The 72,089-nt window shown below is 38.1% G+C and overlaps 1 protein-coding gene and 2 long non-coding RNA genes across 3 annotated transcripts; 2 read left to right on the top strand and 1 right to left on the bottom strand.

Annotated features, from left to right (window-relative positions):
* Positions 1-25,794: 25,794 nt before the first annotated feature.
* Positions 25,795-45,136, bottom strand: RND3 (Rho family GTPase 3). Its single transcript, XM_008998909.5, has 5 exons — positions 44,759-45,136; positions 44,175-44,262; positions 32,446-32,555; positions 29,205-29,339; positions 25,795-27,844 (listed from the first exon to the last, which is right to left on the bottom strand). Exons 1-5 carry the CDS (start codon positions 44,906-44,908, stop codon positions 27,593-27,595), a joined length of 735 nt encoding a protein of 244 aa, XP_008997157.1. The 5' UTR covers positions 44,909-45,136; the 3' UTR covers positions 25,795-27,592.
* On the top strand, positions 42,974-46,992 carry LOC128932382 (uncharacterized). Its single transcript, XR_008482165.2, has 2 exons — positions 42,974-43,286; positions 44,671-46,992. It is a non-coding gene; the product is annotated as an uncharacterized LOC128932382 (long non-coding RNA).
* Positions 46,993-51,781: 4,789 nt separating this feature from the next.
* LOC144576803 (uncharacterized) lies at positions 51,782-59,522 on the top strand. The gene is made up of 2 exons (XR_013519345.1): positions 51,782-51,866; positions 57,841-59,522. It is a non-coding gene; the product is annotated as an uncharacterized LOC144576803 (long non-coding RNA).
* Positions 59,523-72,089: the final 12,567 nt, after the last annotated feature.

Raw genomic sequence — 72,089 nt, 5'->3', positions numbered from 1 at the left:
AGCTCACCGCAACCTCCGCCTCCTGGGTTCAGGCAATTCTCCTGCCTTAGCCACCTGAGTAGCTGGGATTACAGGCACACGCCACCATGCCCAGCTAATTTTTTGTATTTTTAGTAGAGACGGAGTTTCACCATGTTGACCAGGATGGTCTCGATCTCTTGACCTCGTGATCCACCCGCCTCGGCCTTCCAAAGTGCTGGTATTACAGGCGGGAGCCACGGCGCCCGACCAGTTTAGGTATTAATTCCATTCTATATTTTTTAGTATCCTGTTTAGTCGCTTTTTCACTTTAGTTAGATGCCTTTTTGCCTGCACTTGTTTTGTTTTAATAAGTCACTTCTTGCTTTGTAGAAGGCATGTTTTCTTGCCACTTGTTAGGTTGCCAGTGTTTACTGAAGGTTTCTTTTCTAAGTCTACAAGCGATCATTTTCAGAGTCCAGAGTGTCCACCATTACACTATGGAACCTTGCACTCAAGTGACTTTTCAAAGGCAAGCTTTTATTCTTAAACTTCTTGTTGCTATTTACTTGTTTTTCCTTAGGAGGTTTTTTCCCCTCCCCAGCCTCCAGTTTTCTCTCCATATTTATCCTAGCCCCAGGTGAAATCTGTGCAGTTAGACCGTCAACAGCCCGTACCTCTCTCCCCTCTGTCTTCTCAGTTCTTCCCTGGGTGGCAAGGTCTTTGTCTGCATGCGGAGAGATGTTGACAGTGAGGATGACCTACCATGTGAAAGTGACCAGGGATAGATAGCAAGTGTCCAGTTCTTCACTCTGACAGGTTGTAGCTCTTGTAGTCATGAAAACATGTTAGCGAAATTGTGAAGTATTTCCCCACTTTTTTCAGGTGACTCCTTTGTAGGAAATAAAACTGTGATGAACCAAGAATATGCTATAATGATTAGCAGAGATTTCCTTGGTTTAAATATCAACACCACCATTTGCTAGCTGTATGCAAATCAACTTAACTTCTCTGTGCCTCTGTTTCCTCAACTGAAAATGTTATGAGTTGTAGTAAATATTTTGTTGGTTTCGTGTGCAGATTCAATGATTAGCCAAGTAAACTCCTTAGAATACTGCCGGGTATATGGTAAGTACTATGTAACTGTTTGCTGTTATTGCTGTGAGCTGTATGTAGCCTGGGAAGATTTTTCTCTCAATCTATCTCCTTTATAATTATTGTCAATTATCTATAATCTTAGTAGTGAGCCATTTTTCAGTTATGGTTTTGATGCTATAAGATTTCAGTTTCTTCTTTGTCTCCCAAGTACTTTAGGGAAAGATATTGAGGAGTTTGGAAATGAACTTCAGACCTTCTTGGAATAAGCTGGACCACTGATAAACTGTGGACCTGAGTTGTAATTTCTAAACACTCAACAGAATTGTTTTCATTAAGTTCTGTAGTACTAAGTGATGCAAAAAACCCGCAATTACTTTTGCACACACCTAATAACTCACTGCCCTTTAAAATGAAAGCTGAACTCTACAGGTTATAAAACCTAACATCACAATTTAAAACTTTAGAGGTATTTCATAGTAAAGAAAAAATTTTTTTAAAGAGGTACCAGGTAGGGAGTTCTAAAAGAAACAAACACTGAAACAGACCTGATTTTTTGACAAAAAATATGTGAGTTTTGTACACCAAAAAGTTCTCTAATTCTCTGTGGACACCAACTGGTCTCCTACAATTTAACTCAACTCTGACAATAGCTACCAGAATTGTACAGACACCCACAAGTTGAGAGCTCTGTCCCAGCCCGGTGCAATGGCTCATGCCTGTAATCCCAGCACTTTGGGAGGCTGAGGTGGGTGGATCACAAGGTCAGGAGTTCAAGACTAGCCCAGCCAATATGGTGAAACCCTGTCTCTACTAAATATATAAAAATTAGCTGGGTATGGTGGTGCATGCCTGTAATCCTAGCTACTCAGAAGGCTGAGGAAGAAGAATCACTTGAACCCAGGTGGCAGAGGTTTCAGTGAGCCAAGATTGCACCACTGTACTCCAGCCTGGGTGACAGAGTGAGACTCCATTAAAAAAAAAAAAAAAAAAAAAAAGAGCTCTGTTCCATGAAATTGCTCCCCCTCCAACTTCAGACTCTAGTCACAAGTTCCAGGGTGTGACCTGTGCTTCTAACCAACTAGCTACAAATAAGAAGTATTCATACCACCTCCACAGGTTTGATAATTTGCTGGAATGTTTCCCAGAATTCAGGCAAGTATTTTACTTGTTATTACCAATGTATTATAAAGGATGCAACTAAGGAACAGCCAGGTGGGAGTGCTGCATAGGGCAAGGTGTGAGGATGGTGGCTCCAGCAGCTTCCATGCCCTCTCCAGGTGCACCACCATCCCAGCACCGTGATGTGTTTACCAGTCCAGAAGTTTTCCAAAACCTGTTGTTTAGGGTTTTATGGAGACTTCATTTCGTAAACGTAATTGATGAAACGTCAAAGGTGATTGAGTCGTATCTCTAGGCCCTCCTCTTTCTGGAAGTCAGGGAGTGGGGCTGCAAGTTTTATTGCTCTAATCCCACGGTTGATTCCTCTGGCAACCAGCCTTCATGCTCCCAGAACCACCTCAGCTTAATCTCTGGTGTGGTTGAAATGGGTTTATTATGAGTAACAGATATGCTGCTCTCACTCCTAACACTCAGGAGATTCCAAGGATTTTAGAAGCTCTGTGCCAGAAACTGGGGGTAGAGACAATATATATATATATATATATATATATTTTTTTTTTTTTCATATTACATCACAGGAGTATATGCTGTATTATTGGATAAAGGAACAACATCAAAATGTGCTTTGGTGAAACACATTTCTAGACAACCTGGAACCAAGCTTCAAATCCTGCCAGGCTGGGTTCTTCTCTTTAATATGACTCAAATGAACTCCTGGTTTTTCAGAGGAAATTATAAAGGCAAAGATTATACTTGTTTTGGGAACACTTGAACAAGTAAGAATTCTGTTTTGCCTTTTATGCGCTTTAGTTTGCACAAACTTATGTAAAATGATCAAAAGAAAAATAATATAAATGAAAAATGATCTCTGACCACAACTATCAATAAATATATTTTTTAATTCATGCTTTTATTTTAGAGTTTCTAACATTGTTCTTGTTGATTTAAAGTCACAACAAGAAGACATTAATAAATGTGTAATAAAAACATGGAAAGCAATTTGCAGCAGTATTAAAATATGAAGCAATTCAATAAACAAGCAGACAAATCCTGCTTGATTTGTATCCACCAAAGTGGACACATTAATTTTTATATTTCATCCTTTGAATTCAACTTTTAAATTTCACATCCTTTCTATATGTACAAAGTTGTGATGTGAATTGTGATTAAAATGACCTCGAATTATAAAAATTACTATCAAAGAAGCAGTTGAACTTTTCAATTAATTTTTACTGCACTAAACTAATGACTTGCACTAACATTACAGTTGTATCTTAAACAGTGTCAACAATTTGAATGAGCCAGGTAATTGATTAAACATGAATTCATATAGGTTGAAAAACTAACAGGGAAATAAATTATTTCCACAGTATTAGCATTTTATTGAAGCTATGTGATAATTATCTCAACTCTAACTAGGGCATTTTAGTGTGCTACCAGAACAAATTGATGCAAGATGTTTGGGAAGCAGCAGTGTCTATGTGCTAAATCTGACAGATCTACCTAACACAGAGCAAAATAAGTTTGGTTATTGTCTAAGTTATGTAGTCTAACATGGAGAGAGAAACAGAAATATTTTAATTAACCAGAAAATTGACAAATCTCTGCTTGATTGTGGCCATGTAGAGAAAAAATCAACAGCATCTCCGAGCAGAGTTTTTTTTTAGAGGTATACTTTTGGAGTCTCTGATAAGAATCAGTCTTAGTGGTGAACACTGAATGTGGGTGTCTATGTGTATGTTTTCTTTTAAGTGTAAAATATAAATATTGTACTGAAAATGAAGGAGAGAGGACCACACATGAATAAAAGAAACTTCAGAGACTAAAATAAAACTAATTGTGTATTTAGAATTCTTTCTGGCAATATGTTCTTTGAAGAGGATAATGGCAAAGTCAGAAACTTTCATGTCTAAGAAGCTACAGGGATAATCATGTCTTCAGCAAAAAGGCATGCAAAAAACTCTCCTACAAGTTTCACTTCCAAATCAGTGGAAGAGCAGGTTTTTTTGTTCCAGAGGTTGCCCATACAGGAAACATTTGTGTTTCTGAAGATGAAAGCTTGTCAGAGGTTCTGGGAGCTAGCCAAAAACTACTAACTTCTCTGACAGGATGTAATGGATGATTTAAAAGGTATGTAAAGAATAGAGATATAATCTGAGGGTTAGTCAATTGATCTTTAAAGAAATATTTTAAAGAAAGAAAAGAAGTCTTTAAAGAAAGATTTAAAATATATATTAAAATTTATAGAACATTCTAATACCTAAGAATAAAAGAATTTTTCAGTAGTATTTGCTATTTACCTAATCAGAGAGCAATAAGAATCATTCGAAAATGTTATTATCTTTAAAGTGATAGTTTAAAATAAAAGGTGAGAAATTTTAAACTCAAATCTGGAATTGTCTGGAGCATTTTGTATAGACAATAGAGTCCCATGTAGTCAATTATACTGCTTGCACATATATTTTAGAGATTGTGTTGCATAACTCTTGTTAGAAACAGAAATTCCAATTTTCTATTTCACAATTTTACAAAATCCATTTTTGTAAATTTTGTAAAAACAAATTCTTTACCATGTCATAATTTTACAAAATTTCATTTCTGTGAATTTTGTAAAAAAAAAAATTTAGTTTCAGTATTTTATAATTGTACAAAATCTTCTTTCTAAAATTTAGTCTTAACAATTTAAAACACAAAGCAATTTATGTTTATGACTCCTTTTCTTTCTCCTTATATGTTATGTCTTTAAATATCCCGACCCTCTGAGCTGCCATTTCTGTAATAAAGCACCCATTTCACAGGACTGCCTGTTCTAAAATGTATCCCTCTTCCTTTGCTTTACAAACAACCTGACCTTTTTGGTGTTGTGGTGGTGAAATATATACAACATACAATTTACCCTTTCAACCATTTTTAAACATACAATTCAGTGGTTCACAATGTTGTGCAATCATCACCACTATTCATTTCTAGAACTCTTAGGTCATTCCAAACAGAAACTCTCTACCCATTAAATAGTAACTCCCAATTTCCCACAGCCCCTGGTAACCCTAGTCTACTTTCTGTCTCTATGAATTTAACCATTCTAGGTCCTTCATACAATTAGAATCATATAGTATTTGTCCCTTATTTGTTTTTATTTCAGTTAGTATAAAGTTTGTAAGATTCATCATATTGTAGCATGTCCCAAATTTAATTTCTTTTAGGGCTGAATAATATTCCATTACATGTATATATTTTCTCTTTCTGTTCATCTGTTGATAGATATTTGGGTTCTTTTTGGCTATGGTGAGTAATGTTGCTATAAACATTGATGTAAAAGTATCTGTTTGAATCTCTGCTTTCAACTTTTTAAGGTATATAACTAGAAGTAGAATTGCTGGATCACATGATAATTCTTTGTGTAACTTTGTGAGGAAGCACTGAATTATCTTCCAGTGTCTACACCATTTTAAATCCCCACCACCGGCAAGATGGCACAACATTCTAATTTCTCACCAACACCTGTGATTTTCCTTTGTTCTTGTTTTTTCTTTTTTTGTTTCCTTCTTTCCTTATCTCTTTCTTTTCTCCTCATCCTTCTCCTTCTTTTTCCTGTCCTTTTCTTTTTCTTCCTTCTTCTCTTCCTCCTTTTCCTTCCCCTCCTCCTTCTTCTATTTTTAAATAATATATACCTAATGAGTATAAAGTGCAATTTCATTATGGTTTTGATTTATATTTCCTTAATAGCTAGCGATGTTGAACATATTTTTATGTGCTACTGGACATTTGTGTATCTTCTTTGGAGAAATGTCTGTTTAAATCAGCACATTTTTGAATGGGTTATCTGTTATTTTGTTGTTGACTTCTAAGTTGTTTTTTTTCTAATTTGGGGATTTTTTTTATCAGATATATGCTTTGTAAATATTTTCCCCCACTCTGTGAGTTGTCTTTTCACTCTCTTGATAGCATCCTTTGATGCTAAAAAGTTTTAAATTTTGATTAAAGTTCAATTAATTTATTATTTTCTTACTGGTGTTTATACTGTTGTATTCAAGAAATCACTGCCAATATCAATGTCATGAATATTTTCTTCTAGGTTTTTTCTAAGGATTTTATAGTTTCACCATTCCATAAAGTTGTTGATCTTTTTGAGTTAATCCTTACATGTAGCATAAAGTAAAGCTTCAATTTCTTTATTTTACAGGTGAATATTTAATTGTCCTAGTGCCACATGTTGAAAACACTGTCTTTTCCCCACTGAATGGTTTTGGCACTATTGTCAAAAATTGATTGACCACAAGGGCTTTTTGTCTGGGCTCTCTATTCTGTTTCATTTGTCTATATGTCTGAGTTTATGCCAGCACCAAACTGTTTTGGTTACTGTAACTTTGCAGTGAGTTTTGAGATCAGGAAGTATGAGTCCTCCAACTTTGTTCTTTGTTTTTCCCCCAAGATTGTTTTGACTACTTATGGTTCCTTGATATTCCAAATGACTTTTAGGATGGATTTTTGTATTTCTGCAAAAAAGAGCATGGGGGTTTCGATAGAGACCTAATTGAACTTTACATGAAATGTTCATCTTAACAATGTTTTCTTCCAATACATGAGCATGTGCATATTTTCATTTACTTATTGTTTAATTTATCTCAGCAATTTTTATAGTTTTCTGTGTACTAGCCTTTCACTTTCTTGAGTGAAAATTTCAATATTAAATGTATTTCTAAATATTTTATTATTTTGACTATATTGCAAATGGTATTGTTAATTTCACTTTTGGATTCTTTGTTGTTAGTCAATAGAAAGGCAACTTGTTTTGTGTGTTGTTTTTGTACCTTGCAACTTTACTGATTTTATCAGCTCTAACAGTTTATGTGTGTATGTGTGGTAATCTTTAGGATTTTGCGCATATAAGACTATGTTGTCTGTGAACAGAGATAATTTTACTTTTTTTTTTTAACAGTTTGAATGTCTTTTATTTATTTTTCTTGCCTAATTATTCTGGCAAGAACTTTCAATACTATGTTGAAAAGGAATGGCATCAGTGAGGGCTCTTGTGTTGTTTCTTTTCTTAGGGGAAAACCTTGTCTTTCACCATTGAGTATGATGTTAATTGTGACAACCCCACTTTTGACTACTATTTTAATTACTAGACTCTACTAAAAAACTGGGAATAAATATGACCTAAATCAAACAGGTGGTAATGGTTTTTTTATGTCACCTTTCCAATGAGAAAGAGAAAGTGGTCTTTGATATCCAGGAGCTGGCCTGGTCCTCACTGCCAGATTGCAGTGTTTGGTCAAACATACCAGTTTCATAGAACATCAACCTCAGATGAGGCCATTCAAGGATTATGAGAGATCAGGGCAAAAACAAGACTGCTCCATAATCATGCCTGAACACTAACAACATCAACATCTTCCAGATCACAAAATATCAAACACTGTCTGCTCAGCTAATGTAAATGACTATAGCTTATTTACTAGTGACAGCTTCTGTGTCCCTCCATTTTTTCTTTGTGTCTATTTAAAATTTATTAAAATAACAAATCACAGGTTACTCAGCTTTCTGGTAGCATTCAATCCAGAGTGAACTCCCTCTTCCTTCAACACTTCTCCAAATCACCTAATACAAGCTTAAATCCTACAATTGGTTATTCCCAACACCTTCTCTTTAAATTACCCTATGGTTCTTTCCTTGCAATGAGAAAAGAACTCAACTTTGTTTGATTATAGGTGTGTTTCTGATGTTCTTTTGTTGAAGCAGATTGACACTAGATAACAAAGTTTAGTCGTACAAAGCAAGGTCTAGTAGTATAAAATTTAAAGTAGTAACTAAAGATAAAGATTTTCAGATAATCAGTGGGTAATACTGAGACCCTGTTGGTGAGGCCAGCTTTTCCCTCCAGAAGAACTAAAACACTGGTTGAGCTTTTACATCCATTTTATTTCATTCAACCAATAATTCATTCCGTCAGACATTCTTTCATTAAACAAATATTACTGAGTATATAAAATGTGCCAAGCATTGTGTTAGGGTTGGAGAACCAAAAAACAAAACAAACAAAAAAAAAACACCCACTCACAACTTCTTGCTCTTATTGACCCTACAGGTGAAGCTGAACATTAATTAGCTAATTATCTACAAAGGCAAGGACTGAAGAGGACTTTTGCCTTATACACTGGGATATTTCCTCTGCCGCTGCGAAAGTAAAACTGCTCTAATCAGATGTGTATTTCTGTTTTTAGCCACTTAGCCAACCCACAGGAAACAAACAGATAGTTTACATAGTATTCTATCAAAGGATCTAAGAGAAAAATAATTATTGTAACTGGGATCCTGGAATAAACATTAATCATTAAATATAATTTAAGGTACAATTTTGGGAGCCTTTTCTGATTTGATTATCAAAGCTTAATACCAAGAGCTTAAGTAATTTTCTTTACTGGAGAAAAGCAAGATGGGTCTCTTATTCATATTAGTTCTAAAAAATATTGAGTAAGACAAAAATTAGTCTAAGTTACAACCATAACATATTTTTTCAGTGTTTTTATTTGGTGAATTCCTAGACACTCAGCTGAAGAGGTAATAATAATGTTATTTTCTTTTGGGGACAATAGGAGAAATTTCCCAGCCAAGATATGGCATTGCCAAGAGACCAGACACTGAGCTGAACATGTGTTATGGCATGTCTTTTAACCTTTTTTCATGAATGTATTCATTAATTCATTTATTCAACCAAAATTTATTGAGCACTACTAGGGTCCAGGTGGGTGCTTAATAAATTTTGGGCTGGGACACACATTAATCATATAATCACAAATAGGCCAGGTCCAGTGGCTCGTGCCTGTAATCCCAGCACTTTGTGAAACCCAGGAGGGCTGATCATTTGAAGCCAGGAGTTAGAGACCAGCCTGGCCAACATGTCAAAACCCTATCTCTTCTAAAAATACAAAAATTAGCAGGGACTGGTGACGTATGCCTGTAATCCCAGCTACTCGGGAGGCTGAGGCAGGAGAATTGCTTGAACCTGGGAGGCAGAGGTTATAGTGAGCCAAGATCGTGCCACTGTACTCTAGTCTGGGTAACAGAGACTCTGTCTCAAAAAAAAAAAAGTGCAAATATAAATTTAAAGTTACAGCTATGATAAGTACTAAGAAGGAAGGGAATAAGGTGCTCTGAGAGTGTCTAATGGGGAAAGTGACGTTGTCAGACAGGTTAAGAAGAGTTTTCCTGGGATGATACTAATCATGCTAAGATTAAAAAGAAGTTACTCTGTTCATAGCAAATGTATGTGATGTTATCATATCCACCTCTAGAAGAGAGAAACGCATCTCAGGTATTTCTAGCAATGGAGGAGTGGGTGAGCCAAGATTTAACCTGTCTGTGATTTTTACAATCCAGTGTGTATCCCTCACATTGTGTGACTGTGCACCCTTCAATTAGCATGTTCTTCTCTGCTAGAATTTTGTGTACACATCCCAATTAGACAGAAATGTCCTAAAGAGCAGGAACTGTATTTTATGTAACATAGTTCCAGATACATTAAGTGCAGTTCTCTAAAAGTCAACCAGATGATAATCAACATATTCAGAACAAGTTAGTTCATTTTAAAAGATCCTTTTCTAGAGGAAGGTGATTTGAATACTTTTTGTATTGTAAAACAAAATGTCCATGAAATTTTGAACGGACTCTGTTTCTTTTCTTTTCATTGAATTACAGAGGTATTTATTCAAATTAATTCTATTGAAACTAGTGCTGCATTTAAAGTTGTATTATTATTTTAAAATGGCCTCTGTGGCCCATAGTAATATGCAAGCTCCTCTCCTTGTTCAATTTACTAGAAAAATCAAAGGAAAATTGTGATTTATTTTAAAGCAATACAGATCTGTGTGATATGGACCTTGATTCCCTTTATTTTTCTGTCCTCATTTTCTTTTTTTCTTTATTTTATTATCTTGTTTACTGTATGTTTCTTACAAGTCACCTTTAATTCTTCTTGGAATGTGGCAAGACATAAATAAATACATAATATTTTAGAAGTCCTCACAGACTAATGCAGATTTAAGAAACTAAACTTCCATAAGACTATTCCCATTATTATTCTTCCATGGGTTTATTTTCACTTTAATCTCTTTATCTGGAAAAAAACTTAAGGAAAACCCTTCAAAAGGAAAAAAAATGGGAAAGAGGAGCTGAAAGGGATGTCTGGAGACAGAGATATAGCAGCAGTTAAGTCAGTATCTTCATGATGGTGATGATAGTGGAGGTGATAATGATGAAGGGGGTTTATGGGATCATTGTGTGGGTACATTCTGTAGGACCTTTGTACCAACAATAAATGGTTCTGTCATCTAGTTGATTCACTGCCAAGTGCCAAAATAGAATGGATAAATAAAGGTAATAAAAAATAAAGTATATGAGTAGTAAGGCAGGTGAATAAGCAAAGTAAAATGTGAAAAAAGAGACAAAGCTGAAATCTAGACAGGAAGGAGGAAGAGAAGAGGGGCCTTGCATGCTGATGTTTTAGGCAACTTTGTTGTCTATGTCCCATTTTCCTAAAACAATGATACATTCATTAATTTTCTACATAATTAATTTATTTCTAGAGCAGATGCCTGCAGAGCAAGCTTTGTGGCTAGGCTTTCTATATCTTAAAAGTCCACTGGTATCACAGTCATTCCATAAATGACAGTTTAATAAGAGGCCAGACCTTATTTTTTCTGAAATCTCCAGGCAGTTTTAAATCTTAAACTGAGCATCTCCAGTTCTCAAAACTGTTAATCCAGTCTCATAGTTGAGATACATAATTAGGTCTTCTAAAATCAAACAGCACCTAGAAAAAACCTGATCTAAGGTTAGTTTCTAAGTCAGATGCAAGATTTTGGCAGAACTCAGCCATTACAGGAAGATTCTAAACAAAAAGCTCTGATTCATTCAGAATCGGAGTTCAGTCCTCCTGGTTTAAGCAGAGAAAAGAGCTTGAGTTTCCCTCTTGACTAATTTCACTACCTAGTATTATACATAGATATATGGGGAAAAAAAGGAAAAATTAGGACTTTCTTCAGTGGTATTTTATATTAATGTGTGAACAAACAGTCCTCATACCATGAAAGATTTGTCTTGATTCTTTAAAAAGCCCATATAGAACCATTCCCTTAAAAATAAAAATGGTTTCCATCAAATCACACTGTTCATAAAAGCAGAAAGGACAAGGAGGTAGAAGAGAAAAGATGGGTAAATCAACTCAGGGAAATTTCTCTGCATTATTTATTCATCAACCAATAAACTAATATTTAGTGAACATGTCTGAAAGATGCTACTGAGGAATATAAAAAAGAATATGATCCAGTAACTTGAACTAAGGGCACAGTTCTCACTCTTCAGCACTCTCAATCAATGCTCTCTGCTTTAATTTTAGTGATGATGTTAATAATGACCTAAATCCCTTGTGAGCTGCCTCATAAATTACTTATATCCTTGGGAGAGGTGTGATTTTTGCCTTTCTTTGTTACACTTTACTTTGGTGACCATGAGAAGCAAGGGCTGGAAAACTTCCTCATTCCTTTCCATCTCTAAAATACTGTGTTATGCTACACTACAATGTAATATAAATCGATTCTTTTTCACATCGAGCATAAATACATGCATGCATTTCTTATTTTCTTCAAATGTGCTTCTTTGATAAAAGATATTTTGTATAAAGAACACCTATATTTTCAGTGTATAATGATTTTTTACTGTTTATTAAGCTAATATATATTGATTAAGCATTACTCAATACACTTGATTCTGTGGTCAGTGCTGGAATATAACATAGACTTCTGGAATATAACATGGACTTACAATTTAGCGGGTTTTGTTTTTTGTTTTTTGTTTTTGAAATGGAGTCTCACTCTGTCACCTAAACTGGAGTGAAATGGCATGAACATGGCTTACTGTAGCCTCAACCTCCTGTGCTCAAGTGATCCTTTCACCTCAGCCACTTATATAGTTGGGACTACAGGCATATGTTACTATGCCAAGCTAATTTTTTAAATTATTCGTTTATTTATTTATTTTGAAACAGACTCTTGCTCTGTAATCGAGGCTAGAGTGCAGTGGTGCAATCTTGGCTCACTGCAAACTTCACCTCCTGGATTCAAGCGATTTTCCTGCATCAGCCTCAAGTATCTGGGATGACAGGCACATGCCACCACACCCAGCTAATTTTTTGTATTTTTAGTAGAGATGAGGTTTCACCATGTTGGCCAGGCTGGTCTTGAACTCCTGACCTCAAGTGAAAGTAATAAGCCCACCACTACTCTCCCAAAGTTCTGAGATTACCCGAGTCAGCCACCTGTACACCTGTAACCAACCTTTTTTTTTTTTTTTTTTTTTGGAGAGACAAGTACTCATTTTGTTGCCTAGGCTGGTCTCAGACTCCTGGGCTCAAGTAATCCTCTCATCTCAGCCTCCCAGTGTTGAGATTACAGGTGTGAGCCACTGTGCCCAGCCGTAGTGGTCTTTTTTTGTTTCTTTGTATTGTTTTGTTTTTTGAAACAGTCTCTCTCTGTCACCCAGGCTGGATTACAGTGGCACAATCTTGGCTCTCTGCAACTTCCATCTCCCAGGTTTAAACAATTCTCATGCCTCAGCTTCCTGAGGAGCTGGAACTACAGGCACAGGCCATCATGCCTGGCTAGTTTTTGTATTTTTAGTAGAGATGGATTTCACCATGTTCATCAGGCTGGTCTTAAACTCCTGACCTCAAGTTATCTGCCCGTCTTGGCCTCCCAAAGTGCTAGAATTACAGGCATGAGCCACTGCACCTGACCATGCAGTGGCCTTTATTACAGCAATACCAGTGACAAATTTTTCGATGCCTCACAAGGAACTTGGATTTTGAGAGCCACGTTCTCAAGAATTTAGTTCTAACCTTTTTTGAAAACATTGTTAATTTCTTTAATTCTGTAAAAACAACAATTAGAAAAACCGTGATCTTCATTTAGAGCCAACATTACACGAACGTACTATGAGGAGAATGTTATAAAACAGAGAGACATAAAACTATGGTGGGTTAAACATAGTACGAGAAGCAGCTAGTTTGGGTTAAAAGAACATTGACTATGAGACAGTGAGAAAAAAGCAGGGTGGATAAAAAATTATAGATATGCTAGCCGGAAAAAAAAGTCACTACTGTGTAATTATCTGTTACTTAAGGATGTGGTCCCTGTGGTTTTGGGTAGACTTGTTTGAGGCATGTTTGTCTGTAGGGTTGGCTGAGGTTGTAGGCAGGGATGAAAGGACAAAGAAAGATAAATCGCTTTAGGAGCAAACACAGAAGAAACTATTGCGAAGTCTTCCAGCTCCTGAACAGTCACAACTTTCTGCTGGATATCTTGTGGGCAGCTGTAGAAGGGATATACATTTCTGAAGAAGCAAGCAAGCAAACAAAGAAAGTAAAAAAAGTCCTGATGGTATATTCCTATGAAAAAATGGTATAATTTTCCTAGTAAAGGATACGTCTTCACCCAAGAGCTGCAAGCTGCAAGGAACCTTGCTTTGGGAAGGCTTCATCAACCCACCTCCGGACAGGTGAAAGCCTGTTCTTGAATGCTATGTCCTTGCTGCCATTTAATCTTTTCCACTGGCAAGTTCTCCTTTGCAGAAAATTATATTTTAATTGCTTTTCTGTTAGCCTCAATTATTTATTTCCTAACCACTCTCTCATAGTGGAGAAAGGGAAATATTGCAATAAAACAGAATTGCATGAGCCACCTTTGCAAGACAAGTCTTGTTACTGCCCTTTCCCATTCTGAAATCACATGGATTAACTGAAAGCCGTCATGAGGATACTTCTCATTTTTTAAATATTCTCATTTGCCTTGAGCTTGCTCTATAATGAGATCTACTCTGGGTCTTTCTAATCCCTCTTTTGTTTGAGAGGCCTGATTCCAGTGTTACACGCTGCCCTGAAATGTCCCTCTGAAAATTCAGTGCAAGGTGAGGTCTGGCTTTCCTGAAAGACTTTTTTTCTTACCGTTATCTCACACCCCAAGATTGAATGTATTTTCTTAGACATCAGTGCTTATTTTTTCATGTATTCACTTGGGGTCATATTAAAAATACCTTAGTGTCTTTACTTATTTTCTCAAATGTAACTAATTACTCTATTTTTACAGTTTTTTAATACTCCCCCATCCAACCCAATCCTACATTCAACTAGCACTGGGTTTCCACCTCTTGGCTTTAGATGAGCAATGAGCTCATGGCTTATCTCCTCCACTCTGCTGGAGTGGGCTAGAACAGACTAGGGAAAAAGACGGGGTTATATTAGTTTTGCTGTTTGTTTAGTAAACACATATTTATTAAAAACCTAGTATGTGCCAGAAACCAGGCCAGATACTTGGTTATAGTGAGGAATAAGGCATGTATGTTTCTCTTATGCTGCAATGTGTCCTGTGGCATGAAAAGTCCAATAGATCCAGATCACAGGAAGATCTAACACGATTCGTAGAGTCAGTGGGAAAATATCTGAATTTATGATATCTAAGTTGAAATACGAAGAATCAGAATGAGTTTTCCAGGCAGCCATGGCCAACTACTAGAAGAGAGAAGAGTGCTTCTGGCAGAAGAAATAGCATGTGTGAAGGTCAAAAGTGAGAGAACCCAGAGGCTAGGCTCCACTTTATCTTTGCCTTATTAATTTTCATGCAAGCTAAGGAATGTAGAATAGTACACATTAATACCTTACTGTTTATTTGGGAGGGAAACTTTTACCATATGTATTCTATCAGTCTGTTCTCATGCTGCTGTAAAGAACTCCCCAAGACTGGGTAATTTATAAAGGAACGAGGTTTAATTGACTCAGTTCCTCAGGGATAGGGAGGCCTCAGAAAACTTATAATCACAGTGGAAGAGGAAGTAAACATCCTTCTTTGCATGGCAGAAGAAGTGCAAAGCAAAAGGGGGAAAAGGCCCTTCTAAAACCATCAGATATTGTGAGAATTCACTCACTATCACAAGAACAACAGAGAGTAACAACCTCATGATTAAACTACCTACTATCAGATCCCTCCCATGACACATGGGGAATATGGGTATTACAACTCAAGGTGAGATTTGGATGGGGGCAAAGAGCCAAACCATATTATATATGTAGTGTTATATAAATAATTGCTTTATCAATTGCCTGTAAGGTTTGAGATCAGATTGTGATTCATTTGTAGGTTCCATTTGGAGGGAGTAGTAGTCCATGGACCATGGAAGCTAGAGATTTAGGAGAATTTAAAGAAACGTTTTAAAGGCTAGAGCAAAGCCCACAAGGAGAGGGAGGGAAAGGAAGAATGTGGTAAGAGATGAGGCTTGGCTGGTTAACAAGGAGCAGCTAGGGCTGGGCCTCATAAACCATGCGAATAGGTTTGAACATGATTATAAGAGTAATGGAAAGCCACAATTTTAAGCCAATTTCTGTTGTTTAATCTGGAAAAGTAGCAGGGGTTGTACTTCTTTCATCCTTTCTTCTCTTATCAAGACCTTTTCTCTAAATTAAACTAGAAATAACAGCAATACAAATGAATTGAAATGATATTCTCTCCTATCTCAGTTTTCCAGAAAATAGTCCTGTGATGGCTAATACTGAGTGTCAACTTGGTTGGATTGAAGGATACAAAGTATTAATCCTGTGTGTGCCTTTGTGGGTGTTGCAAAAAGAGATTAACATTTGAGTCAGTGGGCTGGGGAAGGTAGATCCACTCTAAATCTGGTGGGCACAATCTAATTAGCTGCCAGCAAATATAAAGCAAGCAGAAAAACGTGAAAAAGAGGAACTAGCCTAGTCTCTCAGGCTACATCTTTCTCCTGTGCTAGATGCTTTTTGACTTCGAACATCAGACTCCAAGTTCCTCAGTTTTGGGACTCAGACTGGTTCTCCTTGCTCCTCAGCTTGCAGACAGCCTATTATGTGTGACCATGTAAGTTAATACTTAATAAACTCCATATATGTGCGTATATATATTTATGTTTGTGTGTATATATATATATATATCCTATTAGTTCTGTCCCTCTATGAAAACCCTAATAATAGAAGCCTCATTGATAATTCTAGATTGTTTTATTAATTAAAACAAAACCATATTTAAATTATCATCAAAAAGATTTTATCAGTATCTAATTGTGGACAGCGCTTAAGGGAATAAGACATACAAAAACTTTAACCATCTGGGGTCTACTGTTTAAAATTTTATCATTTATGTCCAGGTACAGTGGCTCATGCCTGTAGTCTCAGCACTTTGGGAGGCTGAGGTGGGCAGATCACAAGGTCAAGAGGCAGAGACCATCCTGGCAAATATGGTAAAAACCTGTCTCTACTAAAAATACAAAAAATTAGCTGGGCATAGTGGTGCATGCCTATAGTCCCATCTACTCAAGAGGCTGAGGCAGGAGGATCACTTGAACCCAGGAGGCGGAGGTTGCAGTGAGCGGAGATCACACCATTGCACTCCAGCCTGGCAACAGAGTGAGACTCCGTCTAAAACAAACAAACAAACAAAAAACCTAATCATTTACTATTCTGCCTGTGTCTTCCCCAAACTGACATTACTCCTCTGTCTTTCCTCAATCTGTTTTGTCTCATTAGGGAAATGGAAATCAATCCAATTTTTCTCTTGAGTGATGTGAAGAGATGGCAAGGAGGGTGTTGTAATATTCTAGCCAGAAAGCTATTTTCTTTCCACTTTGGAGGAAGGACCTCAGAGAATAACAGAAGTAGCCATGATATGAAAGGAACAACTGGCAGGTTTTGATTTCTCTTGGCTGACAGCTTCATTTTAGGACTTTGTTTGCCAACCATATCCAGACCTATGTAGCTGGAAGACTTTCAGTAAATCTGAATGTCTCTTTAAGAGTCAAGGCTATCTATTTTTTTTCCAGATACCCATTTATCTATAATTAAGTCAGCATTAAAGGGATTTCCTACCATTTTCTATCTAACGCTGCAGAGAGGATGACTAGCTACTGCCCAAAGTGGGTTTAACAGACCCTGGGGTAAGCATTAGGAAAGTCCTCCACCGAAAAACGGCTTGGTATGAAACGGGAGGAAAAACATGAATTCACATCGTCCCTCATTACTGAATTGAGAATTTCTATTTGAATTTCTGAGTTCTGTTCCTTCGGACAGCTCTGTTCCTTAGAATTCTGTTCCTTAGAATAGCAGGTGTTACTGCTATTATGCTCTTGAGGTTAATTGATCCTATCATATACATAAACACGCACACACACACACACACACACGTATATCCCCATTTCTTCCTCACCAACACACGCTCACACTACAGTGTTTGTGTCTTTATTGAGAAAAGATGTTACTCCTTTTATTATTGATTATGAAAAGTAATATCCTTCTGCTTCCGCACATGGCATTAGGAGAACACCTGAACCTTCTTTCGAATCTCAGGAATAATGTGAGTTTGCATTTGGAGGACAAAGAAACACATGTTTTTCATCAGCAGAATTGGACTATTAATTATTCTCCATAGAATAATAGAGGGGAACAAAATCAATCAAGTGCAATCTGATCTCATTTTATTTGTTCCTTAATCCTTCGAAGAATCTGTCTTTGACATTTAGGACATGAGCAGAGAATAGCCACAATAACAGAGTGAGGAGAGGACTGTCTGTTCATACTCTCCCAACATTTCTTATCAGTCTGAATTGTGATTTTTGTCTATTTGTATTTGTTTTTCTTATCCTAGGCAGGGATCCTTGGAACAAGGACAGGGTCTAATTCATTTCTCCGTATGCCCAGCACAGAACACAGCATCTGACACATAGAAAATACTCTGAGAGTATTTGTTGGCTAAGTAAATGACTGGGTCTGCAAATGCAAAAGTCATCACTCAAACAACTATTTCCATTGTATTATTTTCTACTCTTAGAAAAATTCCACTGCACCTGCCAGCAATGCCACATCTAGATTTGGAAGAAACCACATATTCTAATCCCATCAAATGGCAAACACACAGTGACTGGGCCTTCCCAAGCATTAGCTGCACTTTGGCCAGGGGCTGGGAGAACAGAGAGTGAGAATCTGAAGGCCTGTTTTTAGTCTCTGCCATTAGCTTAGCAACCCTGGGCAAGTCCCTGAATTTAACCAAACTTCCATGTTCTTCTCTGTAAAACTTCCATGTTCTTCTTTGTAAGGCATTTGACATGGAAATATTTGATCTGAGGACAATAGATTCATGGATGAAAATCAAGGGAAGTTGGTGAACTTCTTGCTGTTGTGTGTAAAATGTTATGGCTATCTGAGTCATATGTATTTTTGCATTTTTAAGGAAAAAGGGGTTTATAGCTGTCATTAAGTTTTTTAAAGGAAACTAACTTTTAAAAACAAGAGGATAAGAAGCTCCTGAATAGCTAATTTTGATATCTTTTTTCTATACAATTTCTACACTTCTAAGAAAACTTCTAAAACTGCTTTAGCCCACAATGTATCTTTTTTTGCTTTTTTTCTGATTGCCTATTCTGATCAGTCACCACGTCGTGATACTTTAAACATTTATGCAAGGCCAGGGCAAACTTCATTTACCTTAGCTGAATCTGGAGCTAGGTCTTTGACTTCTCCAAACAGGAATTATTGTAGTCATGCCCATAGTAAATATTGGATGAAAATTTTCATAGATTCATCTTATCCCATAACACTGGCTCTTTTTCCTCCAATAGTCAATGCCTTTCAGGACCAGGACTATAATTATCATCTATCTCAAAGGTGCTCAGAAGGCAGGTATTAGAGGGAATATTTACGATGAATGTTCTCATAAAAGGCCAACAGGGTGAGGTGATTGTTCAGGAGTTTGAGGACACTAAGTGTGTCATTTCTGATCTACCCAGGAATGGCAGGGAGGTCATCCATGAAAGGAGTGCCCAGGGTCTGTGAGGGTCTGTGATAGCAGCTCCATGAGTAAAAACCATTGCCTCATAATTTAAAGATGCCAGAAGCAAGTGGTGAAGGAAGAAAATAGTTTTGCTAGTATACCTGTATTTGTTTCCTTTTGTTCTTGTAACGGATTACCATTATTATAGTGAATTAAAACAATACAAATTAATTATCTTTCAGTTCTTGAGGTCAGACATCTAAACTAGGTTCATAGGACTGCAACTATTCTGGAGGCCCTGGGGGAGAATTTCTTTCCTTGACCTCTCCACCTTCCACAGGCCAACTATATCCTTTGGCTCATGGCCCCTGTCTTCTATTGTCAAAGCTAGTAGCATAAGGGGCATGGTGGCTCACACCTGTACTCCCAGCACTTTGAGAGGTGGAGGTAAGAGGAAAATTTGAGGCCAGGAGTTTGAGAGCAGCCTGGATAACATAGCAAGACTTCATCTTGTCAAAAAACAAAATTAAAAATCAGCCAGTTATGGTGACATATACCTGTGGCCTCAGCTATTCAGAAGGCTGAAGCAGGAGGGTCACTTGAGCTCAGGAGTTCAAGGCTGCAGTGAGCTGTGATCATACCACTGCACTCTAGCCTGAGTGACAGAGAGTGAGACCCTGTCTCAAAAAAAATGTCAGCAGCATAGCATCTTTAAATCTTTCTCTGTCCTTCTGCCTGACCCTCTGCCTTCTCTGTCATCACATTGTCACTGTCTGACTCTGACTCCTCCTACATAATTGTTATAAAGATCTGTGATTACAAGGGGCCTATCTGGATAATCCAGAATAATCTTTCGATCACAAGATGTTTAATTTGATCACATCTGCAAAGTCCTTTTTGCTATATAAGGCAATATTCACAGTTTCTGGATTTAAAAGATGGACATGCTTGGGAAGCCATTATGCAGCCCACCACAATACCTTAAGTTTGCTTCAGTCTATTTACTTATATGCCATCATTTTGTAGAAAGAGTCAAAATCATAGAAATTATTTTGGAAAAATATAGCCAAGTATATGAACAAGTGGTAAGAAAAGAGGGAAGAACCATGCGCCCAGAGCTGAGAGGAACCTGAAGTTTTAAGTAAGTTACCAGTTGCCTGTGGGAGACATAAAGAATGAAGGAGACTCCTCCCACTAGCAGTAGATTATCTTCCTCTTCTATACTTACGTGGAAGACTGAAAAAATTAGGAGCACTTAAAAATAATAATAATAGTAATATAATACCATTATATGTTATAATATTATCATAATATAATAGCTGTGCATTGTAGCTAAATAAAATGTTTTGTAACATTCTCATATGCTGATTTCTTAGTCAATTTGTGCTACTGCAACATAGCACCTGGGACTGAATAATTTATAAGGAATGGAAATTACTTATCACAGTTCTGGAGACTGAGAAGCCCAAGATCAAGACTCCAGTATCCAATAAGTATCTTCTCACTCTGTCCTCACATGGCAGAAGTCAGATGGGCAGGCAGGGGACCAGTGCTATGACCTTACCTGGCAGAAGAGCAGAGAGAGCAAACCCACCTCCACAAGCCCATTTTTATTTTGGCATTAGTCCAATTCATGAAAGCAGGGCCCTCACAACCTGAACACCTCTAAAAAGGTCCCACTTCCAAACACCACCCAACACCCCACTACCCCATCACTGGGGATCAAGTTTCCAAGACATGAATGTTGGGAGACATATTTAGACCACAGCAGCTCATATTTTTCTGGGGCAGAAATGTTTTCTGTGCGGAGGATGTAAAGTATAGAGTGGCAGGGAGGATGCAAGTATATACCAGAAGAGAGCCACATGAACACAAATCTTTTCTGTTTGCTTTTGCCTTCTGCTTAGGGCAATTCCAGGCCTAATAAGCTTCTTGGGGGCTGCTGAAATAATTCTGAAAACTCTGCTTAATCCAGAGTGTTAGTGGTCATTCAAGTCAGGCTTAGCAATCCTAAGGGCTTTTTTACTTCTAATAGTTCAAGCCATTCAGTAATTCATTAACTTACTACCAACTATATAGTCGGTTTTGAGTATGCATTGGTGAATTAATTATAGTTCTTTTCTTGTGGAGCTAAGAGTTGGAGTGTTTCAAGACATCCTAAAGATTCCACTGTCTGGTAAGGAGGGGACCTAGATGTCCATCACAAATTGGGGAAAATGACCAAAAACACCCAAATCTTTTGAGGCTTTTGGATAATGTCTAAAAGACCATAAAGTTATATTTATGTGATTGCTTCTGGCCCTCTTTTCACAGAATATGTTTGAAGAAAGATGAACAAATGATTAGAAATGATCACTTGGCTCTGTTGGACAGTGAATGGATGAAGAGCAAGGGCTGAACAGGGTAGACAGTAGGTAAGCAAAAGCAGTGAAACAAATTTCTTTCCCAGCTGTATACAATGGCACTTCAAGGAAACATCATGCAATCCTGAACACAGGTTGCATATAACACCTCTCTCAGCTCTGGTGACAGTTAAATCACCCCGATGACCATCAGTTGAATGAAAACCACTGCATGGTTTCAACTGAGTCAAGTTTTCCATGTTCTTCCCTGTTCTCTGGGACTGTGTCAGTCCTCTGTGAAGAAAAGTAACTTGTGCCTACTGTATTAGTTCATTTTCACACTGCTATACAGAACTTCCCTGAGATTGAGTAATTTATAAAGCAAAGAGGTTTCATTGACTTACAGTTCCCTCTGGCTGGGGAGGCCTCAGGAAACATACAACCGTAGCAGAAGCACCTTCTTCACAAGGCGGCTGGAGAAAGACGAGCAGGGGAAACCGCCACTTATAAAACCATCAGATCTTATGAGCACTCACTCACTATCACAAGAACATCATGGGGGAAACTGCCCCATGATTCAATCACCTCCCTCTCTCCACACATGGGATTATAAGCACTCCCTTGACATGTGGGAATTGCAAATTGAGATGAGATTTGACTGGGGACACAGAACCAAACCATATCAGCTACTCTTCAATACCTTAAACAGCAATTTGATGGTACACTTAGGAGAAACTAAATGTGAATGAAAAACCTTCCCTCCCCCCTACAACTGATTTTCTCAAAATAAGGAATCTGCAATCAGAAGACTGTGACTAATGTAGCAGATCATCTTTCATCAGCATTTATACTATCAATTTTATATCTTGCCCACAAAAAAATAAGACACAACTCAGTAGCTGCTCTGCAACCACAGTGTCAAATCTTTTTCTCTTCTGCAGCTGACTCCTTTTAATGCTGGCATCTATAGCATTCATTTCAGGCTGAAGCATTTTAGAACTATTGCTGTGGAACTTCTTAGTTCGAGCACAATTCAAGAATCTCCGGATTGTGACAGACCATGTATGTCAGCCATCTGGGTTCTTTCATTGCTCCCTCACAACGATCTCACCACCCAAAAAGTAGAGCAAACAGAGAGGTGAAGGCAGAGGGGGATCCAGAAGATGGAGGAGTCGTGGGATTCAGGAAAAGGTCAGAATCAAAGAAGGATGAGGAAAGTGAAGGGGATGTGGCTACACTGGGGCTCCATAGCTGTGTGGCCATGGAGTTTAGCTTTCATGTGCCTGGGGCACCATGCCACACACGTGAAGAATTTGTCTGTGCCAAGATGGTGTTGTGTTAGAGAGTTTGGGATTGCAGAGCAGACTGCCTTGCTTGAGCTGCAATCTTCATTCTTCCATATGATCTTGGAGAAGATATCTGTCTTCTCATCTACAAAATTGGGAACTTGATGATACTTAACTTACTGCGTATGCTTGTAGTGGGGAATATGTGACGTATGTGAATCATTTAAAACAGCTCCTGGCACATGATTTGTGCAATTTCAGTGTTAGCTCTTACTTTGACAGTGGGGTTGACCATATACTGACCCAATTTCCATTATTGTGGAATGTCTTTTTAAAAATTTAGTCATTTTGTAGAGATCCATTGTCAGTACTTCAGTGTCCATGGAGGAAAATCATCATAGATCCTTTAAAAAGAAACAAAATCCAAAATTAAAGTCCTGAAGAGTGAATTGGCTTTGCCATTTCTGCAAATTTTTATTCTGGTGTTCACCAGAATTTGTTCCCTGAGTTTCCAATGGGGAACAGACATAGAGCCTGAGAATTTATTGCTAGCAAACACTTTTTAAGAGGTCTTTTGGACTACCAAAAATACGTATTTTCAACATTAGATCAATGATGGGTTCTCTATATTTAACCAAAATGCTTACTTTGTCTTTTTGTCATCTTCTAAGATTTAATTTTATTTTTATAATTGAATTTTATATCATTTACTTCAAACTTCATTTTAATTTCTCTTTTTTAATATGGTCAGCAATTGAAGATATCACAGCAGAAAGATAATACAAATCTGTAGTAATGCCAGCATATTTTAAAACAAAAAGATGACTGTTCAAGAGCTGTTCCTGCTCAATTGTGGAGGAACATTTTCTCCTACTGGACTTCTAACCTGCCACAAAAATGTATGCTCATTATGCAAACACTGTAATGACGACTGGCCACCTTGTCATTGACGTTGCTTTGCTACAGTCACCATAAATGGACCACGGGCATTAAGATGCACTCGAAATTTCCTGCTGCACTGATAGCATTGCATATGTGCTGTAACATATGTTGCTGATGCATTCACGTGCCTGGCTATGTACCAGAACATTTAGTACCAACACTTTCTATGATTCAGTTAAGCATCCATCGTAATGACAACCAGATCTGTGCATTATGGTTTGGTGGTGACTGTGTCCCACTACTACATTATAAATTCCCCACATCAGAGATTTCATTTCATTCATGATTATGTGCCAAACTTAGAAAAACTGACTCTTTTAATGCTGGCATCTACAGCATCCATTTCAGGCTGAAGCATTTTAGAACTATTGCTGTGGAAACCCTTAGTTCGAGAGCAATTCAATAATCTCTAGATTGTGACAGGCTATGTGTGTCAACCATCATGAGTCCTTTCATTGTCCCCTCACAGTGATCTCACCACCCAAGAAGTAGAGCAAACAGAGAGATGAAGGCAGAGGGGGAAATAGGAGTCATAGGATTCAGGAAATGTAGTAAGCACTCAATAAATATTTGGTGAATAGAAAAATGATAAAAATAAACACTCTGAGGTTAAAACAGAATGATGGTGTCAAAATAATCCAGCAGAAAAAGGATGAGCAGCTTTAAGAGTTTCAGGAAAGTTAGAAGATGAGGTCATTTTAAAAGATTATTTCTAGTAAAAATAACTCCCTGGGTTGTTTCTAAGTTTGCACTTAAGACACACTCCCTGTAAGACTAGAATCTTCTAAGAAACTATTCCTGTAAAAGATTAACAGAAGTGAGAGAGACAGTGTAATTCTTACTCAGAGTTTGAAAAACACCTTTTAGTCTTTAAAAAGTCATTAACCTTGATCATTAATCAATAGAAAGGAATGTTCACAGAATGCTTAGAAGAAATGTTTGCTAAGGCAGGAAGTCAGAGAAAAGGAAGACATCCATGCCCAAGGCTGAAGACAAACGTTTTTCTTTTGCTTCAATAAATTAAAGCTGCTAGAAAAGAACAATTGACCAGAGGGGAACATTACTGTACAGCAAGTAAAATACTGCCAAGTTCAGCACAACCTTAGCTTTTTTTTTCCATGCCAGTGATTGTTGAGAAATAGTTTCTTGCAAGCCTGTCTTAGACATTATGCTCAGAATTTACTCAACACCAAGAATTTGGAAAGTACTTTTATTTCCTTTACTATTTGATGAGAACAAAAATGAGTTACAGACATTTTCAGTAAATCTCTGTGCTTTTAAATATTGTTTCTAAGGCCATTTCATAATGTCAGTGTGCTTTAATTTGTTCACTCATGCTGGATCTTCTGCTTCCCCCTTTGCTCTGGGCTTCTGAGAATTGGTTTCAAGCAAGTAACTATATCTTCAAGATTCCCAATGCCACTCAGAAAAAAAGAAGCCGTAAGGATGCACTTGTTATATGAAATGACTCTGCTGTGTAGAAAGAAGCACTAAGTTTTAAAATCCCACATGGAGTATCGTTGGACACTTATGGAAAACTTATTTGTATTTTAGCTGAAAGACTGAGAATCAACTGGATTTATGGGGAGATAGTCCTCTATTTTGAGCTATTCCATGCTTACTGTACATCTCTGAAGTCAGTGGGGAAACTTGTATTATGTTGTACTGTGTTATTTAAAGATGCTACTACCATATGCGAGACAATTTTTGTTTTGCGTTTTTTTAATCCTTCCACTAATTTTTGCAAAAGCTGGGTGCTGGGTCAGCTACACAATTAACCACTGCGAACAAGGATACACCTTTCAAGGTGGATGGACTGGGTTACGGACCAAGGCTCAGGACCCCACAGGGCAGAGAAGCAAACAAGGTTCATATTAGCATTAAACCTGTGATTTGAGACTGCATCATATTACTTCATTCTTAAAGACTTTTAGGATTTCCATATTTTATATAAGTTAATTGTAGGCAGTATCATGGCTCTTTTTTTGTATATGATCAAATCACTTAATCTAATTATGCCCCTTTTTTTCTTGTGATTTATAAAAGCATCATAAAAATATTTTATATATGCAGATTTATCTGCTACTCCTATGAAGAATCAAAAAATTCCAAAGCCTTCTAGTTCAGGAAATGTTAGGCTAGATTCTGTAATCACCCCTATTAAAGAACAGAGCTAAACAGCTAAAGCAGGAAGTAGATAATAAAAGACAGATCACATTTAGACAAAGACATGGTTACTTTTTTATTTGAGGAAAAAAAAGTATGTTTTAATAAATACTGCGGAAACATTGACCAAACAAACATACAAAGTGACTTCAACAGTTTAAAAAATGCAACAAAAGTTCTGCTTTATAACAGTTATAACTTATTTTCTTTTTACAATATTTAAATACAGAAAGCACTCGCCAGCTATTTTGTAATACTGCCCAAAGCATAATGCTGCATCAATCAAAGCATATTATGTTGGTAAAATGTCTGTATTTTATGGGAAATGACTGGAATGGTATTTTCTTGCAGAGACAAAACAAAGTGCTTGTAAGACATAGAACTGAGTGTTGTAATTACTTTAATTTCCTCTCCTGCCACAATTTAAGGGGAGCACAGCTTCAACACTTCAAAAACGAAGCATTATCATTGGAAAGAAAGCTCGTTTTCAACAAGCGCCAACAATAAACAGGTCAGATCTGGTTTCTTCTCTGAAAGAATCTCTAAAAGGGACTGGTCAAAAATATCTGTAAACTATTTTAAATGCTTATTATTTTATGTAACAACAGCGAATAAGTGCTGAACATGGACCTGGGCTGCATCTGTTCAGTGAGGTTTAGCAATCACGCTCTAGAAATGCCCTAGTGTTGTGCCAGGACTGAAACTCTGTTATATAATCTTCCACTAGGGATTCTCTAAGGCTCAGGTAAGTGGGTTCTTCTCTCATCGATGTTCATTTAATGAAAGTGATATAAACCAACAGATCATTAGATGCTGCCAGTTTTGGAGCTTCAACCCAAAATAATAGTCCTTTTGCTTTGTATTTTTGGTAACTTAGTTCCAGACAGCTTTACTCAAACTGTGCTTTCTGCTACTATTCTTTCCTTCACTCATTACCTCTTCCGCTGAAAACAGTAACTACAGTTTTTCTCTCCTTGGATCATTCTATGACATCAAACCAAGACACCTTTTGACTTTGCATTTTTATCAACGATGGCAAAAAAATCACACAACTTCTTTTCTAAACAGCGCACAAAAATATTACATTGAGCAATTTACCACTTTTTAATGACAATCACAATGAATAACAGAACCATCAGACTGAATAAAAATCGACACTTCTTTTTCCTATTTGATCTATGCAATCTTTGTAGTGTTGGTCTATCAATCTTGCAAGATTGCAAAAGCTTTCCTTAGAGCCATCCTACTCAGCTATCTTCAGGCAGGCAAGATTTCAAAGCCTCATGAAGTTTTCCTCTGGATATCCCCATGGGTCCTGATACAATTTCCATTTTAATGATGAGCTAGAAAGAAATTAGATCACATCCTCTAGAAAACTAAATGCTAAGGTCACAGTGCCAGTTCCCCGGTGAGGATGGTATATTAACATATACTTTTTGTAAAGGAGATTAAAACATTTAAAAATTAAATCAAAGTAGAGAACCATGAATAGATTGTAACAAAAACAAAAAACCAAAAAACAAAAATGCAAGCACCATTCAGAGTGTGATTTTTCTTCTTGGAGGTACTCGCATCCCCCCTCATCTTCCTCTAGCTCATTTGTATCTCTCACTTTTTGGCATATTTTTCAAGTCACGCTTCAAAACTCTTCCGTGTATTCACTCCTCACCACTTGGTCTACATGCCGAACCTAAGGACAGGATTCCAAAAAGATGTGCATCCTTTCAAATGCCTCCTAAGCCTCTGGTATACATGACTTTGGCTATGCACTTCATTTAGACTTCACCTTTTTGTTTGCTGTTGTTTTTTACACTAGATTCCTTTGTCCTCATTAAAGATAATGAAAGATTCACATCACAGTGCAGCTCTTCGCTTTGTCCTTTCGTAAGTCCGTAGCAACTGCCGAGAGTTCTGGTCTGCTGGGCATGTGTGAAATCCGCTTTGTGGCTCTCTGTGATTTGTTCCGCTTAACGTTTTTATTTGTCTTATTAACACATGCCAAGGTGGCAACGTGAAAAATGTCTCTGACGCTATTTTCTGACTGTAAAGCTGAGCATTCGATATAAGTAGCAGCTCCAATCTGTTTGGCCATATTTGCCCCCTGCGAAGCAAAAGAAGGGATTTTAACCAGCAGTAAGACTTTGGGGGAAAGTTAGCTAGTATCTTCCAGTACCACGAAATAATACTGCATTGCAAAATGTTTGCTAATATGTTAACTGAATTTTCCAAGTGTCATTGCAAAAAAAAAAAAAAGTTGTTAAAATTTGAACTGCCTTATTTATTACTTCATAAATATTTGCAGTCAAGAGTCAATCCTAAGATGCCCAACTGTCACGGCTCATTACAGGTGTTAGAGCTCTGCATAGATGCTAAAGGCTGATCTTAATAGACGAGGACCCTGGTTATTAAACACTTAATATGAGGTGATTCAGAGAAGTGGAGAGTGGAGCTAAGAAGGTGATTCATCTTCACCATCAACTGAAACCAAGAGTTAACTGGTTGCTCAGGCTTTCCAGGGTCACAGCAAGCACGGCATGACCCAGAGAATCTTAGTGTAATGAGTTAGCTGAAGGTCATGAACATAAGTTCTGCATTTTCCACATAGCTCTGGCCGAGGCAAGGCGGCCTCCAGAGCCTGTTCCAGCACCTCATGGGGCACTCCATTTCTCTTTTCTTGAAGGTAAATGTCATTCAAGACTAGTGACTAGGTTGGACCCAAACAGGGCAATGAATGAAATTTAAAATCAATTTTGAAATGTATGTGATTGTGTCCTACTTAGGGTCAAAACAAGTTGAGGAAAGGAATAATACTATTTTGACATCTGCCACTTTAGTACAAACCATACCACCAATATGCACAATAATAAGCATGTGCACATCAACCAAAACTACTTATTTAAAAAACCAAATTTTTGTTAATGAGAAATGGAAAACTAAGAAGACTGCAGTATTTAAAATGATGATTCTTAATAAAATTCTGGTATTTCAACATGAACTCTCTTTAGAATCTGGTTGTAGGTCTCAAGAGAATGAGCTTTCGAAACTGATTCTCATTTCTAAATACTTAGGGGAAATGCCTAAAGAAATGAAGACTCTGAAAGATGGTGTTATGGAGTCCACTTTACTGGCAAGAGCCTTTTTATTGTGCTGCTGACTGTAAAATCAGATTACCTCTCTTAAAGAGTATTACTGATTTTGACCACATTCTCTCTTAAACCTATTTAACTTTAAACCTACTGGGACTTGCAGAAATATACTAGGTTAGCATTTCAACTGTTTATGTACTCAAATATCATGTAATTACACTAATAAATGATAGTATTTTAAATTTCACAACTGACCACTGGCTGAGCCTTTAGAAAAGCAGCTACTTTTTATGTAATTTATTATGTGTGATGTAGTCCGTTTCTTTCACTCTTTCTAAAACCTACTTTTTTTTTGCACATGGGCAACATACATACCTGGTCGTAGGACACTGGCGTCTGCCTGTGATTGGAGAGCTCTACTAATGTACTGACATCTGTCCGCAGATCAGACTTGCAGCCCACCAAGAGCATTTTGGTATTTGGGCAAAATTCTTGGATTTCACCTTTCCACTATGAGAACAAAACAAAGCAAAAAGATTAAAAGGGAAGAAAGTAGTGGTATCCATATCATGAAAACCATTTCTCAACTGTGGAGAAAGACACTTTAAAAAGATATTTAAAGAGGAGTATCCCTTGAGATAAAGAAGCAAACTCTGCATTCATCTCCTGAATAGATGAAGTTTTACTACTTTTTAAGCATTAGCGAATGATTAAGTATATTATGATCAATTCTCCCTCTCTGTGACTCATCAGTTGCTACTGAAAGAGACTTAGTACATGTTGTCCAAAGGTAGCTTCAATAATTTCTTAATTATTGGTGTGTCTCAGAAAGATAAATATGGCTTAAGAATAATTATAATCCTGTATATAGTGACCACATCCTCTGATATATGGATCTGATCCTCCTTAACTAGAAGGCTGGGGATAAGGCAGAGGCCATGCTAGCCCAAGTATGCATTCCCTGATCCCATCAAGAAACACTGAAGCACACCACCATGAGCTGAGGCTCTGTTTAAGTACCTGAGATAGTTAATAAAACAGAACATCCTGCCTTGAAGGAGCATCTAGTCACGTGGTTGCATCAACACAGACTATGACATTTGCAAAGGAACATCTCTTGGGTGATCAGGAAGGCGTCTGGTCCTGTAGCTCATATGCCCTTCAGTTACGTTTTTAAATTACATAACCTGTTAAATATTTCAACCTAGTCCAATTTTTCTGGTTGTTTCATGATCTAACAAGAATTAATAGAACCTTCAGCAATGCCTGGCTGGGAATTCCCACTGTCCTCTTTAAGAACAAGCGAGTGGCTTTTTGTGGCTTCATTTCCTCAAGCTTGAGCTCTGCAACAGCATGGAGTCAAGGGTTCAGGGCAGTCAGAGTAGATACCTGGCTTCCAAAGGGCAGAGCCTAGAGAGGCTGAGATAGGGAAGTGGTCCCTAATTCTTCCCACCCACATTCACAAATACGTAAAGTGTTCTACTAACTACTGTGGCAGTGATAATGATGATTAAGATACAGCTGTGTCTTCTAGAAAAAATTCACAGAATAGTGGGGGTGATTAAGTCATGTATTAAGTGTAACACTAGATAAGAGGGACATCCTGCAAGAATACCTTAAAAGATCACCACAGGGGACATCTCCAAAACTAGAAGTGTACTTTGGGCAATGAACTCTAGTGTAAACTATACCAGTGGATTCAAAGAAGTAATATACTTTCCATAAGAGCCCATTTTGTCCACTCCTTCCTTCCTTCCTTCCTTCCTCCCTCCCTCCCTCCCTCTCTTTTTCCCTCCCTCCCTCCCTTCCTCTATTCCTTTCAGAATTATGGAATTATGTAGGAACACCTACCACATGCTAGGTGGCACTGGCATTAGAAGTGGAAGGTAAATTGGAAAGAAAAAATCCTTCCTACTTCAAGTCATTCTAACCTCCTCTTTGATAGTGAAGGACTTAAAGGGTTCCATTAATCAAGACAAACCACAGGGGTTATCTATCACGAGCCTTAAACCTCACAGGAATGTAAAACATACTCATTAATATCTATAAGGCCGAAGTCACTATTCATTTGGTCTTAGAAGACAAAAGCAAAATAAAACAGAAGAAAGGCTTTTCATCATAAATTATGCATAGCCTGATACTACATCAAGTAAAATCTCCAGTAAATAAGCAACCCCTTTTATCTCCAGACAGAACTAGACACGTTGTTATGTTGCTCTTCGCTGTGTAATGACTTTGGCCTCCCTCTGCATGTCTAGCAATTGTTTACAAGCATTAAAGACAGGAAAGGTGTATTCCTGCCTGAATTTGACAAGCATTAGCATTATTTGTGTTAGATATGTATTACGCAAAATCGAATGGAGCTAAAAAGGGAAAAAGAGCCTTTGATCTATTAAGAAAGTCATATTTCATTGAACTGTTTGTAATACTTAGCAGAGACAGAAGGATGATTATACTTCAAATCTTGATTTCACAATGACACACAAGCCAAGCAATCAAACATAATAGGGGAATGTAAACTAATAAAAACACACAAAATACAAATTCCACTAAAAACTGAAACCACAAAAACAAAACCAACCCAGCCAACTGCGTGAGTGTTTGTTTTTCTCAATCCCTACCATACTCAGACAGCAGCGTGGGTCACCCCTCAGCTGACACTGCCTTGCTTTCAGCCACATCCAGTGTCTAAGCCAGTGAGGGGAGGAGAGGGAGTGCTCCACCAAGGATTTGACTCTGAAACCCCACAGCTCACAGGCCAGGGCTGAGGAAATAGTGAGAGATGAATAACTGCTGGTCTACGGACTAGCATGGCATGTGCCTTCTACAACTACCTGGAGGCTGAGTACCAGCTGCTGGAGGTCAAGAAATGCCCTTTCCTCCCACTGGCCTCCCTGGTTCCTGTGACTCATCCTGTAATAGGTCTTCTTCCTCTTGATCCCCACCCTGGTCCCTTTAATCCATAGCTACCTTAGTTAGGTTCCTTCTTTATCGGTGGAACCTGACTTACCTTTGCCTTCATAAACTATGTGTACAATTTATAACATGTTCACAAGCACTGCTTCTACATTACTAGAAAGATACCTGATCATCAGACAATTCACATTATCTGATGTCTAAGGACACACCCCTATTTCTCCTATACTAGCTCTATTTCTGTTTCTAATAAGTAACACCATAACTAAAACAGAGCTTCTTTATTAAAATAGCCATTATTGCATTCCTTTCATTATCTGAATTGAGGTTAAATGTAAATCTGTAAACTAAGGTGCAATCTGTTGAGTCACTGAAAGAAGGAAGGAAGACATGACTATGACAGTAATCAAATATAACTGTTTTTAGCTGTGCCATTTCCACCCAAGGAACAAATATGCAGGCCCTTAAAGGGTATTTTGTTTCAGAGCTTCATAAAATAAAATTTCAAGCAGGTTCATCACCAAAACTAGTGATACATATGTTTGGAAACCCCTTTTGGTGTGAGAGGGTTCCTTCTAGTGTGTGATTACCAACTGTAAGGCAGGGAATTGACTAGAGTCTTTGAGCTCCCCGGCAAACCCCAAGTTTCTATGTGTACATCACCCAGTACTGAACTGTGTCATCATTCCCCAGCACTTGCCTTTTTGAGAACACTGTCCAGGGTCTCCGGTCTACTGATGTCAAAGCAAATCAGCACAGCGTCCGAATCAGGGTACGAGAGGGGGCGGACATTGTCATAGTAAGGAGAACCTGAGAAGAAACAGATACACAACCTTTCAGGTGAGCGTCCTCTTGTCTGCCATGCATTAACTCTACCCTTTTGGGCTAAGTCCCTTGAGTGTCACATCACAACCCGACCCCCACTTCCTTGAATTCTTGGAAAAGAATTTAAACAGACACACAAAAGCCTGCTTAGAAATATATGATGAATGGAGCCTTACATGCATCTGACATAAATTCAAGAGGGCCAGGATCTTAAGGTGAAATCTGTATGGTTCAAAGCCTAGGGCCTAAAGTCACCTGGGTGGGGAAGCACCTGGGGCCAGGTGGTCTTAAGTGCAAACCTGCACTCAAGAGGGAGGGGGCAAGGTATTTTAGGACTCTGTGCCTCCAATTCTTCACTCATAAAGTGAAGATGCTGACAACTTACACACCTGAGATTAAGCAAACGCAGCCAGTGCCTGGTATTTAGTAAGGGATCAATACGTATTAACTGTGGGTATTATGGTTATATTACCGCTACTGATAAAAGCTGAGTGGTAGCAAGAATCATAAACTGAGCTACTTCTTGGGAAAGTGACCAAAACTCAAGATCAATCTGACAGTAGGACGGGGGTGAATGAGGAAGACAGGAAGAGAGTGGGTTCAACCACGCAAAGAGAAACCACAGTAAACCACATCAGTGTCACCCATCTTCAAGTTATAAGTTTAGACAGATCGCTGACCTTTGAGCTTGCTTATTTTAACCCTATGTAGATTTTCTTCCCGCTGCAACTAAAAATAATAAATGTCATGTCACTTACATAGGGTCATGTCACTTTTTTACACAGTCCCATCTCTGAGAGTGACACTGAGGTATGATCCAAGGGTCTTAACCTGAATTAAATCCAGAGTACCCTAAAGGTTCAAGGCACTAGCCAATTAATTTAGCCACAGAACTCTCTAGTCATTTAAGTTCTTCTATTCCTTTATTCCAAAGGATGGGCAATGACATGAGGCCAATAGTTATGAAGTGATGTGACAAGAAAACTAAACACAGCCTTCCAAATGCTGCTTGTTTAAGAAATAGTTTTCATATACTGACATTTTACAAGCATCACATGAACATGATTTCACTAGGCAAATACATACACACACATATTTCTGACTCCAGAGTAGAAAAACTCTTTTTAAAAGTCTATTTCATTTTGACATCACTTTCCATTTTGAGCAGAGAAACGGGACATGTTGTCCCCTGATAAATCAAAACCTCAATAGGCAAAGTCAGGAAGAGAGACTTAAAAGGCAGCTTTAAAAAATATCACTGTTTGTATTTCTATCAAAACAACATTTGCTTGGAGGCTGTTCTTGTGATCTAAAAGACACTCTAGTCAGGGGCATCACCCTCTATTCACACAGTACACTCTGGGTCCCTTGCATCCACTGTGGAACCCCAGGCAACAGTGGCTTTTCCGCTAGCCGCTTTACGCTGGAGAGTGACAACTTCAAGCCACGTGTGTCTGCTAAGAAAGGAAGAAAAGAATGTTATAAGAATCAGGAAGAAAAGTGTGAACAAATAGAGAGTGTAGCCAGAACTGTTCATGAGCTGCCTATCCACATCTGGAACCAGGACCGTGGTATAGCAGAGGCTGACAGTTGAAAGCTATTTCCCAAAAGCTTAAGGGGTTTCGAGTTCAAAAAGTCAAGTCATTTTAAATATTAAGGTACACTAGAATGAGGTTGTCTCTGAAAATGACAAGCTGTGGCTGCTTTGACAGTCACTGAAAGAACTCTGAGGTGAATAGAATAATTCACAAATAGTTCACTCATTTGAACACTTGAGAGGCATCAGAAACGAGATGGCTGAACACTATGGCTACATTAGTATTTCTGTATTAATTCTGAGAAGTTCACACTTTCTCAACTACAACCTTTTCTGTTTCTGTGTCCAAAGCCTAACTCTAGCACAACTCCTGCTGTAAACAGTTGAATGACTCTTTCCAAACAAGCAGTCAGAAAATTCCAGATCACAGAGTGGAGCTCCAAATACTGACCATATAAACGAGAGTTTCCTCTGTTCCTCAAATCAGCGAGAGACGACCTGATCCCAGAGCCAGGAAGGCAAAGCTGCCAAGAGGATTGTCAGAAACCTAACCAGGCCTCAGAGATCTCCTTTCCCAGAAATCACTCACATCAGGAGAAACCACTCTCTCCCTGTGGAGAGCTTCCAGTCTCAAGCAGACCTGATCTTTAGAGGACTGGCATCTCCAGGTACCTGCTCCTTTCAGGATACAATTTGTATGACCTAAGAGTACTGTACTCAGTGCTAATTCCAGATGTAAGACGACTCTATGACATTGGAGACTATCTTTTCCAAATGCAAAAATTAGGAAAAGCGATTGAAGAAATACAAAGAGGGTAAAATAGTTTAATTGAAATTGAGACTGCTAGGAAAATCTCGAGGAATGGTTTCAACATTCAGGTCACCACATGGCTGCTGGGAATGACCCCTCCCTTTGCGGACTGTGTTTCCCATCCCCCACCCATATTATGGCCACAACGGAGATCTGGTTTTATGCTCAGCCCTCTGTCCCCTGCTGGAGAATGCTACCTATTAAAATCAAGTGGGCTGGCTTCTGTGCTTAGTGCATATATCCAAATACCTGCCAAATTTAGACTTCGGCCTGATTTCAAAATGAAACAGGGCTCTCCAGTTAAACCAGATTCTCAGGGAAGTTCTGCTTTTTTTTTTTAATCCGATTAAAATGAGTGAAAATACATATGTTATGTAGTATAAAGTTTCATGAGAAATAAACCACCGTGCTTGTAAAGGTAGGCAGGTAATTTTTAAGAGCTTTAACATGATCTAATTAGGGATGACACTTTGATCCCATTCTATTACTTTTGCTAATGAACAGTGCTGCTTTTAGATCAACAAGAGTATCCAAAGGTACTGGTAAAACTGATTCCCATATTTCTTAGTTATAAGCATAATTTGACCACCAATGACAAGAGTAATTTATTAAAAATGAGACCATTTATTTACTATATTTTTGATAGGTTAAGTTTAAGTTTATCTTAAACTTAAGAAATATCTATTGTCTCTATTTTTTATAGTGAAAAAAATTGATATAGAATTATCAAAGAACTATCCTACCAGGAAACATGTAATTCATCAGCTAAGCAGGACTTTCAGGATAAAAAACAAACAAACAAAAAAAATTAAAAAAAAAAAAACACGCCTCCTGTGTAACTTTACAGTGTTTGCTCTGTGTTTAAGAACTTGGAATTCTTCCTTTTCTTCCCCATAAAGCCCAAGAGACTGAACAAAGGAAGTAAGGCAAGCAAAGCTGGAGAGGGCATGGTGGAATCACAGGCATGTGTGAGATTACACAAGCCAAAAGAAAAGGAGGAATTCCAGGAATGACTCTGTGAAGTGAGAAGCAATATAGAGAAGCAGAAATGACAGCAAAGGAAAGAGCTGAAATACCTGGGTAAAGGAGGAACAGTACCTGCCCCTAACTCTTATATCTCTCCAGAAAAGTCTTGCAACAGCCTATGAAGGTAGACAGCAAAATAATAATAACTTCTACAGGTTTTTTTAAAGATGCACATGAAAAACTCCTAAGGTGCTAATTGTAGAACTAAACACATCACAATCAAGAGGGCTCAACATTTTTTACTATGTATGAAAGTATTCAACTTCAACTTCAGTGCATGGTAGGTATTGATATACATAAGAGTATGTGCTCTCATACCTAAGAATGGACTACAGTTAAAGTCCAATAACATTTCTGTACTGTGTTTTGTTTGTCAAATAAAACTCTTTTCAGCATGTGGAATAGGCTTCATGAATATGGGAATTCTCAGATGCAGCATTTCTCTAGTACTATATAAAACTTTAAGCTCACAACACTATTCCAATGTCCTTTTTAAGCAACCTGCCAGACCTCTGAAGGGAAAACTTTGGGAAACTCTGTAAAGAAACAACTACACTATGTACGCAAAATGCGTAAGCTTCTCCCCAAGAAAATATAGTTGAAAGTCTTTGCTGGGAGAGACTGGAACAAGCACATGCTTGGGACTCTCTAAGTATCTCAAGTTTGGCAAACATCATCAAAGTTCTAGAGAGCTTTTGAAATTTTAGATCTATCCATCTTTGTATTCAAGATCATTAATTTTGGGTGAGAGCGAAATTTCCAGCCCAAGAATAGTCACAATGTGCCTCACCCAGAAACTAATTCTTCAGACACATACCTGCCTGCTGAAGTCACCCTTTCGCAAAGATAGAACTCACCATATATGTACATAATTAAATGTATATGTAAGAAGATTCGTGCCCAAAAGGGAGGCTTTGTGGAACCCTTTGCAAAACCAGTTTAAAGTCTAAACACTGTGAGGCGTTGAAAAAGTTGAAGAACTGAAAACCCTTCTTGTTGAATATTTCATAAATATAACTGAATTAACTTGAACCTTAATTTGAAAAGCTTCCCTTTCCTCCTTAAGAAATTTTTACCAGGAACAGTAAGTTAAAACTACTGCATATTTTTGGACAAGAAAAGTAGATTAAGTTTTGGTATTTTTAGTGACCACCACGAGCACATTTGAACCCAGCAGCCGCTAACATGTGAGACGGTATGATCTGCCCAATTATTATAAGGTTGCATTTCCTTAGGCCATCTCTAATCAGAGTAAAAGCTTTAAATTAGCAGCAATCTCAAGAATGTGAAGCAAGTCTGGGCAGAGCTTTTGTATCTCACTCAATACTCAATACTAGGACTGTTCAGTTCTCATCTCAAGTAGTCTGCACGACACATACCGTGCCTGAAAATATGCAACGAACACTCCCAGGAATAATATTTTGTTTGTCTCTTCCATCGATTCAGATAATCAGAATTATGAACAGATCTTATATAATTTTGTGGGCATTTATGTGTTGCTATTAAAATGGAATAAGTATTTTCTATTTCTAGGGGCAATGTAGATACAAAATTAGAAAGTCAGAGAGGTAGCTATGTTTGGTCTTTAAATAAAGCTGTAGCTTTAAACTCCTAATCTTATTGAGATACTTAAAAATATGTAAGAATCAAAGTATTTTACTGACAGTGGAACCATGGTAAGTCAAGAGCTTTAGTGAGAAGAGTATCTGTATATCCCTAAAAGAGTATATCGGAATAATGGATTAAAGTTTTTGTTTCATATCATACCTAAGAATCAGATTTCTTAGGGTAGAATCCCATGAGTGAATTTATCTTTCCACCAACTAGGTCATCAGGCTCATTTTTCAAAACCAATGTGTACAACACCTGGTCGAACTTCTGAGGCAACTTACATTCCATGTCAATAAAATGTCTGTTTTGCCAAGGCAGACTCTTGAGAAAGTGGCCAATATGTAGCAACTGAGAAGACATTTAAAGGATATCAGAAAATGACTGAGCCATGAGTAATTCATTTGGCACAGACCGCCAGGCACCATGAGCTAACTGGAGAAAGTACTGGTCCTTGGTGTCATATTTACATGCAAAAGAACTGGATTAATGAGGAAACATCTGGTTATTTCAGGTGGTATCAGAATGACCAATTTGGATGCTTCATTGAAATGTGCAACTTAGCAAAAAACCAAATTGGAAAAAAAACCCAGCACTAAATAGGGCTAAAAAACAAATGTACAGACAGATGTAGACTTAGAAAGAGCATTCATACCTCCCCTCCCATTTTTTTGGGAGGTTCCATGATTTAAATGGAAATTACTGCATGATGGACAAATCCCCAGATGCACTGTTTTGTGTACTGCTTACCATCCAAACCAACTTACTGGATGGTACTCACCACTATCCAAACCATCTTATTGGATGGAAACCACCATCCAAACTATCTGTTTTACCTTAACCCAGTTCTCTTAAAGAGTTGCAGTGTGAAAACCCAAGTTAAGAATTAAACCTAGTTTTGACACCCTAAACTCCAACAAATCATTACTACCTGATAAAATAACTGGTTTCCTGCAATTTTGAGCTTGACATTCAAATCCCAAGCACCCATACTTCTCTGGCTCCTTCATAAATTCTTAACCTCTTCCTTTCTCCAAGAAGGTTAATTTAAGTTATAATTCTCAGCTTCCAGAAACTTGTTTTCTCTGAGAGCCACTAAATATAAGCATATACGTCATGAGTTAGGGAGCCTGAGCTACCCATGCGACCTTCGACAACCCTTTGGATGTTGTTGCTCCTGGAAAAGTCCAGCTTTAGAACCTCCAGACTCACCTTCCTATAAACAAGTACTATAGCACTAGACAGGAGGAAGTCTTTCTATGTCCTCTGTTTGTCCTGTGCGTATTTGAAGAAGGGTATCAGGGAAGAAGGATGTCCTTACCCTGTTCAAGTCTCAGTCTACAGGCATCTCCTCCCATCTAAACACCTGACACTTAATCTGGGCTCCTTGTTTGATTTCTTTTGTTAGTTTGGGAAAGCCTGAACTTTTCAAATTTCACTGTCACTCATGTTTTAACCACATCTGCCTTATCACATGGTGAAATTGTGAGTACCTAAGGACAGAAGCTGCTGTAGCCCAGCTCTGTACCCCTTCCATAGCACCTAGCATATTGTATGCGCACAGAAAGCCCTAAACCATGTTTATTGGTTTTATAATCATTTTTATATGTCTTACCTAGATGTGTTCATTTATATGCTAAATCACTAAAAAAGGGGGGAGGGGGAGAGACAGAGCAGTGATCTCTTTTTAAGCTGCTTTTCTGGATTAATTATATACTAATCTCCAATACTGCTGAACCATTTCCATCCCTATTAAGAAATATTTCATTAGAGAGCTTGTCACCAAGATCATCTTCATACTTGATGTCTAAGCTAAATGTAACAACTTAGATAGACTTCTGTTTATATAGAAGTTTGTCCTCAGATTAAGGCCATGAGTTAATTAAGATTTTTTCCTCCCTTTTTCTCTAAGTACAAAAAATAAAGAATACTACCTTAACCGTTAGTAATGCTAAAAACTAAAATAGGAAGTACTAACTTTAGCACTTAGGGCTTAAAAGCAGCTTGGATCATGACAAGATTCAAAAGAGTATTCATGAGGCAATAGCATAGTTATTGTGGGGAATTTTAACAGCTGAACTGAATATATTAAAAGTAATAATAAGCCTTAAATAAAATGTGCATTAACTTGCCTTGGTTAAAAGCTGGAATGAATGATTATTACTCCCTAAATCACATGTGCTGAAATTATACTGCAATCAAATCTCTTAGGAAAAGATACGGTGATCCTTAAATGACTACGTTTCTATTAATAGAGGCATTTGGCTTCATGCTACAAATGACTTCTATGCTTGGCAAATGTGGTCAGTTTTGAAGCACAAGTTATTAGAATTACTTTGGTCATCCTTATTATTTTACAATGTCTAAACTATTACCCATTGTTTTGCAGAAACTCATTGGGTGAAATTTGAAAATCAGTGGGAGCATTTCTGCAACTATTAAGAATGTTCATTTTATAATGAAAAAGAAATATTTTTTAGGAAAATGAAATAGTTATGGGACTTAAAAAATTACCTCTTTTAGATGATTCATACAGCATTTTTACAAAGGATTTGTTTATTTTGGAGAGGGGCTGGAGTACTGTAGCTCTAAGAATCGACTAGCAAAGTGCCTTTGGTAGTTGCTTTAACTGGTGTATGCAATGGGAGGAGTGGGGCAGCTGCTTCCTATCTAAAGAGGATCCAGAGTGTCTATAAGCTCTAGGATGTCTGACAAAGGAAAAACATTGCAACCAAGTGGAAGAGGGCACTGGGGTTCAAGAACCTGACAAAATTGGGTATATCATGAGTTGTCAATGTACTATACACTAAACCGGAAGGGCTTTTCTCCACTACCCTACCTGATCTGCAACCAAGTACTTAATTCACACTGTATCTCTAAGGTCTAACAAGGGACGTGTTTATAGTAGATGTGGAAAAAGGAAGCGATGGATGGAGAAAGGAAGGAAATATGTTACTGTACCTCAAAAAGCAGGAAATGAATTATTTTTTTTTCTCTTGGTGCAAAGAGACTTCACATATTCTACTTCCATTTGATATTTTTTCCCACATCCAAATTGGCAGAGTTTTGTCTATGCATGATCATGACTGCTGGGGGGGAAAAGTAGACCCCTCAGGAGAAGCTGTCCAACTTAGGCCAGAAAAGAGAAGAACAGTTTCTGTATTCTAAATGTTATCCAGATTTTATTGGATAACTACTGTGTGCAAGGCATTGTGCTATGTGTGCTAGGAAGGTAAACAGGACAGGAACTATCATTCAAAGGATAATGTTCACCCCATCTCTCACCCTATATAAGTCAGGCACACCCAATTTTTCCTATACAAGTTTCTTTCGCAAAGTTATAGGAGGGAAATAGAAAGTTTAATTTATCTGACATTTAGAACTTTGCAGACTTGGCTTAGATTTTTTCTCCAGAGTTAAATTGATGGCCTTTGGGTGGGGGGAAGCATAAGGTATATGCAATTATTTTTACAATCTGAACTAAACAAATGTCTTAATAGGCAAGAAAATGTCAAACATTTACCACAAATAATCCTGTCCAGAAATTTGCCATGAAGTGCTTGGAATTAAATGGAAAAACGTTAAAGATCCTTGAAATAGTTAGTTGCTGATGCAATTGTTCCTGTTACATATATATAACAAATCACCTTTGGTGGAAACAGGCTATTCTTAGAATTTCAGTAAGCGGTGCTTGGTGACGTGTGTTTAATTAACTAGCATTTCACCTCATGAACAACATAATAGAATTCTAAATAATTCCCTTATGCCTCTTTTTTCCATTTGTTTAAATCTAAATTCTAACTAAGACTTCATTACTGAATAATTTTGCAGTACAAAATTTTCTTAATCACATTTTCAAACCTTTGTATCTTAGTTAAACACACATAGGTTTTGGTTTCATTAAATAAAAAGACAAATGATTATTTCACTACAAACTCCATTTCAGGTGATTATCTTCAATTCGATGAAAGGTACTGTTTATAAAGTTGCCATTCTTTGCGCACAGGTAATTCAGTGTGAATAAATGTCAGAGAACCTCATCTCCTTGGAAACTATGCATATCATTACTCATTTATTCATTCATCAGATTTTATTGGATAACTACTGTGTGCAAGGCATTATGCTATGTGTGCAGAGTCTACAAACTGTAGAGTTTTCATCAAATGCAATGAGATATCTGAAGTGGTATTTATCTGCACATTCCAAGGACAGCCTCTAACTATAAACTGCCCACATTTTGTTTGTTTTATTTTCTAGCCTTATCAAATAATGTGCCTTTTCTCCCCTAAAAAGGTCAATTTAGCCCTTTAGGCATCTAATCCAAAATCTCCGTTGGTGGTCCTGTGACTCTTGAAGCTTGAGATAGAGAATGTATAGCCCAGCGTTCCCATAAGACCACCCGTTCCCCCTCCCTATCCAAATGGGTTTCATTCCTAAATCCACCAGGAAGCTTGCCCCTGCCCAGAACCTGGCTTCTGGGATATAGGCTGTGAAAATCCCAGCACGGGATGCCAGATCCCTTGAGACTAAAAGCTGAAACCAACCAACATCCTGGGAAACAAAAAGACCTGCCTGTCCAGCGTAATAAAGCCAAGAAGTGTACAGCTGGGAGAGATCCTGCACATCATCTAGTTCAGTGTCCTCTTTTTACAGATGATGAAAATGAGACCCAGGGAGGTAGGGGATTTGCACACAGAAATCCATGGTAACGGAGAGCTAAGATCTAAACACAGCTTTGTATCGACGACTGGATCAGACCCATGCTCCATCCCGTGCCAAAATAATTTTTATCGTGCATTAGGTCCAAACAGGGCTGCGGGTGGGGGCAGGGAGTACTGGTGCTTATTATTGGTACCACACCAGCTGTCACATCCACTAGGCATAACTAATACATACCATGATGTGTCTAGGAATCAGAGCCCATTAAGTACGAGGCTGTATAATAATTCTGATGACAGGAACTACTGAAATAAGGAATCACTTGAATTCTGTCTACCAACACCTTCTCTATGGTTTCGAGTCTGTGTACAATTCCCAACACAAAACAAGGCGGCAAAGTCCTGACTCTGCTGCCTTTGGAACGGCTCAAAGAAGAACCTGACTCTCTAGGGGGAAACAAAATCAGCCCTTCTCACTGCAGCAGTCGCAGCATCTGGCACCGACCGTGAGAGGCGCTCGCTCTTGCGAGACTTCTCGCTTGCCTTTGTGCAGGGACCGCCTCTGGCGACCCTGTCAGTCTGGTTCCTTCCTCATGCTCTTAGATCCCCCGCGTCCCTCGGGGGCTCCAGCGGTTCAAGCCTAGAGTTGTGGGAAGCTCACAGAAGCACCTCCATGAGGCCACTCCCCGCTGGGCGCGGCTCCACCTCGGGGCCTCCCCGCCTGACAGCAAACCTGCTTGTTGGCACTTGCGCGTTCCTCCTCGCCAGTTTCACCCCGGATTTGGCTCCGTCCACTAGCAACCCAGCTCCCGGCTAAACTCCCAGCCCTAAGCAGGGGCCTTGACCCAGCATTCCCAATGACTCCTGCTTTTCCAGAGGCGACACCCTTCTTGGAAACAGACTCGCCGGACACCGCTGGTTAGGGCGGCGGGTGCCTGGGTCCCCGGCCAAGACCTTAGATGGTGCCCCTCTGCCACGCCACGGTCTTTGACCTGGCCCAAACCCCTAACTCAGCCGGGGAGCCGGATGGCTTCCCACCGGTAGGGTACCCAGCCCTCCCTAACACCGCGCGCCAGGTAGGTGGGTGGGCGCATGGGAAAGCAATAACCCGGCCTTGAACCTCAGACCCATGAATATAACCCACCGCGGCGCCAATAATTCAAGTAGACGGGAAGGTCAAAGGCGAATAGTATTGCCTGCGGACTTGGAGGCAAGCAGAGTGGGGATGCAACAGAGGTCAGGAGGGGCTGGTGTGGTGGAGGGGAACGGCAAGATCACTGGGATGGAGTGGGGGAGAAAGGGAGGTTCGGTACAGGTGGGCACCGAGGCGCCGCGGGCGGCCGGCGGCTCAAAGAGGAAGCCCAGCGGCTGCCCGGCCCCTGCGCCGCCAGCGCATTCCTGGCTGTAGGCGTCACCGGCGCCGCGGCTGCCTGCGCTCAGTTTCTCTCCCTCAAGAGCGGCAATCGCATGTAACCGCGTCGCCTCGGGGATTTTCTCCCGCCTCCCACCACCCCCGCGGCGGCCCCCACCTCCCAGCCAACCATCAGGTTAGATCAGGAGGGAACCCGCCGCGAGCCGGGTGGTTCCGCGGGGGCGCAAGCGGAGCCTCCGCAAACCCCCCAGCGTCTGGCCACCTCGGCCGCCCCAAGGCGACCAGACCACGGCTCCGCGGGCAGACTGTGCCCGGCCACCTGGCCACTAGTGGCTCCAACCGCGGGGTCAGCCTGCGGGCACACAGTGCCCTCCTCACCCCACTGCCATTTCCTCGTCCACGCTGCCGTCTGCCGCCCCCACCCAGAAGGGATACAATTTTCGCCCAGCAGAGACCGTGGGAATCCCTCCGAAGGGGCAAAGCTAATGGAGGGGCGCAGACGGCTTGCAGCGCGCGGTTTACCGAGACCCGCCGCTCATCCCCCAGCGGCTGGAAACCCGCCCCAAGCGCCACGCGGTCCTACCGCTCTTACCCGAAGTGTCCCACAGGCTCAACTCTATTCTTTGTGTGTCGATTTCAAAACTGGCCGTGTAATTCTCAAACACTGTAGGAACGTAATTCTGGATAGACAAAATGGGCAAAAGAGGAAGGAAAGAGGGCGAAGAGGTTATCTTAAAACGCACGAAACCGATTGAACACCCTTTGAAAATCGCCTCCCCGCTCCCCAATTAAGAAAAAAAACCCTCACACCCATCAGACCACACACCAAGCACATAGACCCTTTCCGAAATTCCTGTCCTGCTCCCCTCTCGCTCCGCCCTGCTCTCACGGACATGCTGACCCGAATCTCCAACCCCGGGTTTTGCACACAGGAACAAGTTTCAGGAGCTAACCAGCCCATGTGCAGGCGCGTCCCAGCCCTGAAGCTTCCAGCGCACTTTCTCCTTCCCCGCAGTCTAACCAGGGGAAAGTAGTAAGGTTTGAGAAAGACGACTTTTTTTTTTTTTTTTTTTTTTTTTTTTTTTAAGGAAAAACGGGTGGAAGCGGGGAAGCCCACCTCAAGACGGGGATCCCACGGGCCTACCTCCTCCAGAAAGCCGCGGCGGGCCAACTCACCTCGGGGAAGCAGTCCTTGGCGAAGACATGGAGCAGCGCAGTTTTTCCACACTGACTGTCTCCCACCACAACTATCTTGCATTTCACGTTCTGATTAGGATCCATGATAGATTTGCTGGATAATTTCTGGCTGGCTCTTCTCTCCTTCATTGATGTTGCCTTATTTTCTCTTGGAACAGGAATTTTCTCTTATGAAGAAAAATTATATATATGTTTATATGTCTTTCGTTATAAAAATAAATCGCAAGGCTGATGGAAAACCCCTGAAGCGCGGCGCAGACGAGGAGGAGAGCTAGCGGAGCCGGCTCGTTACTCCCCTCCAACAAGTTTTCTGTCTGACTCCTCACCGGGCCTCCCAAGTCCAATTCCGATCCGACTGCTTTGTTTCACGCTCTCTGCGCGGCTTTATACTCCCGGCCTTCCAATCCTCTGCTTTCTCAATGAGAGGAGGAAACTGATCTGCCTCCTCCCCTTTTGTGGAGCCTGGGAGTGAGCGCTCTGCGTTGTTTGCAGAAAATGTAAGCAGTGCGCCCTCTAGGGTGCCCGTTCAGGATCTATTTCAGACCAAGGCTCTGGGACAACTTCAAGACCTCAAAGATGTTTTGCTGACAAGTCCAACAGGGCAAGGTGGGAAACCGATATCTATGCATATCGATTTGAACTACAATCCCTTTAAATACATTTTAATAGGGTCTTATGTCTAGAAGCCTCATAAGCATTTATGAAAACAAAAACATTTCCCACCCTAAAGCACAGTTATAAAACATAGGAAGCAAATCTTGGGCACAGAAGAGTTAAGGTTCTGTTTTTTCTAATGATTTGTGTCAAGTACATAGGCCATGGACCAATAGATCAGCCTGTTTATTCCCGATGCAAGAACTGGTGTGGCTGGGTCACAGTAGTGGAATGGCTTCTGAAACCTGTCAGTTTCAGTCATAAAGGTGGATGCAGAAAGGTTTTGAGGAGTGGGGACAGGAGGTGGGAGGTGAGAAGAAAAAGAAGTGGAAGATGCTCATGACTGAGTGACAAAGGCCATTGCAGACAGCCCTACTGCGCTTGGGACACAAACACTTGTCCGCCGAGTTGCACCTCTCCACATTTGCAGTGAGGAGACTGCAAATGGTGAAAGGTGGACAGATTTTGATACTGTCTGTTAATTATTTATCTATAGCCTCCTCCATCCTCGTGGAATCAAAGCACCCTAGGCTGAACTCAGAAGGCACAAACACTTTTAGCTGAAAAATACAGGTACAACCCTCCACTCTCTCTTCTCCCCTCCTCCACATCTATTTCCCTAGCCCTCCAACTCTTCACCAAAAGCAAAAGTCTTAGAAAGGACCAGAATAGTCCACGTATTTGTTCTTTTTCTATCAGAAGTCTTTCTTATTCTCCTCTTCATCTCGTGCACCCCAAATGCTCAGGAGGTTTCAGTCATTACACTGTAGTAGGACATTGGCTAAAAATAACTTATATGGTCCCCGATGGAGCCTCCTAGTCTTTTAAATGAGATGAAGGTGGGGTGAAAACAAACGAAGCAGAACGTTCAACATGGGAAGTGAAAAGGCACTGATGTAAGTAGTGGACTGGTAGGGCCCCTGAAGCGTAGGTGATCCAAGAATGATGTCCTATTCAGGTCTGAGAAAATTGGAACCCCCACCAAAAGCAGTGACTCAGACTCCATCGGTGGGTCTGTGTTTACACAAGTGGAAGGCTGACCCACAGACAAGTAGGTTGCTGGCCCTGCTGGGGTTCCTAGAGCAGCCTTTGCCAATGTTTGCTCTTCAGAGCTATAGTGCCTCCTGACACACAGGGTACCATGGGCCAATTAGTGAGGGTGAAACTGTGTCCGCATCACTTGTTGAAGATTCAGCAAGCACACTGATACGTTACAAACATTTAAAAATCCTAGAGAAAAGCAGCCTATTTAATATAGTTTAACCTAGCATTTCCCACAGCTACTTAAACACAGCAAACATTTATCAAATTATTTACATGTTTGCTTGTTCGTTTACTTGATTGAGAAGCAATGGGCATAGTAGTTGAGGCAGGATATCACAAAGAGGTGTATTTGGGTCCCCAACTTCACATTTTCCGTATGACCGTGGATGGATTATTTAGCCTCTCTGAGCCTCAATTTCACCATCTGTAAAATAGGAGTCATAATGTAATTATGAGGAAATGCAAGTGATGTATGCAGAACAGTTTCTGGCACAATAAAGAGTCCTTGACCTCTGTTATAGTTTGCATGTAAAATCTTATTTGCACTTCTCATGACTGTTGAACGTGTCTTGAGAAATTCCGGCTTCATTAGTGGACTCACTAATTGGCGCTGGGTCCATCCCATCTTTTGTCTTATTTTTAATTTCTTAAGTTACCCCTTTCCAGAGATATGATTTGACCTTCCATATTCCTGAATTTATGTAGCTTATATGGTTAAATCACTCTAACTAGAAATAATTAAGAGTGTTTATGAATTGGCTGATCAATGAATAGGGTAACCATATAATTTATCATCTAAGCTGGGATACTTTTGAGAGTAAAAAGAGGCACTACCAGTGATTATGGCTAGACAACATGGGTAAACAGGGTCTATCCCAGGCAAAGCAAGATGCATAATCACTTCACCATAGAATCATCTGGAATCATAGTGGGTGACTATTTTTGGAAATCAGGTGACCTGAATTTCCAGGAATCTGCCAGTTGCTGAGCAAAATTTAATGGATGTCTAATAGAAGAGAAAAACCAACTGTCTGAAGTCACCAGGTTTTGAATCCGTCTAGGGTAAGAATTCTTCCTTTTCCTTTTTAAAATCTTTAGTGTTTAGTGTGAAGTGGATACTTAATATATTTTAAAATTCATCTAACTTTTAGTTTAACAATTATTTATTCAGCATCTGCTGTAAACCACGCACTGTTCTAGGAACTGCAGATATAGCAGTAAACAAGGCAGACTTGTTTGCTACTCTCACAAAGCTTACATTCCAGCCAGGAGATAAAAAGTAAATGAAGACCTAAGATCATCCTGTGTTTTCTTCATATAAAACATGGTTAAAAGATGATTAAAGTATAGTAGGGTAGGGATCAGACCCATGGTCCAGCAGAAAAACACTCCCAGACAGTAGAAAGGGTATATGCTGGAGGGAAAGGGCTTGGCAGATTTGAGGAACAGAAGAAAGGCCAAAATGACTGAGGCCCACTGAAGGAGGGAGAGCGTAGGTTGGGGAGCAAAAGGAAGTAGGCAGGGGCTGAATAATTGGCTGTAGAATTTGGATTTCATTCTCAAGGTAATGTGGAGTCAGTCATGGGAGGACTTGGAACAGGGTAGCAGCATGACTCCATGAATGAATGAATGAATGAATGAAGTGACTCCAGTTCTTGGTCTGCACTCACTCACTACCTGTGAAACCTTGATGAAACTGCTCATCTTCAATGAAAACATAAGATCCAAGTATACCTAAATTCCTGGAAAAGACTAAAATTTTTGACTGCAATGAAAGGTTTTCCCCTAAGCAACACATTGATTTAGAAAATGTGAAGCCTCACCTGAGAGGATTGTATTTTACCTAGCATCCTTCCTTTCGTTATTCTTGTTTGTCCTCTTTTGTCTTCTTGTTACTCTCCTTTTTCTGATTTATCCTTAAGACCAAGAGAATAGAAAAGCAATAGCAAAATTTCTGTATGACTTAGTTAATAGAACACATTCAGTTGCCCTAAAAGGCTTGAGTGTAAAAACTATTTTATTCATGGCTAACCCTTTACTTATTAGAGGAAATCTCCCCTCCCATAGAAACTACATCCCCTTTGACACAAAAAGGGCTGATTCCAGGCCTGGAGATTAGAAATAATTGAGAGAGAGTCCCCATCTAGGGATAGCACAAGACAGATAAACAATTGTTTCTGTGATTCGAGTGACTACAAGTCAGGGACTTGGGTTTTAGTCCAGACTAAACCAAGGCACTGTCTGTCCTTGGGCGAACGCTGACTAAATTCTTCTCCGCACTTTCATCCTTACCTGAGGATGTTAACATTTGCCTCCTTAAAGTTGCACAATAGCACTGCTTAGAAAATTATGTGCCCTGTGCTTTCCAGAATTGTTTAGAAACACACTACAGACACCTCCCTTTTCATGTTCAGTGTATTTATGAAGATCTTGGCCCACAGTGAAATATTGTAAGGCATAATACTAATTGCTTCTTCATGGCTGCCTGCCTCTCTTCAGACTCCAGCAGAAGTGTTGGAAGAAGCAAGCGCACAATGAGGAGGAAGCGCAGGTCTCTCATAGGCATCATCAATGGAGCAGAGAGATGGCTGACATCAAAGCAAGAAAACGTGCAGGATGCCTTCAGAGACATTATGCCACAAAATATGAATATGAGTCATGGGCATTCTCTTTGAGAACTTAATGAGATGATGGATATTAAATAGTTTCAAATATAGGCATTTCAATATGAAATTAAAGACAAGAGTGTAAAACTTGTAAACTGCTCTGTACTGAAAGGTGATTTCACAATTGTCTCTTTTGGGGGTAGTCAGAAGAGGGTGATCACTCAGTTGGCCTTATACAACATCAACAAAATAGGAGGCATTTTTTTTCAGTGAGGAATTGAGGAAAGATGATTCATAAAATTTAATGTATTGAACTGGTTATTTGGGAATAATTTGTTTTCTTGGAAGAGAATCTTTTCCTTTATTTTCTCTTAAAATTATGTCTATTTGCCCTCTCAAGGACACAGCACTCAGTTGTCTAGGCTGTGTGGTAAGAGCACTTCAGACTGAGCTGAAACATTCAGCCTTGCTTTTCCTCATTAATGCTGACTGCTATGATTTACTGCTGCTGTGTTGACTTAGTACTCACTCTTTAGCCAACAGGAAATGACACAACTGTGTGAGCACTGAATAATAAGTCATTTTGAAATTGATCATCCCTTTCTCTGTTTATAGTAAATTTGACAAATAGTCCGTTGCATTCTTTAGAAACCCAGACCACATGATTTTGGTTCTGTGTATTATAGGGCACAAATAACCCTTTCCAACTGCCCCTCTCAAATTTCAGCATCTGTAATGCCTGATGCCATTTGTTTATAATTCAGTATTTCCTAGGTAAAGAAAACAGATGAACAAAAATACAAAACTATCAGACCCATTGATTATCTACTAAACACCCAATTATGCTTTATGTCAATTTGTCAATGAAATATGAAAAATATTTAAGGAATTGCCCTAAGAAAACCCTTTTAAGGATGAGTTCTTTATACATTATTTTCCTGAAGCATGTAGTACATTTCAAAGACACACCATTTCCAATATTTTAGGAGCATAAAAGGAAAACAGATCATAATTGAGCAGCAATTAGGCCTTCATTTGGAGACTGCCAGAGCTTCACTGCCAAGCTGATGAGATGTACTGAGCTGAGTTCTTCATGGTTATGTGCATAGTCAAGTGGCATTTCTTTTTCTTTTTCTTTTTTTTTTTTTTTGACAATCTTGCTCTGTCACCAGGTGCCAGGCTAGAGTGCAGTGGCACCATCTCAACTCACTGCAACCTCCGCCTCCCGGGTTCAAGCAATTCTCCTGCCTCAGCCTCCCAAGTAGCTGGGACTACAGGTACATGCCACCACATCCAGCTAATTTTTGTATTTTAGTAGAGACAGGGTTTCACCCTGGTGGCCAACATGGTCTCAATCTCTTGACCTTGTGATTCTCCTGTCTCGGTCTCCCGAAGTGCTGGGATTACAGACGTGAGCCACCGCGCCTGGCCTGAATATTTTAATCTAAGACTTAAAAGAGAGATTTAGGCAGGGCATGGTGGCTCACGCCTGTAATCCCAGCACTTTGGGAGGCCAAGGTGGGCAGATCATGAGGTCAGGAGATCGAGACCACCCTGGCCATAGCGAAACCCTGTCTCTACTAAAATACAAAAAATTAGCTGGGTGTAGTGGCGTGCGCCTGTAGACCCAGCTATTCAGGAGGCTGAGGCAGGGGAATGGCTTGAATCTCGGAGTCGGAGGTTGTAATGAGCCAAGATCATGCCACTGCACTCCAGCCTGGCAAAAGAGCAAGACTCCATCTCAAAAAAGAGAGAGAGAGAGAGAGATTGAAAGATGTCCTATCAAGTTTCTGGAAAAATCCTACGTGAAAAATTTTGCCCCTCTATTGAAATACTCACCACCAACAACAAATGTGAAAACCTAGTTGAGCTCAGAGTTAGTTTAATAAAATTTTTTTAAATGTAGTAATTATTTGAAAAGAAATGATTGGTAGCCACTTTTATTATTATTGAATCAAAATGAGGAAACAGAAAACAATGGCTAGGACGTCTTGAAGAGAGTCATTATCCCACGCAAAGGCAAAGGCAAAGGCAGAGAGTAGATTTTAAAGCATTTAACCCAACGTGTTCTGTAGATGAGTAGTAATCAAATATGTCTGAGCCACGGGCTACTAATTTGGAAGGCAAAGCTAACCAGCCAACAAATAAAAAATACACAGATGTTCTCTAGGCCACTGTACCCAGGATGAGAGGGGAGATTGCAAAAATTTTGATGGCAAATCTCTAAAGAGTTTGTACTCTGTCTGTCATATTTGTCTAAAAGCCAAGTGCCATAGATGGGGTTTTATTATAACTTAAATCCTGAGTAACTTGTGAACAAAGGTTATAATGGCTCACTAGTGTTTTCTGGCTCTGAATTTGAAGACCACTGCTGTAGACCAGTTTATTATTCTTTTGGTGGGCAGAGGGTGATGTTTCCTTTTGACACAACTGATTTGACTTCAGCTGAGCTAATTCAGTAATTCAGATCATAATTTCAAGTAAATCGGTAGCAGCCAACTGCACTTACCAATTAGTTTATGGCTTACCTGATAAAGATACTAGAAATACAACAGTATTGATTCTTTTTGTCACAGAAATGGGAAAAAATTATTTCTTTTCTTTTAATTATTAAAATACTTTATGTTTTTATTTCAAAGGATCTAGTTAAATTTTCTTTATATCCTGGCTATATATTAAAACCCCAAATCTTATTCTTTCCCTTGAAGGACACCAGTCTGGGGGAAGAGGGCATCATGGAAAATATACCCGAATGCTCAAAATCACACTCAAGAGTATCTAAGGTAATGAAGATTTAGATAAGGTCTTGCAACCACTTATTTTTGAAAAAGTATGTCAGGGAGAAGAAAAGTATTCTTTTATGGCCAAGTATAATATTGACCAACAATAATCTTACATTCTATAAACATGTTGGGGGTCTGCTGTGCCCTTTTCCATCACAAGCCCCCGGTAACGTGCTCTGAAAGGCTGTGTTGACTTAGTCTTCACTGCTGTTTACAGTGCTAGCTGAGGTATTACTCATTGATAACTGTCCGATATGACTATGAACTGACTGTTAACACCTTAACACTGGCCACATAAGTAGAGGTCAAATGAGTCATCACAATCTCATGCTGGCTCTTATCTAAGACATTTCTGTAGGTCACATAGTTGTTACCAAACCAGGGCAAACTGGCCGCAAATTAAAGAAACATGAAAGCATTGTGGTGCCATTTCTGGTGACGAGGAAGGTATATAGGTTATGTGAGAAAAAAAGAACTACTGTCCTGTGCTTTCAAAGCACAGAGAAGGTCCTAATGCATCAATAGTATAATTTATCTTAATTCCAACTGAGCAGAAAGCTACCATCAGCACATCGTATGAAGCCATTGATCTTAATAAATATTTACTGAGGATTTATGCCAGTACATTTTGTTCTGGCTTATATAACCTTAATGCTGCCTCTAAAAATGCCCCATAGTGCTTCTACACTGTCACAGACACACTATGGAATCAATCAAAGGACTGCTCTCCTGAGTACCCCATGTCAAGTCCCACATATAGAAGTCCAAGTTAGTACTAGATGAAGTCATTCATGGTTCTTAACACATTGGCACCAGGGCACGTAAGGTGGCTCATGTAGAATCAAGATAGACAAAAACTGGATTTTGTGGTACACCAGAAATCTTGGCATGGTGAGGAAAGGGGAAAAAAAAACAAGAAATGTGAATGTGTTTATTTTATTAAAAATTAAGAATTAAAAAGAAATGCTAATATTTATTAGCATTCCAAAAGAGAGGTTTATTTATTATAAAGTACAATGGAAGTCATTCAGCTTTGATGCATTTTCCAAAAAAGCTAACTAGCTATTGCTCAATTAATATACCTTGGGAACTTTCCAAGAATGGTGCTTTCCAGAAAAGTCTGAAATACATGAATTCATGGTTTAATGCTCCCCCAGACTTTTCAGTGTGCATTTTCAACAGTCTTGTTGAATGCATCCCGGCCTATACTTCTTGGTCCTCCTTCTCTCTGGCTGTTCCCTGCTAAGCCTCTCTCTGTTTATGTGACTTCACAATACCTGCTTGCAGAAAATTAACATGGAAGGTTTGGAAAACCCTTCCATGTTAATTAACATTCTCATTCTCTTTTCTCCAACTCTTTTTATCTCACCTTTCATGTTAATTTAAAAAAAAGTCAAACAGAGTTGGAGAAAAGAGAATCAGAAGACTTTGCAGTTTTCTGGGGCTCACCTACCTCAAGTTGCCTATGGGTTATAAGACACCTTGAGTGTTCCCAAACTGACTGATGTGGATAAAATTTTTCACATGGGTCTCAAACATTCCGCAGTGAATGAATTTTTAAAACTCTGGAAACTACAATTCTAACCATAAATTCTCTTTCTGTGACAGTCCAGAATGGCTTGGGCATAGGCTAGGGAATGGGTACAAGAATAACAGAAATCCTTAGGAGAGCAAATTATTTGGGTAATCCCAGGTCCCCGATGTTCACTTTTCCCATACACACAACAGCCCTGAAGGTCTTCATTACTGTGGAAAAAGAAAATTAGTTTGCATTAAAATATAAACAGAGTATCAGACAGCAAATTCAGTCTTCCAAAGGAAACATGGGATATAATCAAGATCTCTACGTTTTCTAAAATTACACAATGACTGCAAAAAATGAGGTTATAATTTGGAGAGTAAAATTTTGCTTGTATCTTGAAAATGTAAATGATCTTTAAATTCCCTCCAAAAGAAAAAGAAAAAGGCAACCATATAACAATAAGTACAGTAATTGCAAATGTATTTCTATGCTCATGTTATGGAATAGATGCATGCCAGTTGCATTCAGTGATGCAATGCATTCCACTCTAATCCTAAAACCTCTGTAGGGAAGTTGCTGTAAGAAACTGAAATGCAATTACCTTGCAATAAAATTCTTTCTCAGTCATGACCCAGCCCTAAAGGGTTATGGGCTTGAGCAAGCAGTTACTCACTCTCCTTTTTCTGGTCTAAATCTGGTTGGAATATATATCAAAGGAATCCATAAAGGTGATGGGAGATTTAAAAAAAAATGTTTAGACTGGAATATCCTGATGGTCCATCCATTCAATTCTGCTTTGAAAATGGTGAGTAATTATAGCTGTGAGAAACATACAGATACAGTGACTTCACATGGTGTTAGGAATAAGAATATTTGGATTTTAGCCCGAGATTACCACTAACAAGCTATGTGTTTATGGGCAAATATTTAACCTCTTGGGGTGTCAAGTTCTCCACATGTACCATTATTGGGCTGACCTATAAGAACTCAGAGATCTTGTATGGCTCTCATATGCTATGGGCTATTACTCAGATTGTTTTTTAGAGCAATTGAAATAATTGTATCCTTTATGGCCTGCCTCCCCAAAGCCCGAAGTATGCAGGCTCCAAAATGCAAGATTCAGGGCACCTGCTTCATTTTCCTAGGCCCCAGATCCTCTGCAAGCAGTTCTATATTTGTGTTTATGAGTTCAACTATATGTCATGTTGAGATCATTGGTCAATAAGATACTGGATTTCTGTCTCATCTAAATAATATTTATAAGGCATTGAAAAAATTCATTCAAATCCAATTCAGAAGAGTAGATTCTAACATGGGCAAGCAAACTGGTTTCTTTATATGTGCACACGGAAATATAACTGCATAAATATGGCATACCATACATGCCAGATTTGGGGGTTTGAAGAACTTCTTATTATACTTTATGTCATTGAAGTATAATTACATACAGATGTTGAGTGTACCAAGGAATGAATTTTGACAAATGTTTATGCTCCTGTTAACAATATCCCCAAACAAGATACAAAGCACTGCTCAGAAATTTTCTCATGCCCCTTCCTAGTCAATCTGTCTTCTTCCAGGAACAACAATTATTCTGATTTTATCAGAATAATAAAACCACATATTAGCTTTGCCTATTCTTGAACTGGATGTATTGCATAATATAAATATATTGTTTAGATGCATTCATGTGATTGCATGTATTTTAGTTTGTTCCTTTTTTGCTGAGTAGTATTTCATTGTGTGAACATATTATAATTTGTTTATGCTTCTGTTGAAGGATATTTGGATTAATTACAATGTTTATGATTATAAATTAAGTGGAGTGACCATTTCTCTACACAACCTTTTGGATATCTTTTTTGTGTGTAAATACCTAAAATTAGAATTGCTAGGTCAAAGGTTATGTGTACATTTAACATTAGGAGAAACTGTCAGTTTTCCAAAGTGGTTGTACTATTTTACTTTCCACCAGCAGTGTGTGAGTAATCCATAGCTTTACCTTCTCTCTGACATTAAGTAGTTTTAATCCTAGGAATTCCAATGGATATATGATGATATTTTAGTAGTTTTAATGTGCATTTCCCTAATGTATTTAATATGTTTTCATGTGTTTATTGGCCATGATATATTATCTTTTACTAAGTGTCTGTTCTAAACTTTTGCATACTTTTATTAGGTGTTTATCTTCTTATTGATTTGCAGAAGACTGTAAAAAATATTCTGTATCCAATTTTTTTGTTAGTTATATACATTGAGAATATTTTATCTTGATATGTGGCTTGACTTTTTATTTTTTTATTAATGTCTTGAATTTTGATACATCCTGTTTATCCACTTTTCGCTTTACAATCAGTACTCTTTGCATTTTGTCTATAAATTGTTGCCAGAACATAAGTTCACAGAGAGACCCTCCAGTTGTTTATTTTATAGATTTAACTTTTACATTACCTCTGTAATACTTCTCTGCTTAATTTTTTGTGTATAATATAAAAAGTTGGTCATCTTTGTCACTTTTTCTTGGTATGGATATCCACATTTCCACCTTCTTTTGTTGAAAAAAAAATTATTTGCCAATAAATTTTATTGACAGTTTGTAAAAAAAAAAAACCCTTTTGGCCATCAATGGATGGGACTGTTTCTGGGCTTTGTGTATTGCACCATTAATCTATTATCTAGCCTCCTATGAATACCACATTCTCTTGGTTGCTGTAGTATTACACTAAGTCTTGAAATTCTGTAGATTAGCTTCTCCAACTTTCTTTTGCAAGATTGTTTTACTGATTCTAGGCCTTTTACATTTCCATTTAAATTTTAGTTTTAAAAAATATTCCTGCTGTGCATGTGATTGGAATTGCATTGAATCTATAAATTAATTTGGGATATTAACAATAATGAGTCTTGTAACCCATGTATATGTTATATCCCTCCATTTATTCTTTATTTTTAATTGAAAAAGTAGATTTATTTGGGTAAAATCAAAGTATCAGTAACGTCTTCTGAGATGCTCATATAAAAACACACTGTAGACACATAAAACATCGTAATATAGCTAGCCTGGTGCTTTAATTGTTTTTCCTTTTTTTCTTCTTCTCTTAAAAAATTTTTTTTTTATTTCCATAGGTTTTGGGGGAACAGGTAGTGTTTGGCTACATGATTAAGTTATTTAGTGGTGACTTGTGATGTTTTGGTGCACCCATCACCAAGCAGTATATGCCGAACCCAATTTGTAGTCCTTTATCCCTCAGCCACATCCCACCCTTTCCCCCCAAGTACCCAAAGTACACTGTATCTTTTTTTTTGAGATGGAGTCTCACTCTGTCACCCAGGCTGGAGTGCAGTGGCACAATCTCAGCTCACTGCCATCACCGCCTCCCACGTTCAAGCAATTCTCCTGCCTCAGCCTTCTGAGTAGCTGGGACTGCAGGTGCACACCACCACACCTAGATAATTTTTGTATTTTTAGTAGAGACCAGTTTTTACTGTGTTGGCCAGGATGGTCTCGATCTCCCGACCTCATGATCCACCTGCCTTGGCCTCCTGAAGTGCTAGGATTATAGGCATGAGCCACAGCACCCTGCCCACTGTATCATTTTTACAACTTTGCAATATTGTTTAGTTTGCAATGTACATATCTTGCACATATATTGTTAAATGTTTCCTGAAAGTATATGTTTTGTGCTTTAATTCCAATTGTTGATAGCACATAGAAATAGAATTGATATTTGTGTATTTGTCTTGAATTCCCAAATTTTGATCAAATCATGGCACCACTTCTTTTCTAGTAGATCTTGTAGATTTTATGGGTTTTTTTGGGGTGTTTTTGGCTTTTTTTGTGGGGGTAGATTTTTTTAGGAATTTCTTCATATACAATCATGTCTAAAATGAAAACAATTTTAATTTATCTTTTCTAACTGTTATGTCTTTTGCAATGATTAGGGCAAGTACAATGTTGAATCAAATTAGTGAAATAAATATACTTTTTATTTGTCTTAGTGGAAAAATATTTAGTATTTCACCATTAAGTGTAATGTTAGCTGAAGATTTTTCATAGTTTTCTTTTATCATATTGAGGAAGTCATCCTCTATCTGAAGTTCACTGAGAGTTTGTTTAATTTTGTTAAATGCTCTTTCCATATGTATTGAAGTGACCATGAGATTTTTCTCCTTTTTGATTTACATACAAAAATCAACAAATTTAAAAGGTTTTTTCAAAAAGTTAATGAAATTAATACACCTCTAACAAGATTAAGAAAAAATAAGGAAATCACAAAATATCAAAGTCAAGAATGAAAGAGGAACTACCACCACAGATCCTACAGACATTAGAAGGATAGTAAGAAAATGTATTATGAACAGCTCCATGCCAGCAATTTTGACAAAATAGATTATTTACATTGATTGATGTTTGAATGTAAACCAATATTGTATTTTTTTTTTTTTTTGACACAGAGTTTTGATCCAGGCTGGGGTATAGTAGCACCATCTTGGCTCACTGCAACTTCTGCCTCCTGGGTTCAAGCAATTCTCCTGCCTCAACCTCCTGAGTAGCTGGGATTACAGGCACGTACCACCACACCCAGCTAATTTTTGTATTTTTATAAAGACTAGGTTTCACCATGTTGGCCAGGCTGGCCTTGAACTCCTTACCTACTGAGGTCCATGCCTCTCGGCTTCTCAAAATGCTGGGATTACCAGCATGAGCCACCATACCTAGCCCAATATTGTATTAAGATAAGCAGGATTTGGTCATGATGTATCATCCTTTTAATATACTGCAGGAATTTCATTACTAATAAATACTTTGTTAAGGATTTTTTCTTTGTATTTTAATGGGAAATATTTCCTTGTAAATTCTTTTGTAAGAATTTACAAAAGAATCCCTTTTCAGATTTTGGTATTAGGGTTATATGGCCTCATAAAACGAATTGAGATGTGTGTGCTGTCCACCATCACCATCAGACCCCTGCCCATCATCTACTTTCTAGAAAAGTTTGTGTAAGATTGATTTTTGTTTCTTTTTTCTTAAATGTTTGCTAGAATTCACTCCCAAAGGCATCTGGCCCAGAAGTTTTTTGTTGTAGGAAGGTTATTAATTACAAGTTAAATTTTAAAAATATGTACAGATTACACATACCTTCTTTTATCACTTTGGAAATTATATTTTTCAAGGCATCTGCCATTTTCATCTATGTTATCAAAATCATTGGCATAGAGCTGTTCATAATACATTTTTTAAACATTATCCTTCTAATGTCTGCAGAATCTGTGGTGATAGTTCCTCTTCTATTCTTGACTTGGAAATTTTGTGATTTCCTTATATTTTTCTTAACCTCGCTAGAGGATTATTAATTTTATTAACTTTTTGAAAAAACTTAATTTGTTGATTTTTGTATTGTTTGAGATTTATTTCTGTTCTAATCTGTACTTCCTTTCTTTCGATTACTTAAAATGATTTGTATTTCTTGTTATAGATTTTTAAGGTGGAAGAGATTATTGCCTTTAGAACTTACTGTTTTCTAATATAAGCATTTAAAGCTGTGAATTTCCTTTTAAGTAGTTTTAGCTGCATCTAACAAATTCCAGTTTGATTTATTTTTTTATTGCTCAGGTCAAAATATTTTCCAATTTCTTCTGTGATTTCCACTTTGACCAATAGATTATTTAGAAATATGTTGCTTAGTTACCAAATATTTGGAAATTTATTGATATATTTTTATTACCAGTTTTTACTTTAATTCTGTTGGGGGTCAGATAAAATACTCTGTGATTTCAATGCTTCAGAATTTATTGAGAGCTTTAATACTGTCTTTTTTGTTAATGTTATATGCATGCTTGAAAAGAAAGTATATTCTGCATCTCCTGAATAACAGACTAGATAAAAGCCCATTAGATCACATGTTGATGGTGCTGTTCAAATACAATATAATGCTATTGGCTTTAAAAAATTTACTTGTTCTATTATTTGTAAAAATGAGCTGTTGACATCTCCAACAATGATTGTGAACTTGTCTGTTTCTCCCGTTAGTTTTGTAAAGTTTGTTTTATGTACTTTGAGGCTGTGTTATGGATGTAACACATTTAAAATTTGTTTATGAGTTCAACCTTTTATTATCATAAAATATTTCTCCTTATCTTGCATATCGCCTCTTGTTTGAATATTGTTTTCTCTTATATAAATGTAGTCACAATAGCTTTCTTGTCATTAGTATTTACATGATGTATTTTTTTCTTTTTACTTTTTGTTGTTGTTTTGAGACAGTGTCTCTCTGTGTTGCCCAGGCTGGAGTGCAATGGCACAATCTCAGCTCACTGCAACCTCCACCTCCTGAGTTCAAGCGATTCTCCTGCTTCAGCCTCCCTAGTAGCTGGGACTACAGATGCAAGCCACCACACTGGCTAATTTTTTTTTTTTTTTTTTTTTTGTATTTTTGGTAGAGATGAGGTTTCCCCGTGTTAGCCAGGATGGTCTAGATCTCCTGACCTCGTGATCCACCCACCTCGGCCTCCCAAAGTGCTGGGATTACAGGAGTGAGCCACTGCACCCGGCCCTCTTTTTACTTTTATACTGTTTGTGTCTTCATAGTTAAAGTGGATTTCTTATTGACAGCATAAAGTTGTCTTGCGTTGTTGCCCATTCTGATAATCTCAATTTGTAACTGGAGTTTCTGAGTTCTTTATATTTAAAGATTTATTGGTTGACAGAGGTCAGGTGGCTATAATTTTTACTGCCTTTCTTTCTCCTAACCATGCGACATTTTCTGTTGTCATGTTATCTAAATAGATTTCTAGATTTTATACTCTCAGCTTAAGCTGCTTTGTATCTCTCAAGGAAAGGAGATCAATGGAACATATAGCACTAAATAGAAGCAAATAAACTGAGAAGTGGAAAATAAGTCAGTTGGGAACATAGGTTCTAGGGTTGATCACACTATTCTTGGTAGTTTAATGAGAGGACTTATCAGAGGATCAGTGTCAACACTGGTGGTTCTTTTCCAGGGCCAGCACCACCCTGACAATGCTAAATGTTTTCTTTGGTGATTTGTGGAAATAATAATTAAGGGAGTAAATGATGTATTGCCAGACATAAAAGTTAGACAGTTGTTGTCCAGGTCATATGTATATAATGATATGTTGGAGGAATAATAGGTAGTAAAGAAAAGGCATGTCAATTGGTACATCTTCAGCTGATATCCTGAAAACAAAGTTAAACATTTCGAAGCTCATAAGGATGAGCAAGATTACAAGGAAAAAAACATCTTGAGGTCAACATGGATAATAAAATTACTATATCACTGCAGATTTCCAATAATTTAAAATCTCTATTTTGAGACTATGATTCAGCCATAGTTGTAAAACATGTCAGAATAATGACATTACTTATATACTTAGCACCAGCATGCTGTGTCCTGTTCTGGATTCCCTGATTAATATAGGGGAACTATATAAATTTCAGGGAAGAGTTAGAACTCATTTTAGATACACAAGAATAATTATAGATAACTGTCCAAACTTCCCATTTAACTGATGGTAAGACTCAGAAAGGTTGAAGCCAGTTATTGGAAGCCACATGGTTAATATATGACAAAATTGTGACTACAGCCTTGACTCTTAAGCTGTTGTCTATTGCTCCTTCCAGTTCTCAATGTGAACTAGTAATTTTGAAATTAAAGAGATGAGAAAATATACAGGGTAGTGAGATTATTTATTTTACAAAGAAAATGACAGCCCAGATATAATATCTATTATTGTATTAGTCTGTTCTCATGTTGCTATGAAGAATTACCCAAGGCTGAGTAATTCATAAAGGAAAGATGTTTAATTGACTCACAGTTCCACAAGGCTAGGGAGGCCTCAGGAAACTTACAACATGGCAGCAGTGGAAGCAAACACATCCTTCTTCACATGGCAGCAGGAGAGAGAAGTGCCAAGCAAAAGGGGAAGTGCCCCTTATAATACCATCAGATCTCATAAGAACTCACTATCACGAGAACAGCATGGAGGGAAATGCCCCCATGATTAAATTACTTCCCACTGGATCCCTGCCATGACATGTGGGGGTTATGGGAATTACAATTCAAGGTGATATTTGGATAGAGACACAACGAAACTGTATCAATCATCAAGCCATGAAATATTCTAATTTAAAAGATGGTGACTGAACATCCTTTATCTTCTTTAACAAAGAACTTCATTTCCACTGAGGACTAAACAAGAGGAAATGCACAAAAATTAGCAAAACTCAGAGTTTAGGAAACACGTGAACTATTCCAAATACAAAGTATTACTAATTAGTATGGTAGGGTATAATATCTGGTCTCCAGAGGTTTGATTCTTTTAAAAATTAGGATATTGTTTTACATATCTAAGATGGTAAACTTACAAATGAGAGAAATAAACAAAACATTTGTTCAAGATCCCTAAAATTTCATACTAGACATTTTTATTTGCTCTTATTTTTTGCTTATTTCTATTTTTCTTGCTACATCATTCCAAGAAAGAGAAACAAAACTTGAGGTCAGTTGAATGTTTTTAGTCTTAGTACTACTAATGCCATTCCCAGAGTGAGCTAACTGCCTGCTAAGCTTTTATTGTGATATCACTGCTTCTGTCTTTTATTATAAACTACAGAATTGTGGTGTTAGGTGGGACAATTTACTTAAGCATTCATCTTGGCTGACCAAAATGTGCTCAGATTTATTAGGCAGGATGATATTGCTTGTCAATGGCAAATGGAATTTTTTTTTTTGAAGCAAAATCTTAGATTGTCAGGTTGTTAATGGTTCAAAATAATAACTTATTAGTTTATGGTAGACATAAGATGCTCATGCTACAAACTACATGAAAAACTATAATTAAAACTAAATTACCTGTAGTGGCTTTTGTTTACATGACAGTTTTAAAATGAAAAGAAAATTCAAGTAACATTAAAATCTGTATTACATAAAAGATATATAAACTAGAACAGCATCAATGATTTCAGAAATTAACGATTGCTCTTTGTTATTTTTCCCAGAAAGAGTCCCTACTACAAATAAAACAATAAAGCATCTTCAATAATTAAAAGTAAAGTTCTTTTTTAGACAAATACTTTCAATCAAGAAAAATTACTGTCTTTAATTTATATAGAGGTTGATTTTTTTTCTATTATAGTAAGAGTATTTACAAATAACTCTGACAAAGGTCATACAACAAAAGCATTATTTGTCTTCCTGAATGCACTACTGTAAGAAATAACAAAATGAGAACCCACCAAGGAGAAAATATAAATTTGTTTTCTTGAATATATCTGGGGTCCATATGCTACCAAGTTTATAAAGAAAAAAACATTTGCTCTATTACATCTGTTGTTTGGAATGGCATAAATGTTTCTAAAAATAGCTAATATTTTAGGTTGTTTTCCATCAAGGAAATGTATACACCTTATATTATATTATAAAATATTTTGCTGTGTCATAGAATTTGTGGCATTCATGTTCTAGGCCCAGTCATATCTCCATATAGAGAGAAAAACTATGTGTAGTTGACTGGATAAAAGCTTGAACAATGGAGTGAATATCTGATGGAGAACTGTTTCAGATTTTGATTCTTCATCTCCTGTGAATGAGCACTGAGGGCCAGTCACTTAACTTTTTTTATCTTCTTTGTGCTTGTGGACAATGGCTCAATTACATTCTTTCGATTGTAGTGACAAGGAAAGTAACACTCATCTTTGACTTCCCTAGTATCTTTGCTTGTCCCTGTGTTTACTCACTGTGAGAGAGGACAGAACCCCCTGGCAAATCCAGGAAAGTGTGGAGTGACCACACTGCAGCCCTGTAGGATGCCCAGAGTACTCTTTCACCTTACAGGGGACACCTACACCCCTCTCTATTTTGGACAAAATGAATCTTACAGATCATCTTGAATGGTTGTAAATAGATGGGCCGGGCACGGTGGCTCACGCCTGTAATCCCAGCACTTTGGGAGGCCGAGGTGGGTAGATCACGAGGTCAAGAGATCAAGATCATCCTGGTCAACATGGTGAAACCTCGTCTCTACTAAAAATACAAAAAATTAGCTGGTCTTGGTGGTGCATGCCTGTAATCCCAGCTACTCAGGAGGCTGAGGCAGGAGAATTACCTGAACCCAGGAGGCGGAGGTTGTGGTGAGCCAAGATCGCGCCATTGCACTCCAGCCTGGGTAACAAGAGTGAAACTCTGTCTCAAAAAAAAATAAAAATAAAAAATAGATGAATATTGCCATTGTTCAGTTTAAAACTACTCATATGGTAAACATCACCTGAATATTAATTCCATAATGCCTTATGACAGTTAGAACTATACCAGAGTAAGATCTTCGGTCCTGCAACCTAATAGAGTGAATTTCTTAAGAGATAGTACTATTTCCAGACAGCCAACTATTTCACAGAATAGCACCAGATCTACTTTGAGGACTCCCATGAGTTTCCACAGCATAATATTTAACTTGCTTTTGATACTTTTAATAAATATGGAGAATGGCTTAGCTCAGACTGCCATAATAAAATACCACAGACTGCATGGTTTAAACAACAGAAATTAATCTTTCCATAGTTCTAGAGGTTGGAAAATCGAAAATTGAGATCTGGCAAGGTTCAGTTTTTGGTAAGGTCTATCTTCCTGGCTTGTAGTTGGCCATGTTGTTAAGGTGTCCTCACATGGCCTGTCCTCTGTACATGTGCAAGGACAGGTTTCTCTCTCTCTTCCTCTTCTTAGAAGGCCACCAGTTGTATTGGATTAGGGCCCCACCCTTGTAACCTCATTCACCTTACCTCCTAAAGACATTATCTCCAAATACAGGCACATAAGGGGTTAGAGCTTCAATATAGGAACTTGGGATAGAGGAGGGCACAGTTCAGTCTATTACAGAAAATAAACATGGAGATTTATTGGCAGTGTCTCAACTGCTGAAATTTTTTTTAGAAAATTACTTAAATGTGTAACTAAATGTGACTTGATTTTTTAATTTTTGCTTGTGTTTTTAAATGTAAAATACTTTTGTATCTTTGCCCAACTTTGATAGACTTTTATATTTATAAAATATATTCAGACATTTCTCCAAAAAAAATACATTCAGACATTTCATAGATTAGAAAACAACCTTTGTTATATCACTGGCTTTTGGGTTCAGAAAATCACCATAGCTTTAGAGTGCCTTTATAATAACTACGTGAGATGCAAGAAACATTAACACGATATTACGTCAGAGAGATTCAGTTCTGTACCTCCACTATAAAATTATAAAACCGAGGTGTAAAGAAAGCCATGGACAAATTAGCAACTGAGGCACTTAGGCAAACTTGACCAGCCTTCTGACTCTCAACTTCACCTTGCTTCCTCAGTATTCCATCCAGCAACTTTCTTGCTTCTATCCAGGTTTTTTTCAAGTCCAGAATTAAATTTAAAACTCTGCTGCAGAATGCATGCCAGTGTAACCTGAGTCTATAGCTGAGCAGATTTTTATGCCTGTGAGGTGGTAGCACAACTTTGATTTTATAAATTGATCCAATAAATCTGAATTTCAAAGTAAATAGAGATTCTTAGGAATTGAAAAGGTCATGAGATGACCTTATTCAGAAAAATTATGTAATAAATATGACATTATTCTTGGAAGATTTAATGCTCATTAGATGGACTAAAATATTGATAAAATATTGTATAGGTTATTTTATGAAATACGTTGATAGCAGTTAAGTAATCAGCAACGATTGTCATTTATTGGGTACCTATCAGGAACACGGCATTAAATAGAAAAATGACACAATGACTCTGCTTCCCAAATTGCAGACAACTTTTCAATTGCACTTAAAGTATTATAAACTAATATGAAATATATTCACTGTGTCATAACTAAGGATGTTTATAACAAGAACAACATAATTAAAATTGAAAATCAAAATCACAAATATCATAAAGCCAGAGAATATTTTATCATATCCCAAATTATTGTCATGAAAACTGCCAATTTACTATTTAGTACAGGTCAGACATAGAGGTGAGGTGGAACCAAAAGGGAAGAGAAAGAGGGAAGCTAAATAAATGCTTGTCCTTTGGGATGCTGAAATCTACCTGATAGCATATTTGCTCAACCACCGTTGATCTCTTGCCCCAGCCTAAGTGCCTCTGTGAGACAGTAGAGAAAGGCAACTCTCCACTTTTGCAGTGAGTTGTAAAATACTTTTGCTAATAATAGTGTAGGTAAGTGCCTGGTTCAGATGGGGTTAGAGCAAGGGCATGGGACATTCCTGCTTTGGGTGGGAAAAAAGTCTCAGTGGTGTTACTGAGCCCAAATGTCAAATAAACTGCTGAAAAGCAATAATTAAACTTACACCTTTAACTTTGTTAAATCAATGATCTAAAAAGCTCCACCCCTGTGGAAAAAAATAAACGAGTGTGAGTCTGCTGTTGATAACTGCAGTGATTATATGAGACATGTGGTTTGAGATTCTTTGGATTAAGAACGAATTGTCTGTGTGCAGTGTGCAACTACTCAGGAAATATTGTCATTCTTCTAAGTATGTTCACTATTATATGATATAAGCATATATCAGATAAAGCCAAAAGTGTCCCCAGAAGGGCATCAAATCATAGCTTATAGGTCTATGTGTTTCTAAAATTAATGTGCTTTATTTTAGATCTTTTATAAATTACTTAATTTTTATTTTATTTTATGATGATGATCATTTTTCAGAGAGAGGGTCTAGCTCTGTTACCCACTCAGAAGTACAATGACACACTATAGCCCACTGCAATCTCAAACTTCTGGCCTTAAGCAATCCTCCCACTTCAGCCTCCCCAGCAGGTGGATAGATGTTAAAATAATAAATTTTAAAACTTTCCTAAATGCTACTTATAAGGAAAATATTGTCATAGGGAAAGCAGAGGATAGAATAGAATAAATATATCGAAAAACATGAAGATTTTCATAGGCCATGGCAACAAATCTCAATACAGCAACTGTTTAAGAAACCAGAAACCTCATTCAGTCTAAAAGAAAGACTGACTGATAAAATAGCCAGGTGTTAAATTCAGCACACCTCCTGTTGAGGTTATGGAGATTGCAAAGAAGAATCTATGGCCCTGTGCTTTGCTTTGATTTGTCTAATAAGCATGTGTGTATGTGTGCACATGTTTGAAGTCTCCCTTTTTCTTATACCTCAGAAAAATTTTTCTTATACCTCTTTTCTCTATATGAGTTTGTCTTTTAATGTGGATTATAAGATTCTCCAAGAAAACACCATACCACTACGCCTGCTGTGATACAAACCTATGATGAGTGCTCAACATATTAGACCAGCCTATCGATGATTAGCCTTCTCTCTGGAAGCAAGAGTGGTATGTACCAATTGATCTTTACCAGACAACTGACAAGTCATCTTCTTCCTAGGGAAATTGATTATTTTTATCTAGAAGAGATTATTGTTCTAAAGAAGAGTTTGTTCACTTTGCTTTTGCTCTGCTGAATTGGCACTAAGAATTATTTAAGTCCAAAACATGACTAGTCTCCGGTCACCTCAAGTTCTGTAGATATACCACACAATTACCTAGAGGGATCTCAATTAAATGAGCATGACTGTCCCAATTAGGCAAGAGTCCTAACTATTAAATATCATTAGACTTAATTTGATGCCCTGGGAAAACTCTTGATGAAGCCCATCCCACTAAAGACAGAGCACTGTCTGCTTAAATCCAAAGCAACATGCCAGAACACACTTCTACATGAGGTTTATCAAGCCTCAGATAATATCATTGAGGATCACATTTTCCAGGTCTATAGAAACATAAAACATGCATGCTGAAAAGAAATTTGAAAATATTATTGCATTTGACCTTCTTACTTAACAGATGAGGAAATAAAAGCCTGTGAAGTTCTGGTTAATTAGTTCGGAGGAATGACACTAGATTTTAAGCCTCCTGACTCCTCCAGCCCAGGGCTCTTTATATGATACTATCATTCATCCTAAACAATGTCAGCAACTGAGGCACATCTCTAAAGCTATGACCTCTTAACGTAGTTATGTTGTTGGCCGTGGTACCAAAATCATAAAATTACAATACTTAACTTTGAGTTCTAATTAGTGTTTTAACCTTAAGAAAGCCAATCTTACTGCATCTGATTTTTGTTATTTGTAAGTTAGAGATAATTTTGTCTATCTCATGAGTTTGTAAAGATTAAAATGTTGCATGACAAGCTGCTTGCAAGTGGTAAAGATTCCTGTAAACTATAATGTTAAACAGGAGGTGAAAATTTCTCTTTAGAAGCTTATCTGTGATCTTTCTGGTTCCAAATGGTAGATTGAGTACATGTGTTTATCTCTCGCCTACCACTCCCCCTCACCCCAGGAAACTTCATTAAAATAGTAGAAGAGAATAAAGAGGAAAAATCCCAAACAGTTAAAAAAATAGTAGGAGGAGACATCAACAAAAAAGAACTTTGAACAGATTTCTGAAAACAGGGAATGAAGGACTGGTGGGTGATGCAGTTGGCCAATGGACGACACAGCCATGAGTTCATGTGGAGAGATCCATGACCCTAGTTGGAGTTTATCCTCACTTAGGAACTCTGAAAAGGATTAGGACTCGGAAATGGAAGACACTACTAAAGGTAAAGTAAAAGCTGTGGAAATGTCAAAAGAAACATTAAATTCTGAGTACAACCCAGTTGATCTCCAGTAGCAAAATGCCTGGCATCAAGGTATCTACCCACTGCCACTACCACTGCCATTACTGCCACTACCACTGCCATTGCAACCACAGCTAACAAAGGACCTTTCTCTAAAGAAGCGGAAGTAACTATTTGGGGGAATTTGGGTTAGAAGGTGTGGGAGTTGACAATCCACATCAAAACTCTCCATACTCTGCCATTTAGGGACACCATGATACCTCATTCCTTGTTAGTTCTCCCTGGAGAAAGGACTGTTGGTTATGGAGATTGTAAAAAAGATACCTGCTTCTATACTATTACCCAGAGTGAAATTGTATGTTGCCTTATTCATTAATATGATAAGACAACAAAGAAACAAAATTTTTATGGAAATCCTATAGCATGAAAGAGAAATAAATAAAAATATTTTTACCTAGGAGAAAATAAAAGAATTCAGGACATAGAAGAGGATAAAACAAAAATCTCTAAACAGTGTTCTCAGATTTAAGAAGATGATATTATGTACATCAAAAAACAAAAGAATATGAAAATGGACAGATAAAAAGAAAGAGCTTCTAGAAGTTAAAAATTATTGCTGAAAGGATAAGAAAAAAAAAAAGCAAAATTTATAAAAGAAGCATATAAGGCCAGGCACAGTGGCTCACACCTGTAACCCTCGCACTTTGGGAGGCCAAAGTGGGCAGATCACGAAGTCAGGAGATCAAGATCACCCTGGCCAACATGGTGAAACCCCATCTCTACTAAAAATATAAAAAAATAGCTGGGTGTGGTGGTGCACACCTGTAATCCCAGCTACTCAGGAGGCTGAGGCAGGAGAATCACTTGAACACAGGCGGTAGAGATTGTAGTGAGCTGAGATTGTACCCCTGCACTTCAGCCTGGTGACAGATCGAGTCTCTGTCTCAAAAAAAAAAAAAAAAAAGAAGCGTATAAGTAGATAAGGTCTTTTACAAAACAGTTAAATGATTATCTATGGGAAAGAAAGAAGGTACATGAAAAGATTTTAAAAAGATAGTCAATCCAGCAAATATGTTATCCAAATAATGAGTTTCAGAAAGAAAAAATAATAAAATCAGATGAGAAAATGCATTATAAAAAAATCAAAAGCATTTCTTGTAGAAAGGGACATAGTCATTCATATTGAAGGAGCTCAACAACATCTACAGAAAATCAGTGAAAACCACATATGTAGGAACATCTGCTGGAAATTTCAGAACACTTAAGATTAAAAAGAAGTCTCTAAAAGCTTCCAGAGAAAATGTATGTAAATTTAAGTGCACACACACAAACACACACACACACACACACATACACACACATATATGGTTGACTCTGAAACAACATGAGGGTTAGGAGCACTAACCTGCATGCAGTCAAAAATCTGCATATAACTTTTGACTCCCCAAAAACTTAACTGCTCATAACCTTACTGATAACATAAACAGTTGATTAACACATATTGTATCTATTATATGTATTATATACTGTATTCTTATACAGTAAGCTATAGAAAAGAAAATAAGAATGCCATAAAGAAAATAGAATGTAGTTACTATTCATTAAGTGTAAGTGGATCATCATAAAGATCTTCATCCTTGTTATCTTCAGGAAGAGAAGGCTGAGGTTCTCTTGAAAGTTTTGGTCTTGTCACAGGGATGACAGAGGCATAAGAAAATCCACATATAAGTGGACTCATGCAATTCAAATCCATGTTGTTCAAGGGTCAATTGTACATACGTACATACATATATATATATATACACACACGTACATATATCTAGATAGATAGATAGATAGATAGATAGATAGATAGATAGATAGATAGATAGATCACTCTGGATATGATAATCCAATAAAACAATGCCTTCCAAGCTGGAAATGTGATATACAAACCAGTCAAACTATCAAACAACTATTGTATCAGAATAAAACTATGAAGATATTCAACCTTCCAAGCAAGTTTTCCTAGGAGTTTCTGAGGATATTTTTCAGCAAAAGGAGGGAATGGACAAGGAAAAAGAGGTGAGAACTCAAATAAATAATCTATCCAAAGCAAGAGAACAGTTGAAGGAATTCAAAGAAGGGCAGCTGCCCAGCAGGCCCACAGAGCAACCAGGACAGAGGGAAGGCAGAAAGAACTCTAAACGGATCACTCTGAGAAGGGCAGAAATGAAACTACAAAGAACAAACCATTAAAGGAAGAGTCTGTAATCACTGGAAGTATGATAAAAGCAAATGGTTCAAGAACAAAAAATGCTAAAGTATCATTAGAAAAGCTTACGCAAAAGGAAACTGCACTGGAAAGTGTATAATTGTGCGAATATAAATAACAGTTACTGATTTTAAACCTTTAAGCAAAAAACTATAGTCACAGCACAAAAAAACTTAACTATGCTTATAGAATACAAATTTGCCTGTGCTTATAAAATCTTATGGACATGTCAATGTCAGAGTAAAATTATCAATGATAGAAACTGGAAGGTTTGTAGCCAGTGAAAAATGCTGTAGAAGATGGTGGAAATGAGTAAAGTCTCAGCTGAAAAAGTATGGAGTCATAAGATACCGTCTTTGGTTGAATAAGAAATTAAAAATATAAATATAATTTTTCTTAGAGTTTCAAAGTTGTGTTTAAAAGAAGCAAAAATAATGATGTAATTACATTTGGGAGAAGATGAACAATGGTGGTGGAGAATGTAAACAAACTGATTTCTTTTTAAATTCTATAGATAAATGTTAATAAATCAAGTTATAACAGTATAAGCATATTGCTTGGAAATACAGGGTTAACTATCGGCTGGCTCACGCCTGTAATCCTAGCATTTTGGAAGGCTGAGGTGGGCAGAGCACGAGATTGAAAGATTGAGACCATCCTGACCAATATGGTGAAACCCTGTCTCTACTAAAAAATTAGCTAGAAATAGTGGTATGCACCTGTAGTGCATACAGGAGGCTGAGGCAGGAGAATCGCTTGAACCCTGGAGGCAGAGGTTGCAGTGAGCCAAGATCGAGACACTGCACTCCAGTTTGGCAACAGAGCAATACTCTGTCTCAGAGGAAAAAAAAAAAAAAGGAAAGAAAAGAGAAAGAAAAAAAGAAATACATGGTTAACTAAGGAATTAACTATCTAAGGAATACAGGAGTTAAAACTTGTTCCTTCATGAGAGATTAAAGAAGGAAGCGATGAAGCGAAAAAGGGGCTGTTCCTTTTTACAGTGCACTGTAATGGACATTGTTTGTTGACTATCCAGCATCTCTCCATCCCTTCTTTCCTTCTAAGAGAACCTGGATTGTGTTTTTATTCATGGAGCTCAAGGGAGGCCAGTTCTACCAAAAACTCCAAAGATAATCCTCCTTCTTTTGACTAGGATGCTAGTTTGGCCAATAGAATGCAAAAGGAAGACTTCTGGGGTATGAAGGGGGTGTTTTTGAGAAAGGTGCCCCTTGCTGCTAGAGAGAGAACTATAGGGAGATATGCTGTATCCTCTTCCTGATGATGTTCCCATATCTAGATAGGACACTGAGAGCCATTGCAGCCATTTAACGGTGAGATTCACAATGAGAATAATACAGAGAATTGGAAAGAACTCAGGCTTCCTGCCATCTGTGAGCTGCTGAATCAACCATCTCTGCCCTCCCTTTGGCATACTATAAACTGAGCTCATAATTGCCTTAGTTTTTTTTTTTTTTTTTGTCTGTTCATCAAGGCTTTTGTTCCTTATAAGCAAAAGCATCCAAACTGAAAGTCTTCCTGTATGGCTTGATTTTGTAAACTACATGCAAGTATTACATTCATTAAAAACATTTAAGATTAAGACATCATATTTAATGCTATAAATTTTGCTCCAGGCATACAAAGTCCTAGCTCTGCATTTAACATTTTTAAAACATTGGTGTTTGCTTTTTTTTTTTTTTTTTTTGAGACAGAGTTTCCCTTTTGCTGCCCAGGCTGGAGTGCAATGGCGTGATTGTGGCTCATCGCAACCTCCACCTCCCGGGTACAAGCGATTCTCCTGCCT

The sequence above is a fragment of the Callithrix jacchus genome, chromosome 6 (genome assembly GCF_049354715.1).
Source record: "Callithrix jacchus isolate 240 chromosome 6, calJac240_pri, whole genome shotgun sequence".
NCBI classification, from domain to species: Eukaryota; Metazoa; Chordata; class Mammalia; order Primates; family Cebidae; genus Callithrix; species Callithrix jacchus.
The sequence above is the reverse complement of the archived record's forward strand: the minus strand, read 5'-3'. Positions and strand labels throughout refer to the sequence as shown.

Coding starts and splice junctions, on each gene's coding strand:
- RND3 (XM_008998909.5), bottom strand. CDS start 44,908: ATGAAGGAGAGAAGAGCCAGCCAGAAATTATCCAGCAAATCTATCATG. Junction 32,556..44,174: donor GAGCCTGTGGGACACTTCGG/GTAAGAGCGGTA, acceptor GTTTCTTCTCAG/GTTCTCCTTACTATGACAAT. Junction 29,340..32,445: donor TGGACAGTGTTCTCAAAAAG/GCAAGTGCTGGG, acceptor TTGTTCTCATAG/TGGAAAGGTGAAATCCAAGA.